The sequence below is a fragment of the Medicago sativa genome, chromosome 6 (assembly GCF_051527215.1).
Source record: "Medicago sativa cultivar Bolivia chromosome 6, Bolivia_mono, whole genome shotgun sequence".
NCBI lineage: Eukaryota > Viridiplantae > Streptophyta > Magnoliopsida > Fabales > Fabaceae > Medicago > Medicago sativa.
This window is the reverse complement of record NC_140754.1, coordinates 53028040-53100128: the sequence shown is the minus strand read 5'-3', so window position 1 is coordinate 53100128 and position 72089 is coordinate 53028040. Positions and strand designations below refer to the sequence as shown.

The window sequence follows — 72089 nt, the reverse complement described above, 5'->3', positions numbered from 1 at the left end:
TGAATATCCACCCGGTGCTTCCAATAGAGATAAGAAAACTTTGAGGAGATGGGCTAGCAGGCTCCTTTTGGACGGAGAAATCCTATACAAGAGGAACTATGATATGGTCTTATTGAGATGTGTTGATGAACAGGAAGCTGAGAAATTGATGCACGATGTACATGACGGCACATTTGGGACCCATGCTACAGGTCACACCATGTCAAGAAAACTATTACGAGCCGGTTATTACTAGATAACTATGGAGCGTGACTTCCACAGACATGCCAAGAGATGCCACAAATGTCAAATCTATGCTGATAAGATTCATGTGCCTCCACATGCCCTCAATGTTATATCTTCCCCATGGCCTTTCTCTATGTGGGGCATCGACATGATCGGAAGAATCGAGCCAAAAGCTTCCAATGGACATCGTTTCATTTTGGTGGCAATTGACTATTTCACCAAGTGGGTTGAGGCTGCTTCCTATGCAAATGTGACCAAGCAAGTGGTAGTGAAGTTTATCAAGAATAACATCATCTGTCAATATGGTGTCCCTAACAAGATCATCACTGACAATGGTTCCAATCTAAACAATAGCATGATGCAAGCTTTATGTGAAGAATTCAAGATCGAACATCACAACTCTTCTCCTTATAGACCTCAGATGAATGGTGCTGTTGAAGCCGCTAACAAGAACATCAAGAAGATTGTTCAGAAGATGGTCACTACTTACAAAGACTGGCATGAGGTGCTACCTTTTGCCCTGCATGGTTACCGTACTACAGTGCGCAGTTCAACCGGGGCAACGCCTTTTTCTCTGGTATATGGCATGGAAGCAGTTCTCCCTCTGGAAGTAGAGATTCCGTCTCTGCGAGTGATCATGGAAGCAAAATTAACTGAGGCTGAATGGTGTCAAAGTCGGTATGACCAGTTGAATTTGATCGAAGAGAAATGTATGGATGTTATGGCTCATGGACAGTTGTATCAAGTACGAATGAAGAATGCTTTTGACAAGAAAGTCTGACCTCGAGAATTCAAGGAAGGCGAACTTGTATTGAAAAGAAGGATAAGCCAACAACCCGACCCAAGGGGCAAGTGGACACCTAATTATGAAGGTCTTTATGTTGTCGAGAAGGCTTTCTCTGGTGGTGCTTTGATTCTCACACACATGGATGGTGTTGAACTTCCGAATCCTGTAAATGCCGATATAGTCAAGAAATACTTTGTCTTGGAATATGAAAAGAACAGCGTGGTAGGTCGAAAACCCGAAAGGGCGGCCTAGGCAAAAATGCGCTTCCCGGTGGATCGAAAACCCGAAAGGGCGATCCAGGCAAAAGATAGGGACAAAAAAATGAACATGAAAAAGCTCGCTGAGATTGTACGCAACTCAGGCAAGAATGAGCGTCTCGATGAGCCGAAAACCCGAAAGGGCGGTTCATGCAAAAATGAGATTGACAACAAAAGACAAGTAACTATATCTGGCAAATCACCATCACCCCTTGGGGCACCTGCAACTGTCAATGATTGTCTTCATCAGAAGCTCTTATACTTGTGAATTCAAAATTTCTATGAAATGTAGCGGTCATCGTGCTCAATGTACCATCAACCAATAAAATTACCATTTTCCAAGCTTTGTAAATCCGTGGAGTTATGCCTTTGGCTGACTTTCACTCTTCTACATCAATTTGAGCCTGTGCTATTGTTTGAAACTCTATTTTCTTTCTACTTTCAATGCTATATACAAAATATTTTCTTTCTATTTGATAGTGTCAACGTCTGAAACAAGCATTTTTGAAAATTGAAAAATCTTTCCCGTCTATTTTGAAAGCAAACATGAGCAATAGGGTACACTCCAGTGAAACATACATGAATAAATGAGTGTCAATGTCTATTTCAATACATGTTACAAGCAAGTTGTTCCCCAGGATGATCTGTGGTCAATGGTAAGAATGAAAAAGTAGAATGAAAATGAAAGAAAAATTTGAAAAAAATGCAAATAAAAAGCTAGCTAAGTCGAAAACCCGTAAGGGCGGCTTAGGCAAAAATGAGCACCCCGCTGATTGACATCCTATGAAGGCAATTCAGGCAAAAATGGGGCAATGAAAAGAATTTACTCCCGGAGAATCGAAAACCCGAAAGGGCGGTTCAGGCAAAAATGGGATTGAAGAATGAAAAATGAAAGAACGAAAGAATGAAAAGCATTGACCGCAGATGCGAACATCCAATGTTGGCACGCCTAACAATGGCGACCTGTATCAAAAATCCTCCAAAGTCCCTCTTCTACAGGTTTTGTAAAGATATTGCCCTCAGCCATGGCTTCGATACGTCTCTCAACGACGGTCTCTCCAAAGAGGATTCCTGTGTGTATACGTTATAGCACGAGCCACTACGTGCCCAATCTTCCAATGTTTCGTCTGTCTTTGTGAAACTTCTCTGTCAAACTACAAACCAATCATGCATTTCAAGCATTCATACATGCATAATCATGCATTTTATGTGCTCATACATTTCAAGCATTCATACAGTTCAATCTCAATTTCAATTCAAGCCAATCCCAACTTTCAATTCAACTCAATCTCCACTTCCAATTCAACATAATCTCAACTTCTAATTCAATTCATTTTCAACTCTCAATTCAATTCAATGTCTATGTCTATGTTTGTGTCTCTGATTATTTTCAACTTTCAATGTCTCTTTCAAGTGTCAACTCCCAATTCAATTCAAATGCCTCTGTCAAATTCACTCTCAATTTGCTTTTGGGCCAACAATAATGGTCATGTCTATTTTCAAATCAAGTCAATGTCAATCTACCCTCAATTTATATCTTGATTCAAACTTTCAATGTATCTTGTTATTGGTCAAGTGGCTAGTTCGATCCAAAGAACAACTTGTACCTGCTTATATGCCTATGTCTCCGGTCAAACGGCAAGTTCGATCCAAAGAACAGTTTGTACCTGCCTATCTATTTGTATCTTCAATCAAGCGACAAGTTCGATCCAAAGAACAGCTTCTATCAAATTTTTTGTCTATGTCTCCAGGTCAAACGGCAAGTTCGATCCAAAGAACAGTTTGTACCTACCTATTTGTTTGTGTTTTCAATCAAGCGGAAAGTTCGATCCAAAGAACAGCTTGTATCTTCCTATATGTCTATGTTTCCGATCAAGTGACAAGTTCGATCCAAAGAATAGCTTGTACCTGTCTCACATTTCTATCCCCGGTCAAGTAGCAAGTTCGATCCAAAGAACAGCTTATACCCATCTCTTGTTTGTATTTCTTGGTCAAGTGGCAAGTTCGATCCAAAGAGCAGCTTGTACCTATCTTTTGTCCCCTGGACTGTCTACCCTGTCAATGTCTACCTAGATCCCCAGTGATGTGACATGCCCTGTAGACCCCAGTTGTTTGTCTCGCATCCATAATCAAAATGTTGCATGGCATTCATGTTTTTGAAAATCTGGAAGCGTATTTTTATGTCCAAAAACAGTGCAAATGTTAATATTTAAGTATCTTCGTCCCGTCAAATCAAAGACTTCGTCTCTTGACTCTCCGGACAAAGGAACTTAAATAGGGGCAGCTGTTATACCCTAATTTTGGACCTAAAAATACTTGCTCAAAATATTTTTTCATCTTTGATATATGTCTATTACTCTTAAAAGATTGCCAATTTGCTATTGTTTTGCACTAATATTTTACTCTGCTTTATCTCCCAATTTAGTTTTAAAAATCTTTTCAACTGTGTTTGTCTATGTTTACTTGCATTTTAAGTCATTTGAATTTGTCTTTAATCAATTGCATATTTCTCTGCATTTTATTTCAATATTATTTGCAAAATTCATGAAAAAGGGTATTTTAGTCATTTCCTGCATTCAAACTCATTTTAGTCCTTGAAAATTGTTTGAGTCTTTTCAATTGGTTTGTATAAGTCCTTGTTTCAATTCCATGTTAAAATCCATTTCAAAAATTACATTTAAAGTCATTTTGAGTCAGTTCAGCCCCTGGGGGCATTTTAGTCATTTCCAGTGATAAAACTCTTTTAATCCCTAAAAATTTTCTCTGAGTCTTTTCAATTTGTTTGAATAACCTCTTGCCTTAATTCCCTGTTAAAAAACCATTTTAAAATTGCATTTGTGGCATTTCGAGTCAGTTTAGTCCCTAGGGGCAGTTTGGTCTTTTCACATGAAATTTTGACAGAGAGAGGTTACTTTAAAGTACCTCATTTATGTAGTTGGTTCATTTTAGTCCGTTTTGTGTTTTTTATTGGTTTCACTTTACGTTTTTTCCAATTTACCAAATTTTATTCCAATTTTATTTTAAATTTCATTTCAGTCCTTCAAAGTCTTAAAATTGCATTTTAGTCTAGTATTGTTAATTGCAGTCTAGTCCTTGTATTTTTCCTTTTTTGCAGAAAAGGCCCAAAGGTCAAAGCAGTTAGAGATCAGTCAAAGTTTGTTACATTTACAGTCCATGTGGCAGCAAGCCATTGGTTCAGAGTGCACAAGTGTCAGCCTATAAAAGGCCAAGTCATCACAAGGTCCATTCATTCATTGCCACATCACAAAAACACATTTACTTTTCTCTCTCCCAAATCAATGAATCAAAGCCAAGAAAAAATTTCAAAAACAACGATGAAGGTTTGAAGAATCTTCAAACCCTAACCGTTCCAGAACATAAAATTCACATCAAATCATCACCAATTCAACACTGAACCATCAATTCTCATCAATTCCACCACAAACGAATTCGATTCAATAATCGTTTCATCAAATCAGTTTCGAATTCATCATTTTCTACAAAGCTTAACATCACAGAACACTCAACAACTCCGAAATCACCAGAAGAGCTCAAGAAAGTTCGCGAAAGTGAGAAGAGGAGGAAGAGGGAAGAGTACCGATTTATTTTCGGTTTTCAAGCTAGAAATCTCTTACCAGAAGCACGAAGAAGAAGATCGAGGTGTTCCATCGTCTTCTCCCTTTTTTCCTCCATTTTCAACGTGGTAAGTTCTTAGTTCCTATTCTTCCGTCGTTCTTTCTTCGCAAATTTAAACATCTAGGGTTCGTTCTTGTTCACCGTTCACAGATCAGCGTAGATCGAAGGTTTGTGAGTGTTTATTTCCAAAATTTGTTTTAAAAAAAAACTCAAATCATCAAAACCGTAAAGATCTCCGTCGATCTACGTCGATCTACTCATTTTTGGTGTTTGTGAGGTTCAGATTGATGTTTAACTTAAAAATCCGAGCGTTTTGGTGTCTGTTTGGCTTAGATTCGTAAGGTTAGGGTTTGAAGAACGTTTGTGTTCATCGGAGACGATGAAGTTTCCGGCGGAACTCTCCAGTTTCCGGCCAGGCTTCATCATCTCCGACGTGTTGTGTCTGGAGAGAGCTAGAGTGAGAGGGAGAGAGAGCTTTAGAGACAGAAACGGGGGTTGGAAATGGCATATGGAACCGGTTCAAGGACTTATATAGGCCTGTGAACCGGTTCGACCCGTTTTTCAACCCTAACCAGCCCTTTTGACATTTGAGCCCAATTTCCAGGCCCCCTGCTACATGAACCCCCCCTTTTAGTGCGTTTGTGATGAATCTTGCTGTTTATACCCCCTGTTTGAACATTTTTTATACTAAAATGTTCTAAAAAATTTGCAAGGCTTTTCTTGTTAATTCTAATTGTTTTTAGCATTAATACATGATTAATCTGGATTTTAAAAAAATATATGTGAAAAATGTATTGATTTCTTTGTTAATCCATTGATTTTCGTTTTTTTTAAAGTGTTGAAAAAAACTCCAAATTAATCATGTATCTCTTGCATAGTATTTTCTTGTGTGTGTTTCTTGAATTTATGCATGTTAAATCTTACCTCCAAAACATGGACAGTGCATGAGATTCTCATTCTTGTTTGCTTGTTAAGTTTTGTACTTGAATCTTGATAAAAAATGTAGAAATAAATGTGGTAACTATGTTCATAGGAATCATTGTGAATTTTGTGAGATATTAGTCCCTTTGGTTCTTGTATCATGACTAAAAATTTGGCTATGATATTAGATCATTGGATTCACACTTTACAAAGTCCATAATGATTATTTAAAGCATGTTGTTATGTCGATTTCTTGCATTTTAATCTTTCTTTTGCTCTTGATGAATTCTTGTTTTCAAAATATGTCAAAATACATGCTCATAATCCCTTGATTACTTCTATGTCATTGCCTTATTTCTTTCCTATGATTCTACCCTTTCAAAATGTCTAAAAGAGTCAACTTTCAATGTGTTTATGCTTGCTATACCTTACTTGCTTCATCTTTTGCTATTATATCATTTGTGCTACTAACCCTTTCATTTCATGTTTCATTCATCCATGAACATTTCATCCTCCATCTTATATTCTTAGTTCCTTGTTTCTTGCACTTTAAGTTTTGCCAAGGCCATAGAATGTAAACTAGGGCATGTGTAAAGGACAATGGACTCTAATGATGTACACCGACACAAGCACCGACACATGCACACATATCACATGGTTACTTTAGATGTATGCTTAGGGAATGTATGCTTTAGATGTATGCTTAGGGATCGCGACACTTAGAAAAATTCTCTTTTCCAAAAAATATGAATAACTTCACTCAAATATTTTTCTAAATAAACTTTGGGATCAAAATCCCATTGATTTTCCCTTTATTTTCTTGAACAAAAATCTTAATGAATTCTAATCATACTTAGATCTTTTCTTTGCAAAATAACCAATTCCACCGCACATTTTTCCAAATCTTATGCCCTTGAGGCCTCTCTCTCTTATTCTTCAAAATCCCATTTTCAAACTTAAAATCAATCAACAAAAACAAAAAACATTTTTGGAAGAGAACTACGGTGGATTTGATCCCTTAAAAAGGGTACGTAGGCAAGGAAACAATATTCCTATAAGTGCCTAACACCTTCCCGTAGCGAAAACAACTCCTGGACCTCGATTCTCAAGGGTTTTGCTTGTTTTTCCCTTCCCAAGAAAAAATGAGATATCAAAGGTTAAAAAGGTTCGAACGTAATCAATGTTTGACACACAAAAAACCAAGATAAAACAACATCGACACCAGCTTCAAAGCTTTTGTACATGTTGGCAGATGTTCTCTTGAAGACTCAAAATGCCGATGTTCGCCTAAATTGTATTGGTACATTATTGATTTTTTATTTCAAAATTGTTGTTGGTTGAAGAAAATGCTTGTAATTTTATTTTTATTTATCGGTGTTCTTTTGTTTTTCCCTTTTGTTATGCCTATTTGGGCCAGACAGGGACACTATCAAAATAGAAACAAAGATGATATTAATATTAAGAGTCCCATGTTACATGTCACACATCACCTTTGGTGGCCAAGTTATATCATGAATGTCAGTGGAAAGATCGATTTTCTACTACTATCTCTCTCAAAAAGTATGCATCTCTAAGCACTAAAGTTGCTTGCTTAATGTAGAAAGGATTAACATCAATCATTCAAAGGTGGTTTAGAATTCAATGTAGCAGCAATTTACGTAATAGATTTATAGTAAGATAAGATAGTTTGATACAGCTTCTATTCTTGTCTTATTATTACCAACAGGTCTTTATTGCTCAGCAGCAATTTTGAGAATGCTGACTCGAAGACAGTTGCCCAGGGAAGAAATCTACCTATGATATTGGTAGCATATCTTTAATTGAAGTTAATTCTAAAGAAATAGAATATGAAGCCAAGGGATCAACTCTAGTTAATCTGTTTGCTGAAGCAATCAAAGGCCCATTACTTTCGAGAACATGTAATAGTATAAAATAAATGAGAAGAACACGTAAGCAACTAAGTCAAAGTCGCATCACATCACAAACGTAATATTCAAAACCTTGAAGAATATACTATATTAACTCAATCCACATTAGTAAAAAGAATATCATTTCACCATAAGAACCAAAATCTTCACGAACACAATGTCACAATTCAATTCCAAAATAGTCACAACACATATAGTCACCAATAACCATCTTCATAGTCTCACACAGATACACTTATTCACCAAATACAAATCATCATCAATTTTTTTTTATGCATATGGACACAGTCCTAAGACCTATATGAATGTGGTACCACACCTATTATCACCAAATTGCCAGAGATATGTTACTGGACTTTTCATCACCAAATTGCCAGAGATATGTTACTGGACTTTTTCATCACCAATTCATCACCATTTTTCCTAGACTCAATTCTAGTATGCATGCATGGGAACTGACTCATCAAGTAAATACACATCACCAAAGCATCACCTATTAATGCAAGACTCTCCATAATTATGCACAATATCACGACAGAAACTAGAACATTACCGTAGTTAAACATCACCATTTTCATCACCAAATATAAATATACATCACCATTATCATCACCATAATTTAAATAAACATCACCATCCTCATCATCCTTATAGAACGGACATAGTCATCTCACATCGTATTTATTTATATAAATTTATATAAAATCAATCATCATCACTCTTCGTCACTACCATAGGGTTCCTCATCACTACTCTCTGTCAAGCTGATTATATCACCACATTATCCCCTTATTAACCCAACCCTTAAGCACGACTCGTTCCTACGTCAACATCCCTCTATTTTATTTTATTATTCATTTTACGGGCATGCTCCATTCTCTCGTCTATTCTAGGCTCTCTACATATTTTATTTTTATCGCATACCCTATTCCTCATTCTTAGTTTTTAAGATGCTTACTTTCCCATCAACATTCTAGCATGTTACTCTCAATAATAACTTATGACGGATTATTCCTAAAACAACTTATTTGAAGAAAAAAGAAGGAACAGTTCGACTAGCTAAGAAAATAAAGAGAAAATATGGTTTGTTGAAAATACCCATTGTCTTTAGCACTTTTAAGAATCCAAACAACCTATCTAGCACCAAGTTCATGTAACAACTTAAGTTTCCTCCAATATTCAATTCTAAGTTCAAATAATGGCTTATTCCTCCACTTCTGGTTTTGTTTCTAAACGCCAATACAAAGCATGACCATCATTAATAGATTACATACAAGACCATTGTTTAACTTAAAAGAAAAACTTCCCAATTTAGCTTATGGAGAGGGAGGCTCGGCTGAGAGAGACAAAGGGAGGATAAGAGGATTTCAAGCTTGCGTTAGGGCTTAATTGTGACAAGGATCATGATAGATTAATTGCATGTTGGATTGATTTTGATTAGGGAGATGAATTGGTCATTTGACGGAAAAAGGAGAGAGCCGTGAGAGACAGAGAGGAAAAAGGAGGGAGTTCTTTTCTGATGGACAAGAAAAGAGAAGGAATGAATAAGGGAAGGTGGGATAACTCTACACCTTTCTTCATTTCTCGTTCGTTCTCAGTTGGCTAACACTACACAATTAAATATTCCCTGTAGTTCGTTGAATAATGTGCGGTATAATACCAAAAATATTTGTATTCATCGTTATATAATTAACCCTTCATAATTATTTCTTTTCTGACATGTTCAACTGATACTGCAGTATATTGAGAATTTGCGGAATATTACAACTTATCCAATAATCAAAACCCAAAAATTTGAAGTCTCAAACATAAAAACAAAATTAAACTCAATTATAAATTAGAGATGAATATGTTGAACATGATTTGATATGCGAAAGTGTTGATCAGAGTTGTTGGTGACAGATAGGAAGAGACGACGACACAATAGAGAATGAGGAAGGTTGTTAACAGTGACTTTGTCTCAAAACCAAGAATAAATTCCAAGGGTGTTTGTGTAAATTGTCACACTAAGGTCGTTAAGGTCTTTTATTTAAACAAGCTTCTTGATAGATCAAACTTGAGAATTTCCCCAAAAAAATCAAGAGAAATAGTTACTAGAAAAACCAAGAACTCCAACAATCCTCCTCCTCCTCCTCCTCCTCCTCCTCCTCCTCCTTTCCTCAATCAAACAATGGCTTCCTTTGCGACTGCCAAAAACCTCTTATATGTCCATCTTTGGATTGCTTCTCTACTACTAGTATTAACCCCTACATATTGTCCACTTGAATCAATATCAGGTGCGGGATGTCCCCAAACAATGGCTTCTAACTCTGCAGAGACCTGTTGGAGTTCAACGCCACACTCCATTATACTCACAACAGAGAAAACTCAACACTCTCTGTTGTGTATGTTGCTACCATAGCAACCCCAAAAGGATGGGTTGCGTGGGGAATCAATCCCACAGGCTCAGGGATGATTAGTTCACAAGTCAAAGAGACATTCGGAAATGACGATGTAATGGAAATAATAACATTGAATATCCAAGATTACAATATAATTGTTCCTAGTAAGTTAGCCATTGAAACATGGGATTTGAAAGCTGAAGGGAAAGAGAGTTAACAATGTCTATAAAATCAATTTTTCTGAACTGCTGATCAGAAGGTAATTTGTCTACTATCAGTGAATGATAAGAAATGGATGTGGCACAGAAGGTTGGGACATGCTAACTGGAGGTTAATCTCTAAGCTTAGTAAGTTACAACTTGTGAAAGGGCTACCAGACATTGACTATCATTCAGATGCACTCTGTGGTGCATGCCAGAGAGGGAAAATAGTGAAATCATCTTTTAAAACCAAAGACATTGTTTCAACCTCAAGACCTTTAGAATTACTCCATATTGATTTATTTGGACCAGTGAGTACTGCATCCTTATATGGAAGTAAATATGGATTAGTCATTGTTGATGATTTCAGCAGATGGACTTGGGTGAAATTCCTGAAAAGTAAGGATCATGCATATGAGGTATTCAGTAACTTCTGCACACAAATTCAAACTGAAAAAGAGTCAAAGATTTTGAAAACCAGAAGTGATCATGGTGGAGAATTTGAAAATGAGCCATTTGAAGCTTTTTGTGAAAAACATGGAATGATCCATGAATTCTCTTCTCCTAGAACTCCACAACAAAATGGGGTTGTAGAGAGAAAGAATAGAACTTTACAAGAAATGGCCAGAACCATGATCCATGAAAACAATTTGGCTAAACATTTTTGGGCAGAAGCAGTGAATACAACATGTTATGTTCAAAACAGGATCTATATTAGACCTATTTTGGAGAAAACTGCATATGAACTCTTTAAAGGAAGAAAACCCAATATCTCTTACTTTCATCAATTTGGATGTACATGTTACATTCTGAAAAGCACATTGAAATCAAACACCATTTTATCAGAGATTATGTTCAAAAAGGAATTTTAGATATACAATTCATTGATACTGAAAATCAATGGGCTGACATATTTACTAAGCCTTTAACTGTTGAAAGATTTGATTTTATAAAGAAAAATTTGAACATGCACTTTGTATCTGATTAAATGCTTGCTTGCTCCTGAATAGGATTTTAGGTTCTGAAGTCAGTTCAGAAGCAGTAGTCCATCAGAAGCTCTTTATTGAGGTTCTGAGGAAAACACGCTTCTGATAATAATGACGTCAGCATCTGAAGTCCAGAAGCTGGATTTGTTGCTTCTGAATAGTTGAATTAGTGGAAATGTTGGGAGTTACTTTTTAAAAGTAACTTCTGGCCTACTAACTTGGTAGTTACTCTGTGAACTTCTGACGTGGCCTGTATGTATTGGTGTATAACTAAAAGGGCAATGATGATTTAATAGCTTTGAAAGTACTTTTCACGCGCCCCCAATTTTGTCATTAATGTTATGTTTGTTTGTCTCTTTTGAATTGCAATCGTTTTACTTTTAACACTTTGTCAATTCACACACTACTCACTCACAACAAACATATTTGCTTTCAAACCTCTTGCGAAGTAAGCACATTCTCTCAACCCTAGAACCCTAAAATCTTCATCTTCTTCAAATCTTCTTCAATCTTCAAATGGCATCATCAAGCTCAAAAGTTTCAGAATCTACCTCAAACATGCATAGCGTACCAGAATCTGGGTCCGTCTACAAAGAGAAGACTATGGATATTTCATGGAAATCCTTAATAGTTCAAGTAGAGTCACCGGTGGATTTTGCTTCACTCAAGAAGTACGAAGTGAATATGGAATGATTGATAGAAACTCAGAAGCTGTATGAGTATTTCAAGATGCTAAATGGGCCAACATATGTGAACTTGGTCAAGGACTTTTGGTTAAAAGCTGAAGTGTACAATGAAAAGCCTGCAAAAGTCGTAAGCAAACAAGCTGGGTCAAAGAAAGGGAAAATGACCATGGATATGAATCCTACATCATTTGATAGCTTAGAAATAAGGTCTGAAGTGATGGGCATTCCTATAACCATCACTGAGGGCGTTATAGCTAAAGCTTGTAGAATGAATGCAGAAGGAAGATTCCAAGAGATAGTCAAGAAGGAAGATGTCCTGCTAAAAGGCTACTACAACACTCTTATGGGTGGAAAGAAAGATGCCAAGCCTTCAGAAATGGAGATTCACAACCGGATGTTGGTGAAATTCAGTAATGATTGCTTCTTTCAAAGAGCAGGAGGGTCTGATCAACCCAACAACCAACATAAGCTAGCAATTTACTTCATGGCTATTCTGGAAAAGATAAACCTCCCCAGATATGTAATGGATCATCTCTGCTGGGCTATAAACGAAAGCACTATTAGAGGAAGGAAACAAGTGCCCTATGGAAGATTGCTCTCTGAGATCTTTCATCAAGGAAGGGTGGTGGAGTTCTTAAAGAGGACAAGGAGTGCTTTTGATAGATGGTTCGAAGTATCTACTGCTGAAAGGACTATCAGTAGCAGGAGTTTAATATCTATGAAGTTTATCAAGGAAGCCCCTCAAGATGAAAAGTGGTTGGAGATGACCACAGAAGAAACTGATACTATCAGGGACTTTCCTTCCATCTTTAAGGAAAGCAATCCTGAAATCTTAGCCAAATCAGTAGCTGAGTACGCCTGGAGGGAGATGCTAGCCCTCAGAAGGAAGCTGCTCCTGGAAAAGGAAAGAAGGTTAAGGGTGCTACTGCATCAGAAACTGCTACAGATAAGGGCAAGCAAAAGAAGGATGTTAAAAGAAAGAGGGGGAAAGCTGAAACAGTTTTTCACAAGGAAAAACTGGATGAAGCTTTGGATGAAATAGAAAAGGTAGAAGCTGAGCCCAAACTGAAGAAGAAAAGGGCACCTGTTGAAATGAAAACATCTACTATTGAAGTGACTCCAGCCATGAAGAGGATGGCTAAGGAACGTTCTGATGATTATCTAGCGAATTGGCGAGAAGCAAAAGCTTTGAAAGAATTTGTTGGTGCTGATAACGTAGAGCAAGAACAGATGGATCAGAATGTGAATCTTAGAACTCCAGAACAACAAGCTCTACCTAAAGAAATTTGATGCCAAGGCCCAAAGAGGAATCTTTTTAGGTTACTCTGAAAGGTCAAAGGCATACAAAGTGTATAATTCAGAAACACTCTGTGTTGAAGAATCTATGCACGTTAAATTTGATGACAAGGAGCTTGAAGATAAAACTTCAAAGCAAGATGAAAGTTTTGCAGAGATACAGGTTCCTGAAGTTACTCCAGAACCTGATCAAATAGCTGAATCTGAAGATAGTCTTGAAGCTGAACCCACATCAGAAGCGCAAGATGAAACTGCTTCTGATGAAGCACAAGATGGCTCACATCAAGCAGATCCTCCCAGAAACACATTCAAACACAAGTCTTCACATCCTGAGGAGCTAATCATTGGAAACAAAGATAGTCCAAGAAGAACAAGATCACATTTCAGACAAGTAGAGTCAATGATTGGACTAATCTCAATGATTGAACCTACAACAGTTGATGAAGCACTTTCAGATGATGGATGGATCCTAGCTATGCAAGAAAAGTTGAATCAATTTCAAAGAAATGATGTGTGGGATCTGGTACCCAAACCTCAGCACAAGAACATTATTGGAACAAAATGGGTATTTAGAAACAAGTTGAATGAGCAAGGTGAAGTAACAAGAAACAAAGGCAGACTTGTTGCACAAGGGTATAGTCAACAAGAAGGCATTGATTACACTGAAACGTTTGCTCCAGTTGCAAGATTGGAAGCAATCAGGTTACTTCTTTCCTATGCAGTTAATCATGGCATAATATTATACAAATGGATGTCAAGAGTGCATTTCTAAATGGTGTCATAGAAGAAGAAGTGTATGTCAAGCAACCTCCTGGATTTGAGGATATTAAATATTCTGACCATGTTTTTAAACTGAAGAAATCACTATATGGCTTTAAACAAGCTCCCAGAGCTTGGTATGATAGACTAAGTAATTTCTTAATCAAGAATGATTTTAAAAGAGGACAGGTTGATACAACACTCTTCAGAAGGACCCTTGGGAAAGATATTCTTGTTGTGCAAATATATGTTGATGATATAATATTTGGTTCTACTAATGCATCTCTTTGCAAGGAACTTTCTGAGTTAATGCAGGATGAATTTGAAATGAGCATGATGGGAGAGCTGAAGTTCTTCCTGGGCATTCAAATTAATCAATGCAAAGATGGAGTCTATGTTCATCAATCTAAGTATACAAAGGAGCTTCTGAAGAAGTTCAAGTTTGAAGATTGTAAAGTGATGAACACTCCAATGCACCCTACGTGCACCTTAAGCAAAGAAGTTGAAGGAGCAAAAGTTGACCAGAAGCTGTATAGAGGTATGATTGGTTCTTTGTTATACCTCACTGCATCTAGGCCAGATATTTTATTCAGTGTATGCTTGTGTGCAAGATTCCAATCAGATCCTAGAGAATCTCATATGACTGCTGTCAAGAGAATCTTCAGGTATTTGAAAGGAACAACTAATCTTGGACTCCTTTATAAGAAATCCTTAGATTATAAGCTAATTGGATTCTGTGATGCTGATTATGCTGGTGATAGGATTGAAAGAAAGTCAACCAGTGGCAATTGTCAATTTCTGGGTGATAATCTTATATCCTGGGCTAGCAAAAGACAAACAACTATTGCTATGTCTACAGCAGAAGCAGAATACATTTCAGCTGCAAGTTGTTGTACACAACTACTTTGGATGAAACATCAGTTGGAAGATTATCAGATAATTGCTAACAGTATTCCCATTTATTGTGATAATACTGCTGCTATTTGATTGTCTAAAAATCCAATTTTGCATTCAAGAGCTAAGCACATTGAAATCAAACACCATTTTATCAGAGATTATGTTCAAAAAGGAATTTTAGATATACAATTCATTGATACTGAAAATCAATGGGCTGACATATTTACTAAGCCTTTAACTGTTGAAAGATTTGATTTTATAAAGAAAAATTTGAACATGCACTTTGTATCTGATTAAATGCTTGCTTGCTCCTGAATAGGATTTTAGGTTCTGAAGTCAGTTCAGAAGCAGTAGTCCATCAGAACCTCTTTATTGAGGTTCTGAGGAAAACTCGCTTCTGATAATAATGACGTCAGCATCTGAAGTCCAGAAGCTGGATTTGTTGCTTCTGAATAGTTGAATTAGTGGAAACGTTGGGAGTTACTTTTTAAAAGTAACTTCTGGCCCACTAACTTGGTAGTTACTCTGTTAACTTCTGACGTGGCCTGTATGTATTGGTGTATAACTAAAAGGGCAATGATGATTTAATAGCTTTGAAAGTACTTTTCATGCGCCCCCAATTTTGTCATTAATGTTATGTTTGTTTGTCTCTTTTGAATTGCAATCGTTTTACTTTTAACACTTTGTCAATTCACACACTTCTCACTCACAACAAACATATTTGCTTTCAAACCTCTTGCGAAGTAAGCGCATTCTCTCAACCCTAGAACCCTAAAATCTTCATCTTCTTCAAATCTTCTTCAATCATCAAATGGCATCATCAAGCTCAAAAGTTTCAGAATCTACCTCAAACATGCATAGCGTACCAGAATCTGGGTCCGTCTACAAAGAGAAGACTATGGATATTTCATGGAAATCCTTAATATTTCAAGTAGAGTCATCGGTGGATTTTGCTTCACTCAAGAAGTACGAAGTGAATATGGAATGATTGATAGAAACTCAGAAGCTGTCTGAGTATTTCAAGATGCTAAATGGGCCAACATATGTGAACTTGGTCAAGGACTTTTGGTTAAAAGCTGAAGTGTACAATGAAAAGCCTGCAAAAGTCGTAAGCAAACAAGCTGGGTCAAAGAAAGGGAAAATGACCATGGATATGAATCCTACATCATTTGATAGCTTAGAAATAAGGTCTGAAGTGATGGGCATTCCTATAACCATCACTGAGGGCGTTATAGCTAAAGCTTGTAGAATGAATGCAGAAGGAAGATTCCAAGAGATAGTCAAGAAGGAAGATGTCCTGCTAAAAGGCTACTACAACACTCTTATGGGTGGAAAGAAAGATGCCAAGCCTTCAGAAATGGAGATTCACAACAGGATGTTGGTGAAATTCAGTAATGATTGCTTCTTTCAAAGAGCAGGAGGGTCTGATCAACCCAACAACCAACATAAGGTAGCAATTTACTTCATGGCTATTCTGGAAAAGATAAACTTCCCCAGATATGTAATGGATCATCTCTGCTGGGCTATAAACGAAAGCACTATTAGAGGAAGGAAACAAGTGCCCTATGGAAGATTGCTCTCTGAGATCTTTCATCAAGGAAGGGTGGTGGAGTTCTTAAAGAGGACAAGGAGTGCTTCTGATAGATGCTTCAAAGTATCTATTGCTGAAAGGACTATCAGTAGTAGGAGTTTATTATCTATGAAGTTTATCAAGGAAGCCCCTCAAGATGAAAAGTGGTTGGAGATGACCACAGAAGAAACTGAGACTATCAGGGACTTTCCTTCCATCTTTAAGGAAAGCAATCCTGAAATCTTAGCCAAATCAGTAGCTGAGTACGTCCTGGAGGGAGATGCTAGCCCTCAGAAGGAAGCTGCTCCTGGAAAAGGAAAGAAGGTTAAGGGTGCTACTGCATCAGAAACTGCTACAGATAAGGGCAAGCAAAAGAAGGATGTTAAAAGAAAGAGGGGGAAAGCTGAAACAGTTTTTCACAAGGAAAAACTGGATGAAGCTTTGGATGAAATAGAAAAGGTAGAAGCTGAGCCCAAGCTGAAGAAGAAAAGGGCACCTGTTGAAATGAAAACATCTACTATTGAAGTGACTCCAGCCATGAAGAGGATGGCTAAGGAACGTTCTGATGATTATCTAGCGAATTGGCGAGAAGCAAAAGCTTTGAAAGAATTTGTTGGTGCTGATAACGTAGAGCAAGAACAGATGGATCAGAATGTGAATCTTAGAACTCCAGAAGCTGATGCTTCAGAGTCTGATGCTGCAAAGGATAAAGGAAAGAGGCAGAAAGTTGGTGCTGCTTCTATTCCTATAAAAAGAAGTAAAGGCAGATCAGAACCTATCATAACCAAGGAGCATCTGAGTAAAGCTCTTGATGGGATAAGAGCAAAAGATCACGAAAAGAAAGCATCTGGGCCAATCTTCACTCCAATGATGGAAGTTACTTCTGACATGAAGAAGAAGACTGATGAAGAAGCTGCTCAGATGATAGCTGAACTGCAGGAAAGGGAAGCTCAGAAGAGAAGGGATAGGGATGAAAGTCTTAAAGCCTCAGGCCTTGAACATTGTGATGAGTTCTTCAAGGATAAATCTGCGGAAGTCAAGGAAGTGGCCGTTCAAGCTTTGAAGAAAGTTGGAACTTCAGAAGCTGTTCTAAAAGCACCAGATGCTACCACTTCAGTAGCTGGCTCTTCAGTCAAAGTAATTCAGATTCCAGTTACCTCACCCCTCATTTCACCCTCTTCATCACAACCACCTGCACCTGAACCTTCAGAAGACACTTCTGTCTTAGACAGCCTTGCTCTCCACTACTCAGGTGAGTTACCTATAGACAAACCCACCTCACAAAAAGCCTCTGAGACAACTTCAGAAGCAGCTGCTTCTGATAAAGTTGTTTCAGAAAGCCCCCATCAACAACCACCTGAACCACACAAACCCACATCACCCCCACAATCACCAGTAGCTACCATTGACCCCCAACTCAACACTCAAACATCAACTTCACCACAACAACCACCAACGGAAACTGAAACTGACTCCCAACTTAACCAACAACCAACTCCCATGGATATTGACAATCCTCAAGTCAATGTCCAAGCCTCAACCTCAACCACACACATTGCTTCTAACCAGACATCATCCTCAACTCCATCTCAACACATCACCATTCCAGTATCTAGCCCTGTTCAAGACCTTGTACTTAGTGATTCTGACCTTGAAACTCTTGAACAACCACCCCCAAACAGCCAGGAATCTGGAAATTTTGACGTTGAGCTACTCAAGATCCTCTCTGAAATGCATGATCTGGTGGATCAAAGAAGGACAATTGATCTCACCAATGCATATGAAGAAAAATGGGCATCACTTCAAGAGAGAGCTAATGAGGTGATAAGGGCTGTAAAGGATAAATGCATCAGAATCAAGGGAGCTTCTGTCAGAAGGTTAATGGAGAATCTGAAGCACAGACTAAGAGTTAGAAGTCCAAGACTGCTTCTGGCAAACAAGCCATTCTTCTCAGAAATGGACTACTTGACCAGAGACGCAAGGATGTTCAAGCTTCTGAGGCAACAGATGGCACAGCAGCAGCAAGAAGCTAGAGCAAGGGAACATGCTCTTCTCCAGAGGCAACAATATCTTGAAGAACTGTTGTAGAAGCAAACAGAAGAAATGGAGAAGATGAAGAAACAACAACAAACCAACCCATAGTTGCACACCTTAGTGTTATTTTTTTTGTTTGTTGTTTGTTTTAGATCTGTAGTTCTTGCTTCTGAAACTTTCTTGTTTTATTGCTTAATGCTTCTGAATGCTTAATGGTTCTGACTGCTTAGCTGGTTCTGATTCACATATGCCAGGATATTCTTGTTCATATACATATACATTGCTCTGATTTATTTAGTCATTTATGCTCTATATTATTGATAAGTCTATAGGTTCTGAGTTTACTTATTATACTCTCTTCATGTTTGAGTTTTTCTCAAATCTTTTTGTCTTTTATGTTTATTTGTTTTTTTTAATAATGACAAAAGGGGGAGTATATGTGATAGTATTTAAAGGCTCTGAGCCCCATTAATGATATTTGAAAATTCTTTTGAAAAACTTCTATCATTTTTTTTACCTTAAGGGTATAAGCTATGAACGAAAGAAGGAGTATCAAATTTCAAACAAAATTAATTGAACCATTCTTCTTATCTACAAGTTAATTCTTTCAATTTTGCTCTGATATTTTTTTTACGCGCTAAAATGAATTTAATTAACCTGGATAGAACTTAGGGGGAGCTTACAAACCTCACCTTAAAGACTATCAGACTCAGGGGGAGTTTGAGCTTACAAACCTCAAATTCTGAGCTTACAAACCTCAGAACCCCAAAGTTAACTTGTTAATTAGATTAACAACAATTGATCAATTTTAAATACTATTGTTTGTCATCATCAAAAAGGGGGAGATTGTTGGAACAAAATGTGTTTAACAATTAACCTTAAAGAGTTTTGATGATAACAAGGTATTAAAAATTGTAAATTGGACTAGCTAATATTTGTTCAAGTGTACAGGACCATAATTAAAAAGTTACATGATTTATTGGTTCTGAATGAGCAAATAAAGAGCAAAGGAAACAACAAAATTTGATGCTTGGACGCTCCTGAAGGCAACTTGCTACTGAAGAGAAAAAGCGCTCCTGAAGTTTAGTCGCTTCTGAAGTAAGAATAGTGCTCCTGAAGAATAGTGCTCCTGAAGACAAGAGGTCCAGAAGTCGTATCATCAGAAGCTGTATCATCAGAAGCTGTATCATCAGAAGCTGCATCATCAGAAGCTGCAGAAGCTGCCTCATCAGAAGCTATTTCACCAGAAGCTGAATATCAACTGGATTTGCAAAGATTCAAGAATTGAAGAATTATCACTGCAAAAGCTGTCTATTGGATTCGAAAACGCAACAAAGGATTAGTGAAATTTTGCAACGGTCATTTCAAAGGTGTTTGAAGGCATGTGCTTGCAATTTGGACGAAAGCGTTGACATTTGTACGAATTGTACAACCACGTTCTCCACTACTCTGTTTTGTGTCCACGCTACAAGACAAGAAAACAGCTCTAGAATACGGCTTCGCCAGCATAGATGTTCCTTTGGATAAGGAATGGATTTCAAATTAATTCTTCATAGGACAACAACCAAATCAGGCAAAAGATCAAAGGTGAAAGATCAAGCTTCAACAACGACTCTTTGGTGTGCTGGCAATTTCACAACGTCTCTTTCACACCTCTATCTAAATGAGTGAAAACCTAGAGATTTGGTAATGCTGAACAACAGACTCTCAATATTTTTACAAGTGTCAAATCTTTGCTGAAATTGTTCTGCATTCACTTAGAATTTCTGTGTCTCAAAGTCATTTCTTAGAAATTCTTAAGTCCATTGAGTCTGTATCTGATTTGTATTGTGAGCACCTCTGATTGTATATCAAATGTTCAACCTAAACAATTTTCTGTGTAATTTTGTTTAGTTAGGAAGTCTCTTGCAGTTGTGCTTGAGCAGGAAGTCTCTTGATTGTGTTCTTGAGCAAAGGAAGTCTCTAGCTTGTGTGCTTGAGCAAAGGAAGTCTCTTGCTTGTGTGCTTGAGCAATTGTAATCAGATATTACTCTTAGTGAAATCTCCTTGGAAGTGCAAGGGGGACTGGACTACTTCCGGATTGTGGAAGGAACCAGTATAATTGCTTTGTGTCGTTCTTCTTCTCTCTCTCTCTATTTTATTCCGCTGCATTTAGATTCTGATTATCACTTCAGAAGCTGTCTCACTTAGCTTCTGATCAGCGTGTTCAGGTTTTAGGAGAAACGAAGAATTTTTCAAAACACAATTCAACCCCCCTTCTTGTGTTTTTCTCACCTTCACATTAAACTTCAGACTCTAAGACGTGAGTTTGAGTTATTAAAACTGAAAGAGTCTGAGACTGTAAAAGAATATTATACCAAGATAAAAGAACTTGTGAGTCAAATGAAAACTTACGGGGATAGTATTCTTGACAAAAGAATTGTTGAGAAAATTCTAATTTCTATTCCTCATAAGTATGATGCAATTGTTACTACGATTGAGCAAACCAAAGATCTGTCCACTTTGTCAGTGACAGAATTAATAGGCTCATTAGAAGCTTATGAGCAAAGATTGAATAGGCATGATGATGATACAATTGAAAATGCCTTTCAATCAAAGCTTAAATTACGGTCTCAAAATAAAGGATTTGGAGGAAACAAGAAAAGTGGAGAAAATTCTAGAAAGAAAGAATTTTCTAGAAATTTCTCAAAGAAAAATCAAGATGATTATCCTCCATGTGGCATATGCAAGAGGACCAATCATGCCGAGAAATATTGTCGATGGCGCGGAAAACCACAACGTGGATACTGTAAGAAATTTGGACATTTGGTACAGCAAAAATAAGCATCAAGCAAACTTCGTTGAAGAGCATGAGTGTGAGAAGGGCCAACGTGACTATGACCAACATCTTTTTTATGCCACACAAGATTCCAATGACGAATTGAGTAGAAATTGGTACTTGGATAGTGGTTGCAGCAATCACATGGCCAAAGATGAGAGCAGCTTCAAGGATATTGATGACTCTGTCAAAGTAAAGGTTCGACTGGGAAATGACTCAGTCGTGGAATCTAAACGCAAAGGCACTGTGATGGGTGGAAACTAAGAAAGGTACGAGGTTCATCAACGATGTCTTACTAGTCCCCAATCTTAAAGAAAATCATTTGAGTATTGGTCAAATGATGGAGAAAGGATATATTATACACTTTGAAGGAGACACATGCTCAATATATGACAACAATCATAAAAGGAAAGAGATATCCAAAATAAAAATGGAGAAAAGAAATAGAAGCTTTCGAATAAGCTTCAAATATACTACTAACACTGCCTTCAAAGTTGAAGTTGATGAAAATGCAAGCTGGAATAGGAATGCAGGACAAGTTGAGAGAAGCAACATTACCATTCCAATAAAACAATCAAACAGTGAAGCTATAGAAGAAGCAACTGAGGAACCAGGTACGCCACCTTCACATTCTCAACAAGAAACTTCTTCTCTAAAATCTACTCCAACAAGAGTGGGATCACTGGTGGATATATATGAAACTTGCAACTTGGCTAAACATGAGCCTGACAACTATGAAGTGGCGTCAAAACCAGAATTATGTGCCAAAGGCAATGGAGGAAAAGATCTAAGACTAAGAAGATCTTTGAATGGGCATAATAAACATCCTCGAGCATGGTACCCGAGAATTGATCAACATTTTATCATTCGAGATTTTGGCTAGATCAATATTTGAGCTACTACGAACTATGCTTGGAGTTACCGAAATATGCATCAAGGAGGAGTGTTAAAATGTGATGCATATTTCTAGAATTCTCTAGAATGCATTAGTAACCTATATAATGTTATAGAATAATGTACATGCCTAGATTTCTCTAGAATAGTTTAGTATGTTTTAGAATTAATTAATACTACACATGTAGTAGGAAATGTCATGAAGAATCTAGAAAGAACTATCTAGAACATGATATCCACGCTATAAATAGGCAAGCATGTACTCATTTGTAATCAATCCAAACAATCCAATCAATCCAATTTGGAGAGCAATACAATATATTCTTGCTCCAAGTCCTCACACTAACTACTATATTTCAGCTATCAACTAAAGCCTTCTTCACTATCCAACTACCCTCTAAACTATAACTACTACCTAAACTACTAACAGATCATTTCAAATATAGGCTAAAAAATTATCAAAGAAAATTTTAGGGGAAATATTCTCATTATAAGAACTAGCGAAAAGAAGAGAAACTAAAATCATTCAAAGTTTAAAGCAGTTAAAGCTAATTCAGGTTTTTGTCTTGGTCCTCTTTGGTTTAACCCATTCGATTTGCCATGTGACTGCAAGAAGAGTACGAATATAATTAAATAACTGAATCATGAGTAGAGAAGAGCGCAAGAAATAATATTTTTCTTTAATAAAGCAGGGTTAGTTTTGGCTGTATTCTTCTTTTCACCCCACTGTCACACTTACTTGTGTGAATAAGAACTTGAATCTTTCTAGCTCTCATGCATCCTTAATGGTCACCAAAAAATATAATAAAACCTTAAATTTTGGGTTCATGTTGAAGAAACTTTGAAACATTACCATCAGTCACACCCTGTCGCACGCACTTGTATTCACATCAATACTATGTAAGTATTAATTAATTCAACTAAAAATGGAAGATATGCTTACTCACCGTCAAAGAGAGACTGCAGAACAGAGAACCTCAGTCCGTCCATAATCTGTGATTTCAGACTGATCGAGAAAGAGAGTGTTTCTGATCAATAACTACTTTCAGCCTGTATAAAACTTTAAATTTAAATTTGTACCAAAAAAAAAAACTTTAAATTTAAATGGAACCTTCAGATAATACAACTAATAGTATTGTTGACTATACTACTTTGATCAATTCAAAATTATCAAAAGCAAATTTATTTGAATTTCTCATTATAAGAATAATATCACAAGATATCCATCCGTCAGCCATATTTATTTCATTAGTAATGTGAAGATAAAAAAAAGATAGAATAAAAGGTAACGCAAATCTATTAAATGAAATAACCTCAGCAACGAATAGAGTTGATGCTATTGTAACAAAAGAATCAAGCCTTAATAATTCACATTAGAAGTAATCAAACAATTATTTTGATTTGTCCATGCAGCTTAGAAATCTGCAATTCGTCAATACATGAGTATTAATTCAATTAAAAATGGTAACAAATGTCACATCTGCAATTTGTCAATAGAAGATATGGACCTGTGTTTTTCTGATCAATTACTACTAAATATAGTCAATAATTTGCTTAAAAATGCATTCAGTTGTTCTCTCTTTTTGTACATTACATGTGTGCGATTTTCCAATTATCAAATCCTTAATGCCAAACAAGAATATGCATGTTCCAATTACATTATCTCTAATTACCAAACAATTTTCCAATTATCTTTGCAGATCCAGTTCAACACAAGAGTAAAGAGAAACCTAACCTGTTTCCATCGAAACACAACACAAGAGTAAATTGAAATATGATCTTATTGAGGAGACCAAGACGTATTCCCGTTGCATAATTTCATACATCAAAACCCCTTCCCTTTGCAAGCTCTGACTCTTCCTTAGATTGTTGGTGCGGATAAAAGAGGAAAATAAACCTGCAAAATCAAAACACCAAACCATAAAACAATAATAACGTGTGAGTGTGTGACATTTTTGCAACTCTCGTCAAAATACAACAGTTTTTTCGATCATAATCATGCCGAGGAGGCTATCCATACTTATAATTTTGTAATACTACGTTCATAGTAGGCTACTGATTTCTGTATGTTCCATAGAACATGTATGTACTTCCTAATAATTAAGCAGACTGTTTCGTATGTGTTATATTATCCCATGGTCAAGCCAAGCCAAGCCAATAGGCAGTTGAGAAAAATAATGCATATATCAAGCCAATATACTGTACACGTACGGTTCACCATATTCAGTAAAAGCCAAGGAAATAAAATAGCTATCAAGCAAATTCCTTGACTGAGCAAAAAAAAAAACTAACTACAATATGGAATTAAATATTAACTGTGATTAATTTGATTTGGTCTAGTTGTGTTACTGGCTGTTTGGTTTACATTTTCATTTTCTATTTTCATTTTTTGCTAATATTATTTTCATTTTCATTTCTTATTTCCATATTAAAAATAATTCATACAACTTTTATCTCTTATCTCTTATATTCTTTAAAGTTAACCCGAACGCAAAATGTTGCCCTAGATTTAACCTAACTTCATTGCACAATTTTACTATATTAACCTGTCATACCCCAATTTTTGACCTAAGGTCCCACTGACACGCGTCGCCTGACACTGATCGATCTCTGATTTTTCAGTCAAAAATTCGGCAGAGAGGTATTTTAAAATACCTCATTTTTTGTTCCGAGTCGGACCATCTTCTCTCTTCATTTTTTTTTATTTAATTTTATCTTTATTTCCATCTTTCATTTTTAATTAACTTTAATTTATTTAAGTTTTTATTTAACTTTAATTTACTTTAAGTCTTTAATTAATTTTAATTCTATTTTCTAATCCTTATCCTTTTAGCTTAATATTATTTTCTTCTTAGTCATTATCTTCATTTTTAGTTTTATTTTTTCGTTCATATCAAAAGTCAGTCTAAATCCAAAGCACAATCTGTCAGTCAAACATCCAATTCCAGTCCAGGTTCAAATCCAGCAACAAACAAACCTATCCTCCTCCTCAAGCCACAATTTTCTGCTCGATTCTCAACAGACCCTAACCTAAGCCTGTTACTATAAAGCCAGACGCCCAATTCATCTGCAAGGAAGCAAAAAAAAATTCACAAAGAAACCAACAACTTTCACGGCCAGAAATCCACCAACAACCCGCAATCGAATCACGACCTGCAATCCAAATTCATCACACATAATTCATTACCCTTTTTCACACTGCAACACAACAGTACACGATCTCAGTCTCACTAACAGAACCACAGCTTACACATAAACGCACCAAAACCGTACAACAATCAATCAACACATACCCACAACAACGAAGCCTTCAAATCCAACACTAAACAGCCATCGTACCAATTCAACGTAACCCAGTAACTCAAAACCATATGAATCAATCACATAACACCTAAACCTTTCCCAATCGCACGTAAAACCATCATCACATCCCAAAATCAAATCCAAAAATCGGCGGTAAACCAACAACACGAACCTGACACACACGCGCGGACGGTGACCCAAGCACAACACAGAGGCAGCGGCGACAACACACAGACCGAACACGTAGCTGCTGCACAAGTCCGCATCAAACCGCAACCGTCGAAGCACAACAATCAACCGTTCCAGCACTGTCGGCCGTACAACTCAATCGAACTTGTCACCCAACACAAAATCAATAACCCAAAGGTATACTCTTGTTCCATGGCTTTGTTCTTCGTTTTTCTTAAGTTTTTTTAGGAAACGAGAAGAAATTTAAGAAAGGAAATAAATTGAATAGAGAAAAGAAATAGAAAGTAAAAGAAGGAGTAAAAGAGAAGGAGGGATTGAATCAAAATAAAAGAAGAAAAAGAATGGATTTAGGGAAAAAAAAGTAAAAGAGAAATTGAATTAGGATGACGGAGAAAACAAAGAAGATGAAGTTGGTGAATGAGAGAGAGAACCGAGGGATAGATTGAGATGAAGAGAGAGAAATGCACAATGAAAATGAATGAAAAAACCCACACACCCTTTATATACTTCCCTGAACCGGTTCGTTTCTCCTGGTATCAAACCAGGGTTGAACCGAACCGGTCTACACCCTATGTCCTCTTAAGCCCAGCGCCACTTACCCATATAGCCCAATTCCTACTCATTTTATTTTCTGCACAGCCCCTTTTAATCCCTACACCCCCTGTCTTGCATCATATCATTTTATTCCAATTTCCTCATGCATTTTAATTTCGTCTTGCGTTTTTTATTATTATTATTATTATTATTATTATTATTATTTCTTGTGCATTTTTATTATTCTTATATTTATTAGACTAGGCTGATATCTATCATTCATTTATCCATTGCATACATATTTATTTCGTGTCATTTCATATGGAACTTAGAATGTACATATAGGTTTGATGTAAATAATTCATGCATGTTTATTTTTTTTCGCATATTTTAGAATGTAAATATAGGCTTAATGTAAATCATGCATATTTATTTTTCTGTCATTTACTTTCCGCAGACCGTAGAATGTATTTAAATAGGTTTTTTTGTAATAGTTTAGGAACATGTGTGCGTGCGTGTGTGTATGTCTTTCTTTTTATGCTTCTAGATTAGGTTAAAGGTCCTCGTGGTGGTCCAACGCCACCATAAGGTACCTACGCTTTACTTTCCGCTCCGTTAGTTTAATTTCTTAGTCCAATGATTTAAAAACTACAAAAACATGCAAATATTCAAAAAATCACAAAAATATTTTTCTTAAATAAACCTTGATCTTAAATCAAGTGACCGTCTTTTTTTGTTTTATTTTCTTAATCAAACTTCAATCAATTTAATCTTACTTCAAGTCTCTTTTTCAATATGAAAAAACACCAACAAATACTCATTTGCCACTTGGCTTTTTATCTTTTTCAAAACTAATAAAAAACACTCAACCAATCAAACATCGATTTCTACCCCGAACTATGAGGTTTTGATCCCTCACGGGTACGTAGGCAGAGGACACTCATTCTTCCAAATCAATAAAATGTAGATAAACTAGGTCTCCTTTCTTTTATCATTTCAAACTCTATTTTTTTTCAAAACAAGCAAGTTATAGCACATTAATTAAATAAAACCAAGAGGTTCCCGTAGAGTACTACAGACATAAAGGGTGCTAATACCTTCCCTTTATGTAACTAACCCCCGAACCCTAAATCTTTTCAAAATATGGGGTGTTTGAACTTTTTTCCCCTTTTCCTTAAAAATTAAATGTTCGGTCGTGAAATAAATTTAGTGAGTCAAAAAGCTAATCAAATAGCCTTGATCTCCGAAAAATGACGCGACATAACCCTATTTAATTTAATCAAAATATAATTTTCGTATGTTCATGCATACATGACTGATGGTGATGGATTTTATATATCCGAAACGACGACAATTATGATGTTTTTGTTGCATCAAAGGCGACGACCTTGTTGGTGATGGTACCACATGCATCTAGAAGAGTCTAGATCATTGCATGCATTTGAATAGTTGATGAGTCGTGTCATAATTGAATATGTGATTTGGTGAAATTTGGTGAGTTTTGTGATTATGTGGATTGGTGTATATGTACATTGGTGAATTTTGTTGATGATTGTGAATATTTGAACTAGGCTCTAATTGCATGTCTTACTTGCTTGTGCTTATACACTTGGTGAATCTATTTGATGATAATTATTTTGGTAATAATAATGAGGTGAGTTGTGTGTGTGTGTGTGTGTGTGTGTGTGTGTGATGTGATGATTCCTTTTATAATGATGATTGTTTATAACTTTGAAATGATGAATTGTACTTGTTGAGTTAAGTATGCTAAATGAAGAATGAGGTGAGTAATCCTTTCATTGATTGATGTTGATAAATGATGAGCTCATTGAAGGGATTTTAAGAAGGTTTTTCAAAATTTTATAATCCTCTTAGTAGAAAAAATCTCATTGAAACGGATCTTGGTTAAATCATTAATCACAAATCAAACAAAAACTTAAACACTTTAAGATTCATTTGTTTACCTCTTGAAGAGCAGAACCTTTTAGAAGAAATATTTCTGATCACGAGCAAAGCAAAGCAGCGATGCCTCTACTCAGTCAACACGAACATAACTTCTCCGATGACCGGTGCTAGCCAATTCCAACGGAGATTCAGAGAGACTAGGTTTAGAGACTGGCGGCTAGGGTTTCTAACTTTTAAAATTAGGTTAAGTGTTTCAACAAAAAAGTCAGTAATGCTTCAGCACAACGGTTCTATTTATAGAACCACTTGTGTGGTCATCAAGCCAATCACTTAAATACACCGTACCTTACGGTGCACCGTATCTCACTTAAACACACCGTACCTTACGGTGGACCGCGTTTCTCTATTTTTTGTAAATTAAACAATAAAGTCATATTTAATTATTTAATTACTAATAAGTCTTACTTATTATTTTATAAATAAGTCTCACTTATTTATTTTATAAATAAGTCTTACTTATTTATTTCTCTCATTTATCTGTCATCTGTGTGTGAACTTATAGGTTTTCATAACGTTGGCAATAATATTAAATCACATATTTAATATTATAAACAGTGAGCGGTATCTAGCAACACATCACTACAACCCAAGTGACGAGAATGTCATGTGATCTGACGAAACCTTTCTGTGATAATGATCATGTGTATAATTACCTTTTTGCCCTCATGTCAATATTGAACACAAGGCATAGACCGTGTCATCCTTGTCTAGTTCAATATTGGGCCTGTAGACATTTCTCCTATTATGTAGGAGGGGCAAATTCCATCTAGGTCACTCATGTCCCTCATCATGATTCATGGAGTAACCATCAACCAACTTTATAGTCATCCTGTTACGGAAAACGTTTGAATGGTGACAAAGCACTCGACTCCAACATCTTGGGTACATAGTGGTTTCAGGTCGAAGGGAAGGGTGGAATACTCCACTATCACTATGAGAATATCTTATGACACTTTTCATAACTTTTACTATGTAGCATTCTCATGGCGGGTCAATCCAATATAAATATTACTCCTAATATTTATATCTATGTGAAGCCTTGATAACTCTTTATCCATGATCTGTGAGATGTGATCATCAGTCTGCCCACATAATAGTCTCTATGCTTTAATGATATCCCACTTCTCAATAAAGCTTGACTACAGATACTTTAAGAATAGTTTCCTTATGTTTAACGGGGTCTCACAATTAAGTTATACTTAATGTTCCATTAAACGGACTAACTATTCTAGGGAATTTATTATTTTGAAAAAAAAACAAAATCAATAAAGAAATGCCTTATTATTATATATTCACAATATATACTTATATCAATATCATGATACAAAGTCAAACTCAATCAACATAGATTGACTATTAGGGCTTACTCAAACAATCTCCCACTAGCACTAAAAGCCAATCAAATATTAACTCAATATCTATTGGTCAAGTGTTAGCATCAAGCACACTATGGGCAAGATACTCTACGAAAAGATAGGGAACTCTTTCCTATGTTTGTTTACAGTTCAGATTTTCTATCGAAAAGAAATTGAAGTGTCAAAGTATATATTTGGATTATTGGTGAGATCTAGTTTTCATTGCTCGCAAGATTTAAACCAATTTCATCTCAGACGAGATCAATGGAATCTGCAACGCAAGAAACACATGTTTTCCCTCAATTATGAACTAAGAAATTCAAATCATATATATTTGACATCTGTAATAGAAATAACAACTATCAGAATCTTGTACTTTTACAAATTTCATAGTTGATCTCCTAGCATAACATTTATTCCAAATTATGATCTGGATATACTGTACACCGATATGAAAGTCAACATCATTGTAACTCATTTACAATGTTTCTTTCATCTATGTTCATGAAACAATCCACATTCCTTTAAAACATCCAAGGATATTCTTGAAGGTATTCTAGTGTTGAACACTATAATCAATTTTGGTACATATTTAAAATAATTTTCTAACCATGTGTTACATGTGTCGATAATTGTTTTGGTAACTAGTATGTCATCCACATACTCCACGAAACTAATATCATTGCTCCCACTAATCTCCTTGTGTGCACAAGATTTCTTTATTAATCAAGGTTTTCATAAAACTTCGTTAATAAAACAAATAATTCAACTTCATGAAGCTTGTTCCAATTCATACATGAATTTTTGTAATATATATACCTCTCTAGCATCCTTTGGATTAACGGAACCCTACATATATGTCAAATACATATATAAGGTCGTTCTAATTAAAGAATGCAACGTCGTTATCCATCTTCTAGAATTCGTATTATACAACAATGACAATTGTAATCGTTAGATTTAAGCATTACGATGATGTAATAGTTTCGTCATGATTTTCATCACGAGTTGCATGAAACCTTCTACAATCAATCACATCTTAAAGGTATTCATAATATCATCCATGTCAGTTTTCTATAAGAAAACTCACATTCATCTCATGAGTCATACTCATTTGGATGATATAACCAATATCCATATATGGTTTGTGTACATGGATTCTTTATAAGATCCCATGGCATTTAGACATTTCTCAAAGTTCAGGCCATTTACCAACTTCTAGTAAGTCAGGTGCTCATCTTCCATGAGCATCATGTTACCTTGTTGAATCATGACAAAATCATGTTTCTCATCTTAGTGATATGAGATATCAGACTGATCTAGATCCTATGCTACTCGAACTAGCGATTTACCAACAACCCTTTGTTGAATTAGTTCATGTTCCATTCTTAGAGAAACATGTATTTTATCGTACTTGACTTAATTCAAGTTCTACATCACTCCCACTGGCTCTTGCAGAGCTATACTCCTTGAAAATGAATACTTTAGTTCTAGCGACAAACAACTTTTGTCAAGGAAGAAGATGTAGAAATAGTATCCCCTAGTTTCCTAAGGGAACCTCCACAAGTATACATTCATTTAATTTGAAGTTTAGTTTAACTAGTAAACCATATAACCTCAAATTATCATAAAGTCAAAAATAGGTACTCTTACCTCCATATCTAATATTGTGCCTTTATGATTACTCAATTAGAACTTGTTGTGGGTGAAGAATAACTGTAATTTAATTTAATTAATTTCAAGAGTCTTTGAGTTATAATCAAACTATTTTAGATCGAGTCATGTCAAACATGAAGCGGTATAAATAATCATTATACTCATTAATCAAGCATTTACCATCACGACTTACTCGTATAGTCTTTATACTTTTCAAATTTATTCCTTTTACTTCATTGTTAAAATATTTGAACAATTTTCAAAGTTTTCTTGAATCGTGTCAAATACATTTTGCTTATCTACTAAATGATTTAGTAATGTTAGATGAAGTAATAGAAACAATATCTAGCAAAAATGTTTAGTTCTCCATATACATCTCATATGTATATAAACTCAAATAAATTACGTGCCCTTTCACCTTTGTTGGTGACTGGTATACTAATATATTTTGAAAGGTGGGAATCACATCCTTCAAATGATATAAAATCAAATGAGTCCAACAGTCCATATCCACGGATTTTGGAAATGTGAATCACACCTGTTTGTACTAAACAGTAATGCCAATGACATACAAAAGGTTCAAATCTCATTTGATCCTTTTTCACTTATGTTATAGATCAACTTATCAAGATCATGGAACTCAATTCCATTACTTGATTAACACACTTGTATAGAAATTATTATTTGGATAATAGGACAACATTTGTCTTTTATTCAACTTCACAGTCCTTCTTTTGTTAATACAAGATTTAGGATTTAATATTTCTATATTATATGGAATTTAATAACAATTATTTGAGTCATATCAAGTTAAGTTTAAGTCCAAGCATAAACTCCTATAGTCAATGAAACTATTTGTTCCATTCAAGACGTAGGTGAACTTCACTTATAGTTAATGTTCCGCTTCTTTAAAACTCTCTATATTTCAACAAATATGAGATTAATCATCAAGTATCATATACTTATAATGCAGAAGTAGAAATTTAACTTTCTATAACTATATGAGCAAATAAGAAGTCTTACTTCTATTTTAACTCTTTAACAGTTTTTCTCATTCTTAAGAACAATTCTTAATTTTGTACCAATTCAGAAACTCCTTTCTGAAGATTTTGTTCTTCATAAGAACATTTAACAGTATAATAAAAATGTATATGTTGAAGAAATTGTAAATACAGAAAATAAACAAAATAAATGTATCATGATTTAAAAATATAATTAATTAGGTCTTTAATTAAATATGCTCCCACTATTTTACTCAAATCAAATGACCTTCAAACATTTGATTCAGAAAATCCCGTTGAAAGATTTTCTAGTGGTTGAAATCCTTATTTCACCTTGCTTTAAGTTAACGGGGGATGTACTCAAAACTCAGTTATTTAGGTAGGAACATTTCCAATTGTATCCTGTACAACTTTCAAATCAATTGGGTGAATAGCTTTTACTCAAGTCTATCATATAGACATTTCTCAATTATAGCTTCGAAATTTATTCTAATCTTATTAAAATTAATTTAGTTAAGTTAAACCCAAAAGAATAACACTTGGGTAAATTGGATTACCGCACCGCAACTTACTAGTATAAAATATGTGCTTCACGAAGGCAAAACCCACATATTCGATATTAGTCTTGAAGGGTGTTAAACTTTTGGAAAGTATTAACTACATCCTTGTTTCATGGCTCAATAGCGCACGGTGTGGAGACGTTATTTTTTATTTTAAATCAAGATGTCTTTGAATACAAAATCTTTTCAAATAAAATCATATATCATATATTACTTTAGACATCAAATTAATTTAAAACCAATATATTATAATTGATACCATAGCAATTATATAAATGTAAATAAAATTTGATACTCCCATGATTGACCCATAAAATAGAATAACCGTTGAATTTCTTGATTCTCACTTTTGAAACAATTTGCAAAACAACGTTAATTCTTAATGAACAATTCATTTTGAATAGACGTCGTATTTTACATCAACACTTGATGCATTTTGCAGATCCTAATCATATAAGATATTCATGACAACACAACCTTTGCGCTGTTATGAACACTAATGTGACGACGAACATCAAAAGCTTAAGAGATTGTTCATTCAAATTTACACCAATCACTTTAACAATTTAAATGATGATTCAACCAACATATCATATATACTGACGTCGCTATAGGTTTACTTATATATATATATATATATATATATATATATATATATGTGACCCTTATATCATGGCTATGAGGAACCACACAACAATTAATTTAAACAAAATCATATTGTTTGATTCATAATCAAAAGGCCAATTAATTCGTTTAAAATAATATCAATTGTATACCCCACTTGATATAAAACAAAAACGTGAGTTTTTAAGGCAACTTGGATTAGGATCACTTTTGGCTAAACAAATTAACCAACCGCATATGATATCCAATATCTAAAATCAAAATACATCCATGGTATTAATATACATAACACTATTTATTCGAGTCAAACAATGGTCAACAGCCAATATAGTTATTGAATCAAAAGTTTTTTTTTTTTGAGAAAAGTTATTGAATCTAAAGTTAAAATGTTTTTCGAACCAACACTGATCGACGATCGTTGATCAATTTTCGAAAATTCAAACGCTTTGAAATCTCCCATTCTTGAATTGATTAATCATAATAATATCGATAACACATATATACGAATTTAAATCTGAATCAATTCAATCAAACTGACTTCAATGTAATGATTTAATCAGAACCAAAGCTCTGAACCCAAGTCCATCTGTTGTAATCATCAATAATGACTAATTCATATTTACTTCCATATAAGGATGCAGTGTTAACTGCTCCAAACAAATCAATATGAAGTAATTCTAAGGGTCTGAAAGTTGAGACGACATCTTTTGTTTTAAAAGATGATTTAACAATCTTCCTTTTCTAGCATGCACCATAGAGTGCATCTGAATAATAGTCAATGTTAGGTAAGCCTCTAACAAGTTGTAACTTACTAAGCTTAGAGATTAATCTCCAGTTAGCATGTCTCAATCTTTTGTGCCACACCCATTTCCTATCATTCACTGATAGAAGGCAAACTACCTTCTGATCAACCAGTTTAGAAAAATTAATTTTATAGACATTATCCATCCTTTTTCCCTTAAATACTATGGATTTATCATTTTTGTTAACTATTGTGCAGCTGGTCTTATCAAACATTACATCATAACCATCATCACAAAACTGACTGATACTAAGAATGTTATGTTTAAGACCATTTACCAACCACAGATTACTAATAGAGATAGATAAGTTACCAATAGATCCTGTACCAATTATTTTGCCAGGTTGGTCGCCTCCAAACTTCACATTCCCTCCTTCTTTCATTGTGACGGTAAGGAACATAGAATTCTCTCTTATCATGTTCCTTTAATAACCGCTGTCTAGGTACCATGACATGTGCTTTTCGTTTTTTCTTTGGCATATCTCCAGTATTGACAGTTTCAGATTTAGGTACCCATATCTTTATGGGTCCTTTGAGGTTAGTACTGGAAGTTTTACTCTTCTTTCCCTGTACCTTGTGCTGAAAGTTTGATAGCTTCTGGTCACTCAATACCTTAGGTTTAGCACCTTTTGGTTTTGATTCCCATGAAGCAACAATTGTTTTCTTCCTCTGATTCTTAGGCTTTAAGATACCAGACTCTGAGTTCAACATACTCTGAGGTACGGGTTCTGATCTCTTCAGAATCTTGATCTTTGGAGTCTTAGAATCAGAGTTGGTCATTGCCGTAGGCTTGGTGTTCTCTGACTTTGAAATTTTCTTAGTCTTAGAACTAGAAGCTTCAGGTTCTGGCTTAGCAACAATTTCAGACTTAGCACCTTCAGGTACAAAGAAGGTTTTCATCCCTTCCTTAATGCACTCACAACTTGCTTTAAGACTGATTTTATTAGGTTTCCCCTCTGAGAATCCAATCCTTTTACCATTGGTCTTGTAAATGCCATAAATCATAGAAGCCACTTTGCTTCTGTCAATACCAGATATAATAAAATCTTCAAGAGCAATTTTATGTTTACTTAAAGGTTTTTGTTGGGTATTTGTGTTGGCTACATTATTGCTAAAACAAATATCCTTATTCTGTAAGTTGGAACCAATGTTCCAACATGTGGTTAGGCAACTCTGTAAGATGTTGGATACAATGTTTCAACATCCTGGCATGGTTCAGTGTGCCTGGGTTCATGCCTAAGTGTTCGTGCGCTCTTTATTGTTTAACGAAACAATATTTCCTTTACTTATTGACCAAGCATCGCGCATATCATCTAGGAATCAGCTTTGGAATATTTCTAAAGTAGATATTTTATTTTAGGAAATATTTGTTATTACTTGGAACGCTCCTATAAATGTTCCGACATTTTAGGACTTTCCAGAATTGTTTCTGATTCTTGTTTTGCAGATTAGCTGAACCGATCTGCAAGTTACTGAAGCCTAATGATTTATTTAGCCCAAGCTGCTTCGGTATAAAAGGAAGACTTCAACACCTAATTGCTCATTCAAGCCGTCATACTAAAAAGTTTAGATTTTTAGAGTTAGAGTCTTCATGTATTCTGCTCTTGTATCGTTTGTGATGCAAGTTTAGAATCTCTTACTGTGTGCCATTCTTGTGTCGTCTGTGATACTTGTTTAGGACTGAGTGTGTGAGTTTGATACTCTTGTGCACTAGACCGAAGTTGTGAAACAAGGTTCTAGTTGATTGTTTTGGAAGGTAACTTCTACTTTTGTTTTGGTTAAGGTCTGATAGGTCACTGGGGCAATGACTGACCATTAGGATAGTTGTAACACCTCGTTTTCCCAACATAAAAATTTCTTAAATAAAAATCAGAGTTTAACAACTTTAAATGGAATGCTACACTTCTCAAAATTCATAAATGGGATAAATAACAATTTATCCTTCAAAATCATTCATCATAAGTATTTCATATCTTCGCAGCGGAATTAGTTCAATCAACATAAAAAGTCTTGGCACACAGGCCTCATCATAAAGTCTCATAAAATCTTGTTTCATCATTTATTCATAAAAGTTCGTAAACAACACGTAAGGAATAGAAGTAAAGTCAAAGTCCCATCCCGTTACGTATAAGAGTACCTAGACACACGTGTGAGGAGTCCACTCACGACCGCCTCTAATATTTATTACCTGCAAGTTACCCATACGAAGAGCAACATTTTCAAGCAGAAGGGGTGAGATTTCACAAACATATTAAGCATATAATTCATCAAAATACATTTAACAACATAAAACATCATAAACATCAACAACAATAATCATTTAACATCATATCATCATCATAAACAGCTCTTAATCAAACTCATAATCAAATTCATAAACAACTTCATAATCGACTCAACACTTGACTATGCAACTCTTAACATCTTAAATCATCTTAGACATCTCAACAATGCAAATGCATGTGGTACCAATACAGGGCATCAAGCCCCCAAAATATATGAGCATAAATAGGCTCTTCAGGGCATCAAGCCCCCAACAAAAGTGAGCGAAAGCTCCAGGGCATCAAGCACCCAACGTAATTTTGAGCAAAAGCTCCAGGGCATCAAGCCCCCATCTTTAATGAGTATGCAACGGACTCAACTTCCTACAACTTAGACAACATCATGAACATCTCTTATAATTCTATTAATATGGACAACTTCTTACATTTTTACAACTTAGACCGACATATGACATTAAATGGTCAACAGCAGCAAAACAGGAACAAATGCAGCAAATAACAGTGCTTAATATCACAACATCATTGAGGAATGAATCGTATCAACATGAACATCATAATAATACTTATAAATCATTACTTCATTACTAATAATCTCAGTCATCTAAATCAGGCTTCTGGACAACTTTAATTATTCTAATCAACCTTCATTATTACTTCTAAGATCAACTCATAACTACACGTGCGAAAAGATCGCAAGGAAATGCAATTGGGCAGAATGGACTAGTTGCTCGCTGCGGCGAGTGGGATTGCTCGCTGCGGCGAGCGAAACATGCTCACTGGACCTCTGAAATGGCTTGCTCGCGGTGGCGAGCGATCTGGGTTTACTCCCTATGGCGAGTAACATCGCTCGTGGTGGCGAGCGATGAACTTCATCACTCGCGAGGCGAGTGTTGCTGCTCGCGGTGGCAAGCGATGAATGTCAGGCTCGGGAAGATTGCAGTTTTTCTCAATTTTTCACCTAATCTCATCGTTCTAACCTCAAAACAACATCTAATTATCACCCTATGGAATATCTAAGGTCTGTACACAAGTTTTGCATCAATTCAAGAAAATTTCATGGTTCAGTCATCAAAATCGTCCTCAAACCCTAATTCTCAATTCTCACAAAACTCTACCTAAATCATGCTAAATCTATTTTTCAGAATCATAGACTTAATAATATTGAAAGTTAGTCTCACCCTTACCTTAATAGATGAAAATCGCAGCTCTCTCTCTTTTCTCCTCTTCTCTTGACTTTTTCTCCCTTTTTCTCCAAAAACGTACGTTATGTAAAACTTTTCTAAACCTAACTTCTCTTATTTATAACCCCTCATCTAATTTATCTTATTTCCTCTTTCTACCACAAAACTCTCTAAATTTATAAAATAACCCACAAATTAATATTTTATTTTATTTTCCAATCTTATTTTATTAAATAACAAAATAAGTCACAACATCTCATAACATCTCTAAAAATCATATAACTCACATAAATCTTAAAAATCACATAAATCACATATAAATCATATATCTCTCATAAATCATATAAATATATGCTAAAACTCATTAAAATAATAAATAATTAAGACGGGCGTTGCAACTCTCCCCAATGGGACACCCCGTTTTCCCAATTTAAGTAAATACAAAGAATATCAGAGTTTCTCATCAGAAACGAAGTATCACATTCATCTTTAATATATTTTCCACTCATTAATAGAACAAAATACTATTTATTCAAAATAATCAGCCTTTATAAAAATCCAATAATCATATGCAGCGGAAATAGTTTTACATCATCTTATAACATCCTTGGCTGTAAAAGGCCACAACTTAACATCATAAAATAGTCTCCATGAAATTAGTCCAACAATTATAAAAAGAAATACGTAACAAGGAAAACAATGCATCAAACAATCCCCATCCCGTTACGTATCAATGCATCCTAGACGACATGACAGAGATCACTCACAACTGCATTATTCTTCGTTACCTGCTAGTTACTCATACGAAGAGCAACATTTTCAAGCAGAAGGGGTGAGATTTCACATTCATTAATAGTAAGTAACAATTCATAAAGATTAATCAACAACATATATTTAACATTAATATCATCACATAACATCATTTAATAAGGATAAAGCAACCCACAACATCTTAAACATCAACAATATATATATTCATCATTATATAACATCAACTAATATCATCCATTAAGGTCAGAACAACAACAACACCATCAAGGGCAGCAACAACATCTTAAGCAATCATCATTTATTTCATGTTATGACGACTCTACAATGCAACAACAACTCCTCATCTTAAACAACAACATCTTAGACAACTTGAATATGCATGTGGTACCACCAGGGCATTAAGCCCCCATCTCTAAGGTCATAAATGGACCTGTCGGGCATTAAGCCCCCATCTATAAGGTCATGAAGGACCTGTCAGGCGTTAAGCCCCCATCTCTGACTATGCAACGACACAACTCTAAAGCAACAACATAACTTTCGTACAACAACTAGAATGGCATAACATCATAATATTATGCATCATACAATACTCACCTAATATATTCCAACATATCAACAACAATAACAACATATACATTAATCAACTACATTCATATCAAAGTCCAAAACATTCTTCAAAAGCAAATCAAGTTTGATCAATAAGACATAAGCCAAATACTCATAAAACACCTCAACTAAATCCCTAATACTTAAGTTGAAGTTGGGAAACCAACCATAAGTTTTTGGACTAACTTGGGATTAGTTATGCTAAGCTTTCTTAAAGTTTTTTGAGGACCCACTTGGACTATTTTTATCATAACTCAAAATTTACAAATAATTTTCTAGTCACTCCAAATCCATTAGAAAGCTAACTCAATTATCTACAACTTTTATGTTTACACCTAAAGCTAATTCAAAACAGAAACGGGTGAAAAAGACGCAAGAAAGCGAAACAGGGGATGCTGTCAAATTGGAGTACGATTTGGAAAATCGGAGCACGATTTTCTGGGTCAAAATTAACATTTTCATTCGTAAATAATTGGAGCACGATTTGACAAAATCGGAGCACGATTTGGCACATGCTGTTACAATTTTTACACCATTTTTCACCCCAAAAACCCAACTTTCAATCACCCAAACCCCAAATTTGATAGGGAACATTGCCTATGATCATTCTAAGACCTGAACATCAATTCAACATAGCAATTCATGGGAAATTCATGAACTTTCGACAATTAAATTCATAATTCAAAGACTTAATTTCTCAAACAACAAAACTATGAACAACAACATAAGATTAACCCTAATCCCCAAAACTCACAACCTACAACTTCTGTCAAACCCAATTTTAGAAGAACATACTTAAGATTAGAGAATATGAATCCCACCCTTACCTTAGATTATTTTTCTAAATTCCAACGGCTGCGTTCATCGTTCTTAGGGTTCTCTCTCCGAGTTCTCCTCTTTTCTCCAAAACGTATGTGTTCTGATTTTCTAACTCTTACTGACTCTTAACCTATTTTATAATTACTCTTCTCCCCACAATTTACTTCCTCCCCTCTTACTTATTTATTTCTAATAATTATAAATTTCCCCCACATGCAATAATATTAACACATAATATCAATTATTAATATATCTACATTCCATCAAAATATATAAGTCACATAATATTATACTAAAATGCAATAAATCAATTAATTAATAAATATTAAAAGTAGGCGTTACACCCAACTTATAGAATTTTCATCCTCGAAAATTTACCTCAAGCAAACAACTCTGGATAAGATTCCAGCATCTTACTCTCTAGTTCCCACGTCAAGCTTTCACCAGTCGCTTTATCCCAAATGACTTTCACAAGAGGTATCTCTTTGCCTCTCAACTTCTTCACTTCACGACTTTCGATCCTCACTGGTAAGGTCTCAACCGTAAGGTTGTCTCTAACTTGCACATCATCTCTTTGGATAACATGAGATGGATCAGGAACATGCTTCCGAAGTTGCGACACATGAAACACATCATGCAAATTTGAAAGATACGGTGGTAAACCCACTCGGTAAGCCACCGTCCCAACTTTCTCTGATATCTGATACGGACCAATAAACTTCGGAGTTAACTTCTTTGACTTCAATGCACGACCAACTCCAGTCATGGGAGTAACTCTTAAGAACACATGATCTCCCTCTTGAAACTCAAGGTCTTTCCTACGCTTATCATGATAACTCTTTTGTCGACTCTGCGACACTTTCATCTTTTCCTGAATCATCTTTGCCTTCTCAGTAGTCTGTTGAACAATTTCTTGTCCTAAAACCACATTCTCACCTGATTCAAACCAACACAACGGAGTTCTGCATCTCCGACCATACAAAGCCTTGAAAGGTGCCATTCCAATACTAGAATGGTAACTGTTATTATACGTGAACTCTATCAACAGAAGATGACTATCACAAGTTCCTCCTTGCTCAAGTACACAAACTCTCAACAAGTCTTCCAACGACTGAATCGTTCTTTCCGACTGACCATCTGTCTGTGGATGATACGCCGCACTCAACCTCAACTTAGAACCTAAAGCCTCTTGCAAACTCTTCCAAAATCTAGAAGTAAATCTTGGATCTCTATCTGACACAATGCTCGAAGGAACACCATGCAGCTTCACAATGTCTCGAATATAAATCTCTGCCAACTGGGAAAACTAATATTAATCGGTATGAAGTGTGCCGACTTCGTCAATCTATCGACAATCACCAAAATCGCATCATTCCCCTTAGGAGTATTCGGCAAACTCGTCACAAAATCCATGGATATACTATCCCATTTCCATTCTGGCACATCTAACGGTGTCATCAACCCAGCAGGTTTCTGATGTTCTACCTTCGACTTCTGACAAATCAAACAAGAATACACAAATTGTGCCACGTCACGTTTCAATCCAGACCACGAAAATAACTTCTTCAAATCATGATACATGTTCGTAGCTCCCGGATGAATACACAAGCTACTTCTATGACTCTCTTCAAGAATCATCTTCTTCATCTCATCATTTTCTGGAATACAAATTCTACCTCGAAATCTCAAAACACCTTGATCATCGACCTTAAAGTCACTATCTTCGGTCTGATTACTAGCAACCAACAGATCTACAAACTTAACATCAACTTTCTGCGCTTCCTTGATACTTTTCAAGAAATCACTATCGATCTTCAGCATTCCTAACTTTACACTCTGTGGTGACAATTCACAAACTAAGCTCAAATCTCTAAACTGTTCCGGCAACTCATACTCTTTAGCCATCATAGCAGACATATGCAAAGTCTTCCTACTCAAGGCGTCTGCAACAACATTAGCTTTACCCGAATGATAATTCAAACCAAAGTCATAATCTTTCAATAATTCAAGCCACCTTCATTGTCTCATATTCAATTCCTTCTGATCAGACAAATACTTTAAGCTCTTATGATCACTAAACACTTCAAATCTCAAACCATACAAGTAATGTCTCCAAATCTTAAGCACAAACACAACTGCCGCTAATTCAAGATCATGAGTAGGATAATTTCTTTCGTGAATTCTCAACTGTCTTGATGCATAAGCAACCACTTTTCCATCTTGCATAAGCACACCACCTAAGCTCAACTTGGACGCATCACAATATACCACAAAAGGTTCTTTGGGCTTCGGCAAAATCAAAACTGGGGCCGTCGTCAACCGCTTCTTCAACTCATTAAAGTTGTTCTCACAATGAACATCTCATACAAAGGTTTTACCTTTACAAGTTAACTGCGTTAACGGAAGTGCCAACTTAGAAAATCCTTCTATAAACCTGCGGTAATAACCTGCCAATCCCAAAAAGCTTCTAATCTCTGTAACCGACTTAGGAGTCTCCCATCGTGATACCGCATTGACTTTAGACGGATCAACTGCAATACCACTACCAGAAATAACATGGTCAAGAAAGCTTACCTCTTTCAACCAGAATTCACACTTTGACAATTTAGCATACAACTTCTTCTCCTTCAGCACTTGCAAGACAATCTTCAAATGCTCAGCATGTTCTTCTTCAATCTTAGAATAAATCAAAATATCATTGATGAACAAAACCATGAAGCGATCCAAGTACGCATGAAAAATGCTATTCATATACTCCATAAACACACTAGGTGCATTTGTAACACTGAAAGGCATCGCCTTATATTCATAATGTCCATATCGCGTTCTAAAAGTCGTCTTCTGCATATCTTCATCTTTCACTTTAATCTGGTGATAACCCGATCTCAAGACAATCTTGCTAAACACACGTGCACCCACTAACTGATCCATCAAGTCATCAATTCTTGGAAGTGGATACCTATTCGTTATAGTTACTTTGTTCAACTTTCGATAGTCAATACACAACCTCATACAACCGTCTTTCTTCTTAACTAACAATACCGGCGCTCCCCAAGGTGAAACACTCGGTCTAACAAACTTCTTCTCAAGTAAATCTTCCAACTGTTTCTTCAACTCAGCTAACTCGGATGCCGACATACGGTAAGGTGTCATAGACACAGGCTTCGTTCCCGGAACAAGATCAATAGAAAATTTAACTTCTTTCTCCGGCGGCACATCAAGAATCTCATCAGGAAAAACTTCTGGAAAATCGCATACCACTCGTAGCTTATCAATCACTACCTGATTCTCAATAGAAAAGGTTGCCATTAAAGAAAACATGAAAATCCCATCGCATTCCAACTGCTTCAGCTGCTTAGTAGACAAAAACTTCGTTCCACTTTCTTCTTTGACAGACGAAAAGTATACCGACTTACTAAAACAATTAATGTGAACATGGTTGTACTCGAACCAGTTCATACCAAGGATTACATTCATTCCCCTCAAAGTTAAACAAACCAAATCAATTTCAAAATCTCGACCAAACATAGACAAAGGACATCTTAAACAAACAAGAGAAGTAGTCACCGAACCCTTAGCTGGAGTTTCGACAACCATCTCTCCATTCATATCAGACATAATAAGATTCAACTTAAAAGCACAATCAAAAGCAACAAAACAATGCGTAGCACCAGTATCAATAATAGCAACTAAAGGAGTATTATCAATGTAACAAGTACCTCTGATCAAACGATCCTCATTCTCCGTCTGAGTACCAGCCAAAGCAAAAACTCTCCCAGTGGTCTAAGCCTTCTTCGGTTTCTTGCATTGAGACCCAATATGACCTTCCTCATTGCAATTGAAGCACACAATATCCTCATGCTTACACTCTGTAAGTGTATGTCCCTTTTTGCCATAACGAAAGCACCGTTTTATATCTTTAGTAGAAGCATTACTCTTATGGCCTTTCTCACCACAAGAGAAACAAACAACCTCAGCAGCAACATCCTTCTTAGTCGGCCTCCTCTCATCATTAACTCTTTGCTTCCCTTTATCAGCAGGAGCACTGTAAGGCTTTGGGCGACTCTGCTGACTTTTACCTCTCTTCTCATTCATAATCTTGTAATGAGCCTTCGTGTCTTCCTCATAGATTCTACAACTACTCACTAACTCAGAAAAGTTACGGATCTTTTGGTAACCAATGGCCCGCTTAATATCAGCACGCAAACCATTCTCAAACTTGATACACTTAGAAAACTCAGCAGTCTCAGCAGTATAATGCAGATAAAACTTACCCAGCTCCACAAATTTTGCAGTATACTCTGTCACAGACATGTTATCTTGCTTCAGCTCTAAAAATTCAATCTTTTTCTTCCCGTGGACATCCTCCGGAAAGTATCTGTTTAGGAACTCCCTTCTAAACACAACCCAAGTAACAACAACACCATCTTGCTCTAAATTAGGTAGGAGACTCACCCACCAGTCATCAGCTTCCTCAGCTAGCATATGCGTACCAAAATGCACCTTCTGATCCTCCGTACATTGCATAACTCTAAACACTCTTTCAATCTCTTTGAGCCACGTCTGAGCTCCATCAGGGTCATACCTTCCTTTGAAAGTAGGGGGATGATTCTTCAGAAAAGTCTCCAACATCCTCACTTCTGCATTAGCACCAGCATTCGGATTAGGCTGTTGCCCCACAACTTGAGCCATAGCTTCCAACGGAGCAGCAATAGCAGCATCATTTCTTCCAGCCATTTCTTAGTTCTCTGCACAAAACACAACAATCAGAATAACATAATAACGGTATTCCAACTGTTAAACGACACAACTTGACTCAACTAATTGACCGAACGGACCGACCTGCTCTGATACCAATTGTAACACCCCGTTTTCCCAACATAAAAATTTCTTAAATAAAAATCAGAGTTTAACAACTTTAAACCGAATGCTACACTTCTTAAAATTCATAAATTGGATAAATAACAATTTATCCTTCAAAATCATTCATCATAAGTATTTCAAAACTTCGCAGCGGAATTAGTTCAGTCAACATAAAAAGTCTTGGCACGCAGGCCTCATCATAAAAGTCTCATAAAATCTTGTTTCATCATTTACTCATAAAAGTTCGTAAACAACACGTAAGAAATAGAAGTAAAGTCAAAGTCCAATCCCGTTACGCATCAGAGCACCTAGACACACGTGTGAGGAGTCCACTCACGACCGCCTCTAATCTTTATTACGTGCAAATTACCCACACGTGTGAGATTTCACAAACAACATATTAAGCATATAATTCATCAAAATACATTTAACAACATAAAACATTATAAACATCAACAACAATAATCATTTAACATAATATCATCATTCTCTCAAAAAAAACATCATATCATCATCATAAACAGCTCTTAATCAAACTCATAATCAAATTCATAGACAACTTCATAATCGACTCAACACTTGACTTGACAATGCAACTCTTAACATCTTAAATCATCTTAAATCATCTTAGACATGTCGATAATGCAAATGCATGCGGTACCAATACATGGCATCAAGCCCCCAACATATATGAGTGTAAATAGGCTCTTCAGGGCATCAAGCCCCCAACAAAAGTGAGTAAAAGCTCCAGGGCATCAAGCCCCCAACGTAATTTTCAGCAAAAGCTCCAGAGCATCAAGCCCCCATCTTTAATGAGTATGCAATGGACTTAACTTCCTACAACTTAGACAACATCATGAACATCTCTTATAATTCCATTAATATGGACAACTTCTTACATTTTTACAACTTAGACCGACATATGACATTAAATGGTCAACAGCAGTAAAACAACAACAAATGCAGCATATAACAATGCTTAATATCACAACATCATTGAGGAATGAATCGTATCAACATGAACATCATAATAATACTTATAAATCATTACTTCATTACTAATAATCTCAGTCATCTAAATCAGGCTTCTGGACATCTTTAATTATTCTAATCAACCTTCATTATTACTTCTAAGATAAACTCATAACTACACGTGCGAAAAGATCGTAAGGAAATGCAATTGGGGAGAATGGACTAGTTGCTCGCTGCGGCGAGTGGGATTGCTCTCTGCGGCGAGCGAAACATGCTCATTGGACCTCTGTAATGGCTTGCTCGCGATGGTGAGCTACTTTGCTCGCGGTGGTGAGCGATCTGGGTTTGCTCGCTATGGCGAGTAACATTGCTTGCGGTGGCGAGCGATGAACTTCATCGCTCGCGAGGCGAGTGTCGCTGCTCGCGGTGGCGAGCGATGAATGTCAGGCTCGGGTAGATTGCAGTTTTTCTCAATTTTTCACCTAATCTCATGGTTCTAACCTCAAAACAACATCTAATTATCACTCTATGGAATATCTAAGGTCTGTACACAAGTTTTGCATCAATTCAACGAAATTTCATGGTTCAATCATCAAAATCGTCCTCAAACCCTAATTCTCAATTCTCACAAAACTCTACCTAAATCATGCTAAATCTATTTTTCAGAATCATAGACTTAATAATATTGAAAGTTAGTCTCACCCTTACCTTAATAGATGAAAATCGCAGCTCTCTCTCTTTTCTCCTCTTCTCTTGACTTTTTCTCCCTTTTTCTCCAAAAACGTACGTTCTGTAAAACTTTTCTAAACCTAACTTCTCTTATTTATAACCCCTCATCTAATTTATCTTATTTCCTTTTTCTACCACAAAACTCTCTAAATTTATAAAATAACCCACAACTTAATATTTTATTTTATTTTCCAATCTTATTTTATTAAATAACAAAATAAGTCACAACATCTCATAACATCTCTAAAAATCATATAACTCACATAAATATTAAAAATCACATAAATCACATATAAATCAAATATCTCTCATAAATCACATAAATCATATAAATATATGTTAAAACTCATTAAAATAATTAAATAATTAAGATGGGAGTTACAATAGGAGTTCCTAGGTTGAAGTCTAGACGGGTAGGTCCTAGGTCATATAATGTAAACGAGGAGTTTGTTGAGAGCTATTGAATAAGGACTACACTAGTGGATTTCCTTCCTGGCTTGGTAGCCCCCAGACGTAGGTGTGTTGTGCCGAACTGGGTCAACAAACTCACTGTGTTCTTTACTTTCTTGTCATTTATTTTCTTGTTTTTATTTTTGTATTTCACGTGATGTTGGAACATTAAACGGAACACTGCAAACGTTAAAACATCTGACAGAACATTTAAAACAAGTACGCTAGAATTTCAATTGGCATTAGAGCAGGCACCCTGCCTGTTTTAGGGTGAGCTATAGGGAGTTCTATTCTAGCATCATGGACATGGAAGGTGGATTTGTAAACAGGCCCCCTCTGTTGGATGGCTCAAACTATGACTACTGGAAATCACGCATGAGTGCCTTTCTCAAATCTATTGACAGCAAAACCTGGAAGGCAGTTCTGAAAGGTTGGGAATATCCTGTGCAACTTGATGCTGATGGTAACAGGACTGATGTGTTAAAACCAGAAGAAGAATGGAGTGCTGCTGAAGATGAATTGGCTCTTGGAAACTCAAAGGAATTGAATGCTCTGTTTAATGGTGTAGACAAGAATATGTTCAGATTGATCAAACAATGCATTGTGGCTAAGGATGCATGGGAGATTCTCAAAACTGCACATGAAGGCACTACTAAGGTAAAAAGTGCTAAAATCCAACTCCTTACTACTAAATTTGAGAATCTAAAAATGTTAGAAGATTAGAGCATTCAGGACTACCACTTAAATATTCAAGACATTGCAAATTCTTTTGAGTCTCTTGGAGAGAAAATCTCTGATGAAAAACTTGTGAGGAATATTCTCAGATCTCTACCTAAGAGATTTGACATGAAGGTCACTGCTATTGAGGAAGCTCAGGATATATCTAGCTTGAAGGTTGATGAATTAGTAGGATCATTGCAAAACTTTGAAATAACTGTTAACAGCAAGACTGATAAAAAGGGGAAGGGTACTACCTTTACTTCTAGTGTGAATTCTGATGATGCACAAGGAAATTTTAAAGATGATGAAGACATGGCAGAGTCTCTGGCACTTCTTGCGAGACAGTTCAAGAAGATTTTCACAAGATTTGACAGAAGGTCCAGACTAAATGGGCAGAACATCCGACCCAACATTGACAGTCAACCTAGTAAAGAGAAGATGACAAGACCTGATGAAGTGGACTCTCTCTACAAAGGAGTACAATGTCATGAATGTGAAGGGTATGGTCACATCAGAACAGAATGTGCCACTTTTCTAAAGAAACAGAAGAAAAGTTTGGCTGTGTCTTGGTCAGATGGGGATGACTCAGATGATGAGGTGAAAGTTGAATCTGCAAATCATGTCTTTGCCCTAGCTGGTAGAATTATGTCTGACACTGAGTCTTGTGAGGGAGAAATGTCTTATATGATGAGCTTGATATATCCTACTATGACCTGATGGCCAAAAACAGTGAATTAACCCAAAAACTTGAAGAGCAAGCAAGAGAGATTGCATAACTACAGGATGAAAAGTTTGATAATCTGGCTCATATCTCAGAACTCAACGATGAACTGTCAAGGTTGAATCTTCAGATGAAAGAACATACTTGAATGAAGACAGCAGAGTCAATGTTCAAACATTCTGAAGAACATCAGACTAAGAAGAAATCATAGTTGTGGGTATGTGATCACTGTAGAGAGAAGGGACACGTCAGACCTTACTGCTTCAAGCTGAAATGTGAGTTCAAGCATTTTCAACAGAAACTATCCAAGAATGGATGGAACCACAGAAACACCAGGACTGGTCTGATTGCTCATACATCCCTCAGAGCATCATCGAAAGAAGACTGGTATTTTGATAGTGGCTGTTCAAGACATATGACTGGTGTTGAAACTTATCTGGAAGATGATAGACCTTATGTTACCAGTTATGTTACGTTTGGTGATGGAGCTAAAGGAAAGATAGTAGGAATTGGAAACCTGATAAAACATGGGTAACCAAGACTTGATGATGTGTTGCTAGTTAGAGGATTAACTGCAAATTTAATTAGCATTAGCCAACTGTGTGATCTAGGACTGAGAGTAAACTTCACCAAACCAGAATGTCAGATCTCAGATGAGAAAGGAGAAGTTCTTATGAGAGGCACAAGATCCAAAGACAACTGCTACCTATGAGTATCTCAAGAAGAATCATTCATCTCAACATGCCTTTTAAGCAAAGAGAAAGAGATCAATATGTGGCATCAATGGTTGGGACATTTGCATCTGAAAGGAATGAAGAAGGCCTTGTCATCAAAAGCTATCAGAGGTCTACCAGATCGTAAGATTGTTGATGGAAGCATATGTGGTGAATGTCAGATTGGCAAACAAACAAGGATGTCTCATCCAAGGTTGGAACATCAAGCAACCTCTAAAGTTCTTGAACTTCTGCACATGGATCTGATAGGGCCTATGCAAGTTGAAAGCATTGGTGGAAAAATGTATGTTCTTGTAGTAGTTGATGATTTCTCTAGATTCACTTGGGTAAACTTTATTAGAGAAAAATCAGACACCTTTGATGTGTTTAAAGAGTTGTGTACACAATTGCAAAGAGAAAAGGGTTGTGGCATTGTTAGAATTAGGAGTGATCATGGAACTGAATTTGAAAACTCTAGATTTGATGAATATTGTACAGAAGAGGGAATCAAACATGAATTCTCATCTCCTATAACTCCTCAGCAAAATGGTGTTGTTAAGAGAAAAAATAGGACTCTTCAAGAATCAGCAAGAGTCTTGCTTCATGCTAAACACTTACCTTATCGTTTCTGGGCTGAAGCTATGAACACAGCTTGTCATATCCACAACAGGGTGACACTAAGAACTGGTACCACAACAACTCTTTATGAGCTTTGGAAGGGAAGAAAACCTACTGTTAAATATTTCCATGTGTTTGGTAGCAAATGCTATATTTTGTCTACCCATCTAAAATCTTTTAATATAAATTGGATGAACCCACTTAAAAAGTCTCAAAAGGGATAAAAAAAATCAGTATCATGCATTACTAAATTGAGCAAGCTCATCCAAAATCATTATCCATCTTGTATTTGTAACACCCATACTAGACGTATCTAGAAAGTCTAGCATGTGCATTAGTTTAGTACTGGATACATTAAAAATTTACAACATAAAAACTTCGAATGAATATAATATACAACAAAAGCGTTCGTACAATAATATTACAACTCAGCTTTTCTAAAGAATAATAAATGCATCCCTTAAAATCCACATCATCCAGCAGCGGGTACGAACGAACTCTTGTCGCAACATCCTTTCAGCTACTAGCTTGCTAAACCATCCTGATATCTGAAACAAATAAGGATTGGGATGAGACATAATGTCTCAGTGAGTTCCACCTAACCCTAGGCTATAGGCAACCTCGGGGGAAACCTACGGTCACCAAGTGTCTACAATACAACCTGACGGTTGATTATACGTGTGTGGGGACTTGCTTTCTTAGACTGTTGTGCATACTAGGGCCGTCATAAAATCTTAACTTGTTATAGGCTTCTCATCTTACCCGTGTCATGGCGGTTAAGGGAAAACTAAAACCGCAATGCCAAGATACTATCTATACATCAAGGCCTTCACTTGCTAAAGTCATGACACAACTCTAAACCGGACGATTAGGGAAACCTATGATCGTCTTCGGTATATCTTTCTTTACTCGCTTACTTGCTTACTTGATTAATTGTATCTATCTTAATCTTGCCACAAAAGTGACTCTTTCTAGTTTGCTAGTTCTTGACTATCTTCTTACTTTATCTTATCTAATTCTTGACAGTCTATGTCAAGGCTCTATGACATAACACATAAACATATGATGAAAATGCATAGTCAGCTTCATTGATTATGTTAGCGTGTAACAAACAACTTATCTGAGTTCATTTTACGGATTAGTTCCGAGTGGAGTAACCCCGGAAGTTAATCCCTTACTACCGGTGAAAATGCTTTGCAATAGCGCACCGGACTCCCTTAGTGAACGTGCGGGTCCCTTACGGCTTACCCCGTTCCCCTTGGAGAACCTTTTATATCCAACCTTGGAAGGAATATAAAAGACACGACACCTTAACTTAGTGAAATGCGGCTCCCTTTCGGCTTAACCATTCCCCTTGGGGAACCCCTTGAACCCAACCTTGGAAGGAATTCAAGAGACATAACACTCTTATTATAATCTTAGTCTTATGCATATATGTAGGTTAAACCTAATCATACTATCTCTTTTACCTCGGATCCTTAAACGATCCTGCTAGAGGTAAACTTAAGCTTTGCTTATCTTACTTTGTGAATGGATACGAAATCGATTCACATCATGCCATACTCGTATGGTTCTTTCTTCTTAATAAGATAATACTCTTAATATGTCTATGCGAAGAACTTAACTTCGCGTCTTATCATTCTAGGAATCTTGCTAGTTCTCGACAACTATGTCGAGGCTCTAGTTCTTTCCCTTGCTTAGAGATTAACTTGCTACCCGATTCATATCTTGTTTCTATCGTATGCCATGCCTTACTAACATGCTTAATACTTGCCTCATATCATAAGAATCATGCTTTCTTTGATCATCATTTAGGACCTTGGGTTGAGGGGTTTACGTTCGTAAAAAGACACCACGGAGAAAACCGCATCGCCAAGCCCCATGCCTGCCTAAAGCGAGCAAAACAATGAGATTCTCACTGTCTTACTCGCCTAGGCGAGTGATTTCACTGGGGAGGCGAGTGGTTACTCGCCGTGGCGAGTTGGGGGCGAGCAGGACCCCCCATTCGCAGGTCTAGCTCGCCGTGGCGAGTAATAGCTCGCCGTGGCGAGTTAGGACAGTCCAGAACACTTAAAAATGGTATTTTTGACCCAAAAACCTCAAACCAAGTGTCTCTAAGTGTTATATGACCCTTAGGATCATTAGAAACCTGTAAAACATAAACTCAGCAAGTATTCACAAGACAAGCAAGCATGGCATACAATTGGGGTAACTAAACTTATACTTAAACCCTAGAATTATCATGTTATTCGTATTCATTTAACATGGCATAACATAATCCCAAAGGGTAGGATAGCTATCTATGGAACTCACCTAAACAAAATCTTGAAGCATCAACAAGTTCCCAAGCAAAACCCTAGCTTTGTCCCACTTGCTTCCTTTAATCAAACCATCCAATTTTTTGTTGTTTTTCTTGGACACTAAGACACCATAATCTTTGCTTGATCATGAAGAAGCCATAACTTGATTCATCTTGAACTTACCAAGTACAAACCCTAACTTTGATCCTCTAGTTTTCTTGTGCTCATGATTTCATAAAAGAAACCTTGCTCTACTTGAATCAACCAAGGAACCATTGAATAAACAAACCCTAGCCTCATGGATTTTCCCTTGGTGAAGAGAAGAAGAATTGTGAGATCACCCAAGTTTCTAGTTGTTCTTAAGAGAGAGGAAGAAGAAGAAAACCATGATAAAAGATCCATCTCTAAACCTAGAATCCAAGAAGAAAGAAGTTTAGAAGCTTGAAGGAGGTTGGGAGAAGAAGGAATGGCGTGGGTGAAGAGAAGAGAGAAGGAAGAGAAAAGCTTATGCCAACTTAGAGAGAGAAAGAGAATTGGAAATGAGATATTTTTGGGATAAAATCAATTAAATATCCTTCCCTCGCGAAATTACCAAAATGCCCTTGCCTTTAAGCGTGTTAAAAGCGACACTGATACTTACTCCGTAATAAGCTGATATTACATAATAAATATTCTCCATTAACTTTCTTTCAAAATACGTTCTCTGGGACGATCGACTGATACAGTTCAGACACTGACAGGCGGGATGTTACATTTCTACCCCCCTTAAAAAAAATTTCGTCCTCGAAATTTAGAAACCATCTATCAATCGTCGCAACTGCGGCCTGCCTTCTCTAACTTTAGTTATATGAGGCCTGCTAATACTCACTTCACAGAGTTCGAAGCATATTTTCCTCATCAAAATACGTAACACATCCTCTTTCTTATTCTCATAAACGAATATGATTTCCTCAATCCTAATATCTTTCTCAAAATCATAGAACCATCTTAGAACCTTGTGTCCAAAACACACTTTTGCTGCATGTGGACTAGTTGTCTCTATTCCATATCTCATCTTCTTAGCATAACCATTCACGTAAGTAACCTTTTACTAACTAAAACACTCAGGATTTGCCTTTATACTGGGGTCCTACCGGAATCCAGGTTTGCCCTGCAGTGCTTTCTGGCATCTGAAATATCTTATCATGCATACATCTTACTATGCATACATGATCTTTCTTACCGCATCTTGCGATTTATATTTCTTGCTTATGTTACTTATCTTGATGATTACACAAAACTCTTAACTCTTCTAAGCTCTTCAAAAACCTTTCTAACTTGACATAAAGAAGCGAAAACCATTATGTCGATTCTCTTGATAATCTAATCACCAAATCTATGGTTTACTCACTTTAAACTTTCTGCTAAGTCCATTTGCAATTGCATTGAACACTTTTAGTACAAAACCGTGCATCCCGTATGATATTGATATCACACGAGCATTGCCATCTCCTCTTTAAACTTTATCCTCCTATTACTTGCACATTTCCGAATACCGCTTCTTGTTAATTAATAACGATACTCAATCTAGTACTTTACTTCAAGAAATTTCTAAACTTTGGTACATAGATTCTTGGAACGAACATTTACTTGAATAAAGAAAATCTCATTTTGAAACCAAGTTTATACTGATACCTCAGAACCACAGGACGAGTCTCTAAGTTTTTATTAAAAAGGTTTACAACTCGTCCCAAACTTGTCTATATTAAGTTGGTCCTGAAGTCGGTACGTCTTAGGTGAGTTTGCTCATTTATGGCGCACTCCCTTGGTTTCATCAATGTTTAATATAATACTTTTAAAACAATTTCGTTCACAAATTCCTTAATACCAATCTTAATTTTGAGAAAACTACAACCATAGCTTATCGCTATTCTAGAAAGTATCGTTATCATTTAACAAGTTTGGTATAGGAGGGTATGTTCTTCATCTTGTAAAACTCATAAACCTTATTCCATTATAATAGCACATGCTCTTCTACATATTCAACAACATCATTTAGACAACCCGACTACTTCATCTGTGGTATCTCGAGTCTTCTTTGTCTTACTTAAGCGAAGATACTTCCTTTATACTTCTACTTTAATCAACACTGACTGTGTGAGTATCAACACTTACTTTACACATCGAGAACTTCCTGTTCATCTCATAGTACTTCTTATTAAAACTTATATTACTTTCCCAAACTTTCTTCACGAAGATTCTTATAACCAAAGTTCCATGTTCCATGGTCACCGTTCACAACTTTACCAATTAATTTCCGCGGCGCTACTCTGATTTCCACCGGTTGGCTTTGACTAGTTCTCTAATCCGTTGAGACGAGTAATCTTCACACTCCTTCTATCATTGAATAATATCTTCGTGAACTCTTCTCAAAACTTTCCATGGTAAACTCATCTTGCACTTGAACATATATGCCTTATACATCTATCACGGTGTGTTCGTATTTTCCTCTTACTACGTTTTGCTTAATCGTATCTATGCTTGCTCGTTGACTTTTCTTTCAAAGAAAACTTTGTAAATTAGCACATGGGTTATTGACGCTGATGCTCTTCCGCTATATACTTTTATAAAATATAATGAATCTAAGCCCAGTTGTTACTCTAAATTCACAGGACGAGTTGACAACACATACGTACCATCAAATCTTAGTCCTAGTGAGTTTAGTATACTCTACGCAAGTCGTAACAACCGATACCTGAAAAATTTCTTTTTGATTTCAAAATGTCAACTTCAATCACCCATACGCATATATCTTTCTAAAATCTCTTAAACTTTATGATTCAACATCCTAACGAGCTTTAGCAAATTAATTAAGCAAAACATAAGTTCGAGGGATACTCACAACTCCACAAAATCCGAGAACCTTGTGACTTCGTACAACTCTTCACCTCTTTAACTTCTTTACTTCCGTGCCCTCCATTCTAATTATCAGAACCTCTAAACTCTTGATCTGAACTCTTTCTCGACTCTTGACATATTAACTTCCAAAGTTACCTTAACCGCATCGATTTCCGTTAATAGTTGCTCATGCCTTTTCCTATGAAAATCTTAGGATACGATGTGCATTTGTCACTCGATGTCATAAATGATTTTCGTCACATAAAAGATTACTGCGAAGATATCTCCCCAATAGTCATTGCAAACCATAGGAACGAATTGGTAGAAAACGAAAAGTTTCGTTCTCGGCTTGCTATTGGTGAGCTTCTTCGACTCTATTTTCAGAAACATTCTTTATGTAAAGTTTTTATTCTCAAGTAACCAATGCACATCATTCATTCCTATCATTGTAAAATATCAAACCTCATAACTTATCTAAATTAAAATAAATACACGGCAACCATTAACCTATTTCAATACAGTTCTCATCTCGTCAGAATCAACGGCTTAGTCCTGACGACATAAACTTTCGCTTAAATCCTTAACTTCTTCTACTACTAGTAACTTGCCTTGCTACGTTGCGAATTAATGCACTTTCAGAACACTAGAACCTTGTCCACTCTGAGTGTTCAAATCCATAACTTCATTCACATAATGATATCCCTGGGAGCTTATTAATTCCATCAACATCAACTTCTTTCTAACTTATAACCTTGCGCTTACGTTCCGGAATACAATTCCTTACTATACAATAAATCTGTTCCAACAACAAATCTTACTGAAGCTTCAGATCATACTTAGACATTTCCAAACTCTTTACTCACGGGTATACGATGCATCTACAACATCTTACCCAACGCTGTCGGAACGTCCCTTATTAACATTACCTTACATTCCCGAAAAATTCACCTTTCTACTACTTAGTTCACCGGCCACTTTTTGGCACAATCGAACTTCTTACTAATACTCCTTCCGAGTTCTTACTTCTGTTCTCACACTTTCCAGTGCATCTCCATCTTATGCTTCGTTCCTCCAGGGTCCTATTCAGCTCTCAGGCATCCATTCTAATCGTCGAATGCTAAATTGAGTTGATCAGGCTCAATTAACAACGACAACTAGAACATTTACCCGGAACCCAATGGTCCCACTACCTTTGTTGTAACTTAATGACCCAAGGCACGGTCTGAATCGACCTGCTCTGATACCAAATGTAACACCCATACTAGACGTATCTAGAAAGTCTAGCATGTGCATTAGTTTAGTACTGGATACATTAAAAATTTACAACATAAAAACTTCGAATGAATATAATATACAACAAAAGCGTTCGTACAATAATATTACAACTCAGCTTTTCTAAAGAATAATAAATGCATCCCTTAAAATCCACATCATCCAGCAGCGGGTACGAACGAACTCTTGTCGCAACATCCTTTTAGCTACTAGCTTGCTAAACCATCCTGATATCTGAAACAAATAAGGATTGGGATGAGACATAATGTCTCAGTGAGTTCCACCTAACCCTAGGCTATAGGCAACCTCGGGGGAAACCTACGGTCACCAAGTGTCTACAATACAACCTGACGGTTGATTATACGTGTGTGGGGACTTGCTTTCTTAGACGGTTGTGCATACTAGGGCCGTCATAAAATCTTAACTTGTTATAGGCTTCTCATCTTACCCGTGTCATGGCGGTTAAGGGAAAACTAAAACCGCAATGCCAAGATACTATCTATACATCAAGGCCTTCACTTGCTAAAGTCATGACACAACTCTAAACCGGACGATTAGGGAAACCTATGATCGTCTTCAGTATATCTTTCTTTACTCGCTTACTTGCTTACTTGATTAATTGTATCTATCTTAATCTTGCCACAAAAGTGACTCTTTCTAGTTTGCTAGTTCTTGACTATCTTCTTACTTTATCTTATCTAATTCTTGACAGTCTATGTCAAGGCTCTATGACATAACACATAAACATATGATGAAAATGCATAGTCAGCTTCATTGATTATGTTAGCGTGTAACAAACAACTTATCTGAGTTCATTTTACGGATTAGTTCCGAGTGGAGTAACCCCGGAAGTTAATCCCTTACTACCGGTGAAAATGCTTTGCAATAGCGCACCGGACTCCCTTAGTGAACGTGCGGGTCCCTTACGGCTTACCCCGTTCCCCTTGGAGAACCTTTTATATCCAACCTTGGAAGGAATATAAAAGACACGACACCTTAACTTAGTGAAATGCGGCTCCCTTTCGGCTTAACCATTCCCCTTGGGGAACCCCTTGAACCCAACCTTGGAAGGAATTCAAGAGACATAACACTCTTATTATAATCTTAGTCTTATGCATATATGTAGGTTAAACCTAATCATACTATCTCTTTTACCTCGGATCCTTAAACGATCCTGCTAGAGGTAAACTTAAGCTTTGCTTATCTTACTTTGTGAATGGATACGAAATCGATTCACATCATGCCATACTCGTATGGTTCTTTCTTCTTAATAAGATAATACTCTTAATATGTCTATGCGAAGAACTTAACTTCGCGTCTTATCATTCTAGGAATCTTGCTAGTTCTCGACAACTATGTCGAGGCTCTAGTTCTTTCCCTTGCTTAGAGATTAACTTGCTACCCGATTCATATCTTGTTTCTATCGTATGCCATGCCTTACTAACATGCTTAATACTTGCCTCATATCATAAGAATCATGCTTTCTTTGATCATCATTTAGGACCTTGGGTTGAGGGGTTTACGTTCGTAAAAAGACACCACGGAGAAAACCGCATCACCAAGCCCCATGCCTGCCTAAAGCGAGCAAAACAATGAGATTCTCACTGTCTTACTCGCCTAGGCGAGTGATTTCACTGGGGAGGCGAGTGGTTACTCGCCGTGGCGAGTTGGGGGCGAGCAGGACCCCCCATTCGCAGGTCTAGCTCGCCGTGGCGAGTAATAGCTCGCCGTGGCGAGTTAGGACAGTCCAGAACACTTAAAAATGGTATTTTTGACCCAAAAACCTCAAACCAAGTGTCTCTAAGTGTTATATGACCCTTAGGATCATTAGAAACCTGTAAAACATAAACTCAGCAAGTATTCACAAGACAAGCAAGCATGGCATACAATTGGGGTAACTAAACTTATACTTAAACCCTAGAATTATCATGTTATTCGTATTCATTTAACATGGCATAACATAATCCCAAAGGGTAGGATAGCTATCTATGGAACTCACCTAAACAAAATCTTGAAGCATCAACAAGTTCCCAAGCAAAACCCTAGCTTTGTCCCACTTGCTTCCTTTAATCAAACCATCCAATTTTTTGTTGTTTTTCTTGGACACTAAGACACCATAATCTTTGCTTGATCATGAAGAAGCCATAACTTGATTCATCTTGAACTTACCAAGTACAAACCCTAACTTTGATCCTCTAGTTTTCTTGTGCTCATGATTTCATAAAAGAAACCTTGCTCTACTTGAATCAACCAAGGAACCATTGAATAGACAAACCCTAGCCTCATGGATTTTCCCTTGGTGAAGAGAAGAAGAATTGTGAGATCACCCAAGTTTCTAGTTGTTCTTAAGAGAGAGGAAGAAGAAGAAAACCATGATAAAAGATCCATCTCTAAACCTAGAATCCAAGAAGAAAGAAGTTTAGAAGCTTGAAGGAGGTTGGGAGAAGAAGGAATGGCGTGGGTGAAGAGAAGAGAGAAGGAAGAGAAAAGCTTATGCCAACTTAGAGAGAGAAAGAGAATTGGAAATGAGATATTTTTAGGATAAAATCAATTAAATATCCTTCCCTCGCGAAATTACCAAAATGCCCTTGCCTTTAAACGTGTTAAAAGCGACACTGATACTTACTCCGTAATAAGCTGATATTACATAATAAATATTCTCCATTAACTTTCTTTCAAAATACGTTCTCTGGGACGATCGACTGATACAGTTCAGACACTGACAGGCGGGATGTTACAGTATTGCATCTACAACGTTTGTACATACACATAATTAAGACAAAAAATTCTCAAATCTCAAATTCATTAGTTTTGCACAAAATATTGAAAACCGTCCAACTGTCAAAATTCTAATTTCAATCTAATCATTTCATTCATTACATATCAATTCACAACTAGAAGAAATGAATTCACTACCTTTAGAACCTAGAATTTGTTATCAACGACCTTCAATTTTTCCTCCTTGCCAATAACCTCACTATTGCCCAAAGCATCAACAGAACCAATTGTAATAATCATTACCTAAACCTGTACAAAAAGAAAACATGTTTTAGATTCTACTTATATTTTGTGAGTAGAACAATTGATGCGTCTAATCTATAAATTCGGTTCATCTGTCGCCATTCACACACACTTGTCAGCCACTACTGCTAAAAAAGAGTCATTTCACATTCAAGTAAAATTAACACTTAACATAACCTAACTAACATAGATTCTTTCTTTGGTTACCATGCACAAATTGATATCATTTTAATAGCCTTGAATAATAGGCGGTGGACTTTCAAGGTATGAAGAAATGCAACACATTATTAAAAATTGAATAGATTCATAGTCTCCATTATTAGCAATACCGTAACAATAATTATTATAAATATGCAATAAGTTATGATATATGGATTATCTCATTGAAGAAGAAGATAAAAAACTTACCTTAAACTACTTGTTAAAAGTGCATGTACAATTGCCTTGTCAAAATGAACCTTAGCCTCCTCCTGGTATGAGATTAAAAATGCCTATTTAATGTTGGTATTAGAACACTTTTCCTAGCGCAAGAGAGACTTAGATCTGCCCCTCCAAGTAATTGCAGCTTTTTATTTAATTATAGATCATTCAAAGGCTGAAACTTATTCATGTATGAACATGAAAAGTAAAGAGTATCTGAAACATCAAAATTTGTGATCAAATTGAGCTAAGGGTTGTGTTCAAATTGCCATTTACAATCCATTCAAGCAACCATTTACCACTTTGCTTCAGAAAACTTGGGAATCCTATAAGCTTAACATGAGGTACAATTATAACATATATGTCTAACATGCATGGCACACATACATATATGAAAACGGCCTTAAAAATGGGCATAAACCTACAAAAAGAGGATCAAGATGATATGAAAACAACAGATTCCATAGAAAGAACTCAATCTTCAAATAGATATTACCTTCAATTCTTTTTTATCTCATCGCGAGAACGAAGACAATGCCTTGTATATCTCCTTGTGAGAACGAAACCAATGCCAATTGGCAAAAATTCCATCGAAACATAACAAGAAATGCCTACAAGATATGAAAGAATTACAAATAAAAATGGAACCATTGCTAAAAATCTCCATAGCATATCAGAAAGGATAACTCATATATTGAGCATTATAACAGCAACTTACCTCAAAAAATATTGAAAGAAACATGCAGGGCAAGTTTCTCAAATTTACCGAAAATTGTAACATTGGGGCTAATGCACGAGGTAAGGATTTCTTCTTGAAGTCATTCCCTTAACCACTACATATAAAAGGCAAGTAGTCAATATTTGCAATTTTCAAAAACCATTAGATAAAATGATCCTTCAACAGACTAATGTATTATCAATTATTAAAGCAAGACTTTCTAATAATGCAACACTGTAAACCTTTAGAATGTAACATTGTGTTAAAACATACGCAAGTAAGGATCAACTACTTTATAAGATAATCTTTCAACAGACCAATGCATTATCATTTATCAAAGCAAGCTTTGCAACATACTAATGTTGCTAATTCTTTTAGCATGATCTACTATGTTCATCATTCAGCAGGACATTTTCAAAGCTGATAGAATAAGAATTAATATCTGATAGAATAAGAATTAATATGGTTCAACCATTCATTCACTCTAATCTTGCTCACCAATTTTAAGTCTCAGGATGCATCTACTCTTTCAAAACAAGCAACTACAAAAAAAATCAATAACAATCATCATTCAAATCACACAATAAAATATGAATCATCGTAAATGTAAGTTTGTTTAAATTATGAATCATCGTTTGAATTATCAAATAAAAAAAATAAATATGATTCATGGTTCTAACCTTGCACTAACAGAGACTCATCCTAAAAGGAAAATAGCACTAAAGTAGATTTACTACACAATTCGTCACCAGAAACAAATCAAATTATCACTTACAAAACATTTATCAAACAGTTTATCTTCAACCAGCAACAAATAAAATAAATGAATGTAAACTAGGCTCTATGAATGTAAACTAGAGTTTCTTCTTGACGTCATGAATTACATGTTTCCAAAAATCTCTAAATCTACAATACAAATTACAGAACATTAGGATCGATAGAAGAAAATCCTAATAAAAAATCATCAAATAAGATGAAAGGGAACTTTACCCGTTAATTGTGAGGAATTTGAGTAGATCTTCGAGATAAATACCATTCCTCTACTATGAATCAAAAACCATAGATCTGAAGATCTACTAACTGAGTATAAATTGGAATACTCGACAACCAAATAATAACACAGGGAACACAAAGTTGTTGCACAGGAGCGACGGAGCCGCTAAAGCAGGGAGGTTGAAGGTGGTGGTGGCAGCAAGGTTCGGCGTGGCGAGGCGGCGATGGTGAAACGTGAGGGTTTTGGAAAAGTGGAGAGACAAGACTCTCGTGCTATGAGACAGAAGATAGACTTTAGTGCTTTTTGTTTTTTTTTATTAGTTTTATTTTAATTTCTTTAAAACCTCTTTTGAGTCAGGTGGACCAATTTAAATGATTTTTTAGTAAAAGACTCACCACCGGCTTGAGCTTTTAAGTCAAGTGGATGGAAACCTATTTAATATCCTTGTGTTAAAAAGTAATTTTTGTACTAGTGTCTGATAGAGATTAAAGAAAGAAGATGGACCCTAAGAGTGATGAGGGAATATTTCTGGGGTACTCTACTAACAGCAGAGCCAACAGGGTTTACAATTCCAAAACTGAAACTGTGATGAAATCTATTAATGTAGTGATTGATGATGTGCCTAAAGAGAGAGTCCCTGATGTTGATGCTGATGTTGGAACACCTAATCTGGAAACAAATGTACCCACCCAGTTGAATGAATCTAAGCCAGAGAAGGATGAAAGTGATGATACTGAGCCAGATCAGATGTCCACCAAGAAGGGTCCTTCTACAAGAGTACAGAAGAATCATCCTCTAGATCTTGTTATTGGGAATCTTGATGAAGGAGTCACAACCAGAAGATCAGTAGGAGTCATTGCCAACTCTTGCTTTGTGTCCAAGATTGAGCCTAAAAATGTCGAAGAAGCTCTGACAGATGAGTTCTGGATTGAAGCAATGCAAGAATAACTTAATCAATTAAAAAGAAGTGAAGTACGGGATTTAGTTCCAAGACCTAAAGGTGTGAATGTGATAGGGACCAAGTGGATATTCAAGAACAAGTCAGATGAACATGGAACTGTGACTAGAAACAAAGCAAGACTAGTAGCTCAGGGTTACACTTAATAGAGGGTCTGGATTTTGATGAGACTTTTGCACCTGTTGCTAGACTGGAGCCCATAAGATTATTGCTAGGAGTATCATGCATCCTCAAGTTTAAGCTATTTCAATTGGATGTGAAGAGTGCCTTTCTGAATGGGTACTTGAATGAGGAAGTCTATGTTGAGCAACCTAAAGGATTTATTGTGTTGGAACAAAATGTGTTTAACAATGAACCTTGAGAGTTTTGATGATAACAAGGTATTAAAAATTGTCAATTGGACTAGCTAATATTTGTTCAAGTGTACAAGACCATAGTCAAAAATTAACATCTTACAAAGGTTCTGAAGAACAAAAGAGAGCTAAGAAATCAACAAAAAGGAAGCTTTATAGCGTCTGAAGAAAAGTGCTCCTGAATTCAAAAAGTGCTCCTGAAGACAAAGTGCTCCTGAAGATGATGACGTCATCAAAAGCTGCAGTTCATCAGAGGCAAGTTATTCAGAAGTGACTTCATCAGAAGCTGAAGATTCAAGATTTAATACTTCAAAAGCTGTTCAATGGATTCGAAAGCAATGCAGAAGACTGGGAATACAAAGCAACGATCATTTGGTGAAGATTTGAAGGCTTTGGACGCTTATCTTCAAAAAGCGTTGACAAAGGACAATTGTACGAAGTGTACAACCACTATCTTCACTACTCTGCAATGTCCACACTACAAGACAAGAAAACAGCTCTGAAATACAGCTCTACTTACAACAATGTTCCTTTACAATAGGAATGGATTTGAAACTATGAAGCCCGGATACTCCAAAATGGTGCCGTACCCGTGTCGGATACGTATCGGATACCGATACTCCGCGGATACTCCGGATACCGTATCCCAGAAGTATCGGAATTAATTATTTTAATTTAAAATATATATTTTATAGGATACTTAAAAGATACTCGACGGATACACACAGATACTTATAAGATACTTCACACAGACGTATCCAAAAAAAATGAAGTGTATAAAAATGAGACTGTGTTGTGAAAATTTAAGATACGAATCACTATAATTATTTTTCAATTAACAAATTAAATATTATGATTTTGGTGGATGAAAGTAACGAGAGAGGGGAGATTTAATCAATCAACATTAAACAAACTTTGTTTTGAGTTCTTTTATTGATACATTTGTTGATATCCTAACATATGAATGAAAATAGAATATGATTTATACAAAAATTTTACATTTTTTATTTTGATCATATGTATTTTTTTTTTTTTGTAAATTGTAACTTTTATGATTATATAGTATGAGTAATCAATGTTTTTTTTAAGTATTTTACACGCATATAAATTTTAATATAAATATTTTGTTAACGTATCTTAGCCGTATCGTATCCTAAATTTTAAAAATTTCGCGTATTCGCGTACCCGTATCGTATCGTACCCGTATCGCACTACTTATCCGGGCTTCATAGATTTGAAATTGGTTCTTCATAGGACAACAACCAAATCAGGCAAAAGATCATTCTTGATTGATCAAAGCTTCAAACGACTCTTTTTGATGTGCTGGCAATTTCACAACATCTCTTTCACACCTCTATATAAAGGAGTGAAGATTTAGAGTTTGATATAAGACTCAACAACAATTTACAAGTTCCAAAACTCTGCTGAAATTGTTCTGCAATCAAAGTTCACTTAGAATTTCTGTTTTCAAGTTCATATCTTAGAAATTCTAGAGTCTTAAGAGTCTGTATCTTTGTATTTTGAACACCACTGATTGTATATCAAGTGTTCAACCTCAAACATTTTTCTTTGTAATTCTGTTTGATTAGAAATCTCTTGCAGTTGTGCTTGAGCAATAAAAGTCTCTTGATTGTGTTCAGGAGCATAGGAAGTCTCTTGCAGTTGTGCTTGAGCAATTTGAAGTCTCTTGCTAGGTGTAGCAGTGAGCAGTTGTAATTTGACATAACATTTTAGTGAACTCTCCTTAGAAGTGCAAGGGGGACAGGACTACTTCCGGTTTATGGAAGGAACCTGTATAATTGCTTTGTGTCTTTCTTCTCTCTCTCTGTTTTTATCCGTTGCATCTCAGTTCTGAATTCCACTTCAGAAGCAGTTCTCACTTTGCTTCTGGACAGTGTGTTTTCAGCTTAGGAGAAACGAAGAAAAATCTAACACAATTCAACCCCCTTGTGTTTTTCTCACCTTCAATTGGTATCAGAGCCTTGGTCTGTTGTCTTAACACTTAACAGTGTAACAGAAAAAGATCTGAGAAAAACATGTATGGTGAATCTTCCAACTCTGGTTCTGGCCAAACAAACAACAATATTGTCTCATATGATTATGGTGACAGTAAGAAATCCAACTTTGGAAAGATTCCTAAGTTCAATGGAGATGTTGAAGAATTTTCTTGGTGGAAAACCAACTTCTACAGCTATGTCATGAGTTTAGATGAAGAACTATGGGACATACTTGATGATGGTGTTAGTGACTTGGTCCTTGATGAAGAAGGAGATGTTGTTGATAGAAAGAAACATACTCCTGCTTTAAAGAAGCTTTACAAGAAGCATCATATTATCAGGGGAGCACTTGTCACTGCTATACCTAAAGCAGAGTACATGAAAATGAGTGACAAATCCACTGCTAAAGCTATGTTTGCTTCTCTCTGTTCTAACTATGAAGGCAGCAAGAAAGTCAAGGAAGCAAAAGCTCTTATGCTTGTACATCAGTATGAGTTTTTCAAGATGAAGGATGATGAAACTATTGAGGAGATGTACTCAAGGTTTCAAACCTTAGTCTCTGGACTACAAATACTGAAGAAGAGTTATGTTGCTTCTGATCATGATAGCAAGATACTAAGAAGCTTGCCTGCTAGATGGAGGCCAAAGGTTACTGCTATTGAGGAAGCTAAAGATTTAAACACTCTAAGTGTTGAAGATCCTGTCAGCTCCCTCAAAGTTCAAGAGATTAGTCTTAATGGACAAGAGCCTGCTAAGAAGAGTAAATCTATTGCTCTACCATCTAAAGGAAAGTCATCAAAAGCTCTGAAGGTTGTTGAATCTGAAGAAGAGTCATTTGATGGAGACTCTAGTGAAGACCCTGCAGAGAAGATGGCTATGCTTTCCAACAAACTTGAGTATCTGGCAAGAAAGAACATGAAGTTTCTAAGCAAGAGAGGTGGTTACAAGAGCTCCAAGAAAGAAGATCAGAAGGGATGCTTCAATTGTAAGAAGCATGGACATTTCATTGCTGATTGCCCTGATCTTCAGAAGGAGAAGTCAAAGGACAAATGAAAGAAATTAAGTTTCAATACAAGGAAATTCAAAAAGCAGATTAAGAAGAGTTTAACGGCAACCTAGGAAAATCTGTATAGTGAATCTGGGTCTGAAAAGGAAGAAGCTGATGAAGATGCTAAAGTAGCTATTGGGTTAGTGGCTACTGAGACTTTAGAAGCAGATCCTGACTCAGACTCTGAAGATGAAAATGAGGTATATTCTAAAATTCCCAGAGAAGAACTTGTTGAGTCACTTAAAGAACTCCTTACACATTTTGAACTGAGAACCAATGAGTTGAAAGATTTAAAAGAAAAATATGTTGTGGTAATGAAACAATAAGAATCAACTTTATTGGATCTAAAAGCTTCTGAAGAAGGACTTAGAGGCTTTGAATTCATTTGTAAAACTTATGAAGACAATCTTAAGTATCTTTGTCAGAAGCTACAGAAAAAGTGTAATGGAAAGTCTTTCAGCAAGCATGAGATAGCTCTTGAAGATTTCATTATATCTGGTATTGACAGAAGCAAAGTTGCTTCAATGATTTACAACATTTACAAAAACAATGGCAAAGGGATTGGTTTTTCAGGAGGGAAACCTAATGAAATCAGTCTCGAAGCATGTTGTGAATGCATCAAGGAAGGATTGAAAACCTTCTTTGTACCACAACCTGATGAAAGTGCTAAGTTGGAAATTGTTGTTCAATCACAACCTGAAGCTTCTAGCTCTAAGGCTAAGATTACTTCAAAGCCAAAGAAATCTAAGCCAAAGGCAATGATTAACTCTGATTCTAAGACTTCAAAGATCAGGATTTCAGAGTTTGGTGAAACCATAATCTGAGGTCCTGAAGTCTAAGTTTCAGAAGAAGAGAGTCTCTGCTCCTGAAGTACAAAAACCAAAGGTTGTTTAACCTAAGATAATGGTTAATCAGAAGCAACCAGACTTACAGCACAAGGTACAAGAAGTGAAGAGTAAATCTTCTAGTACTAACCTGAAAGGACCCATAAAACAATGGGTACCTAAATCTAAAAATGTCAATACTGCAGATATGTCTAAGAGAAAAGGAAAAACAAAAATCATGGTACCTAGACAGCGGTTGCTCAAGGCATATGACAGGAGAGAAGTCTATGTTCCTCACCCTCACTATGAAAGAAGGAGGAAGTGTGAAGTTTGGAGGCAACCAGTCTGGCAAGATCATTGGTACGGGAACTATTGGTACCTCCTCTATCTTAATCAATAATGAATGGTTAGTAGATGGTCTTGTACATAACCTTTTGAGCATTCGTTAATTTTGTGACAATGGTTATGATGTGATGTTTGAAAAGACCAACTGCATTGTAATCAACAAAGAAAACAAATTCATAGTATTCAAGGGAAAGAGAGTGGAGAATGTCTATAAAATTAACTTATCTGAACTGGTTGATCATAAGGTAATTTGCCTTCTGTTAGTGAATGATAAGAAATGGATGTGGCATAGAAGGTTGGGGCATGCTAACTGGAGATTAATCTCTAAGCTTAATAAGTTACAACTTGTCAAAGGCCTACCAGACATTGACTATCATTCAGATGCACTCTGTTGTGCATGCCAGAACGGAAGATTGTTAAATCATCCTTTAAAACAAAAGACATTGTCTCTACCTCCAGACCCTTAGAATTACTCCATATTGATTTATTTGGACCAGTTAGGACTGCATCCTTATATGGGAGTAAATATATATTGGTTATTGTTGATGATTACAGTAGATGGACTTGGGTAAAATTCCTGAAAAGCAAGGATGTTGCTTGTGCTGTATTCAGTAACTTCTGCACTCAGATACAGTCTGAAAAAGAAATGAAAATTTTGAAAGTCAGAAGTGAGCATTGTGGAGAATTTGAAAATGAGCCATTTGAAATCTTTTGTGAAAAACTTGGAATTGTTCATGAATTCTCTTCTCCTAGAACTCCACAAGAAAATGGGGTTGTAGAAAGAAAGAATAGAACTTTACAAGAAATGGCTAGAACCATGATCCATGAAAACAATTTAGCTAAACATTTCTGGGCAGAAGCAGTGAATACAACATGTTATGTCCAAAATAGAATCTATATCAGACCTATCTTGGAGAAAACAGTATATGAACTCTTTAAAGGAAGAAGACCCAATATCTCTTACTTTCATCAATTTGGATGTACATGTTACATTCTAAATAACAAGCTCTACCTAAAGAAATTTGATGCCAAGGCCCAAAAAGGAATCTTCTTAGGTTACTCTGAAAGGTCAAAGGCATATAGAGTGTATAATTCAGAAACGCTTTGTGTTGAAGAATTAATGCACGTTAAATTTGATGATAAAGAGCCTGGAAGTAAAACTCCAGAGCAAGATGAAAGTTTTGCAGAGATATAGGTTCCTGAAGATACTCTAGAACCTGATCAGATAGCTGAATCTGAAGACAGTTGTTTTATCTTGGTTTTTCGGGTGTCAAACATTGATTACGTTTGAACCTTTTTAACCGGTGATATCTTATTTTTTCTTGGGAAGGGAAAAAGTAAGCAAAACCCTTGAGAATCGAGGTCCGGGAGTTGTTTTCGCTACGGGAAGGTGTTAGGCACCCATAACGACTATAGTAACCTATAGGAACCGTCTTTAATTTCTACGCGCGCGCTTTATTTTTAAATGCTATTTTGAAAAGTGATATTAAGCCTTAAGAGTTTTCTAAGTGAAGAATTGGAGGGAGAAGGATGTGTTTGAATTTTTATTTTATTTGAATTGAAGGAATTTTGTTCCTTGCCTACGTACCCGTTTAAGGGATCAAATCCACCGTAGTTCTCTCTCAAAAATGTTTTTTGTTTTTGTTGGTTGATTTTAAGTTTGAAAATTGGAGTTGGAAGAATAGAAAGAGGCCTCAAGGGCATGAGATTAGGAAATTGTGAGGTTGAATTAGTCATTTGCAAAAACAAGTCAAAGTATGATTAAAGTTTATTGAAATTTGATTAAGAAAATGGAAAGGAAAATCAATGGGGTTTTGACCCCAAGGTTTATTATGAAAAATGTTTGAGTGAAGTTTGTTCAAGTTTTTGGAAAATGATTTTTCTAAGTGTAGAGCCTAAACATACATCTAAACATACAATCCTAAACATACATCTAAACATGCATATTCTAACTATATAGTGATGTGTGTGCATGTGTCGGTGCTTGTGTCGGTGTACATTATTAAAGTCCATTGTCCTTTACATCATTGGCCTAGATACATTCTATGGTCTTGCAAGAAATAAAGAAAAAAATTGCATGAAATAAAAGTACAAGAAGCACCTAGACTTTACATTCTAAGTATTGGCATGAGAATTAAAGTGTAAGAAAATAAAGTGCAAGAAATACGAGATGAAAATATACTTATGGAATGTATGAAACATGAAATGAAAGGGGTTAATAGCACCAAATATAATGAAGTAACAATAAGGCAAGAAGATACTAAACCAAGGCAAAAACAAAAAAATAAAGTGTTAAAGCATATTAGAAATTAATCACAATACTTCAAGATGCACATGACCCATAACTTCCACATTATGACAATTTTAAAGTGAGTTTTAATGCAGCAAAAGTGTGGGAATTAGAGGTTCATGCTCAAATTGCAAGATTGTGATTCATCTCTAGATGTATTTAACACTTTATTTTTCTCAAACAAACATTAATTTGCCTTGTAGAACAAGTAACTAATCACACATATTCACACTTAGCAAGAAACTCATCCAAACAGTGACAAATCCATCACCAATTCATACATCACAAATCTCAAGCATGCATCAAAGATTGGAACCAAAATTAATGCACATTTTCACAAGTTTTTTTGTCATAAAACTCAAGAAATAAAACAAAACACAACACATTATTTTTTATCCATTTTCCAGTACAAAAATATCATACAAAGGTTGCAAAAATAATAAGAAACACTCACAAATTTTTGTAGAATTTTCTAAAAGATTTTAGGCATGGTGAGGGTGTAAAAACACAAGACTGTGTGACAAATAGCAAGAAAACAAGCAAAATACAGGAAAACACAAAGAAACGACCCAGGCCCAAGCTCATTGATAGGTCTGGATCATCCAAACGCCTCAGAAGCGTTGGATTGATCCAAATCCTTCAAGACCCTAGATCCAACGGTCTAAACATCAGAGAACACAGTAAGGAGCAAAGACGCGCGCGCGTGCAATACGAAGGCATGGTATAAAAGGAAAATATGAAGAAGAAAGGCTCATAACATACCTACGCTTCTCTCTCTAAGTCACTTTTAGAGAGAGAAGCTCTGCAAGTGACCAAACGAGGAAGACGACCGGAGTCTGCTCCGGTGCGGTGGTCCGCCGGCGGCGCCACCGTACCGGAGCTATTTTTTATGCTTTTTGAAAATCTTTTTACGTTAAAACGTTCTCCTCGTCTTCCTCGTTCCAAATCTGGCCTCCAATTTTGTGTATCAAATTTCTATAACCCTAGATCTACCAAATTCTAATCGGACCAAAACTTGTATATGGACGAAGAAAGAAGGTGAACGAGCCTACCTGTGTGTTTGGCTTGGATATTTGAGACGAATCTGGGAAGAAGCTTCAGAGATTCTTCGAATCTTCGTGAAGTATGAATCAATTCCTCCTTTGTTCGTGCTTTCTAACCTTCGTATTCTTTCCTTTCGTCTTTCTGGCTTTTGTATCCTTTCCTCTTCGTATTGCTGGCTTTTTCGTTCTTTGGAAGCTGATTTGAGTTCGTAACAGACTCGAATTTGCGTTTGCTTCTTTGGAATTGATGGAAGTTTGTGTTGAATTCGGATGAATTTGCTTGATTACTGAGAAATCAGTGATGAATTCGAACGAATTTGGCCTGGATTTGTGATGATCCTGGAAAATTGATGAGTTAGGGTTTGGTGATGATGATTCGGTTATGAATGTTCTTGAGATTTTTGCAGATTTTCGGTTTTGATCTGTGAAAGGTGGAAAGAGAAAGAGTAATAGTGTTTTTGATGAGTTGTACCATTCTGAATGGATCTCTGATGAGTTGGCCTTTTATAGGCTGACACATGTATGGATTGGACCAATGGACTGTTGACACATGGCACTGGACTTAACAAACTTTTGGACTAATGAAAGAAAGACACGTGGACTGGACAATGACTTGGACAATAATGGACTAAAATGCAATTTTTTAGAATTTTAGGACTTAAAAATAAAAATAAAAATAAAAATAAAATGAATTAAAATTGGTAACCGGAAAATAACGTAAAGTGAAACGACTAAAATTGCCAAAAACGGACTAAAACGAACCAATGGCCTAAATGAGGTACTTTAAAGTAACCTCTCTCTGCCGAAATTTCGTGTGAAATGTCCAAAATGCCCCTAGGGCTAAAACGACAAAAAAAAATGACTCAGATGCAATTTTAAAATGGATTTTTAACAGAGAATTGAAACAAAAGTTTATTTAAACCAATTTGAAAGACTCAGAGACAATTTTTAAGATTTGAACAGAACTTTGACACTTGAAAAGACTAAAATGCCCCTAGGGGCAAAACTGACTCAATCTGACTTCACATGCAAATTTTTGAAATGGATTTTGACATAGACTTGGAATGAAGACTTATTCACACTACTTGAAAGGACTCAAACAAAATTTTGAAAGACTGAGAGAAATTTGACATAGGAAATGACTAAAATACCCTTGCATGTAAATTTTGCAAATAACATTGAAATAAAATGCAGAGAAAGATGCAATTGATCAGAGACATATCAGATGACTTATAATGCAAGAAAAAGGGATTTGGCTAGTATTTTTAGGTCCAAAATTAGGGTATAACAGCTGCCCCTATTTAAGTTTCTTTGTCCGGAGAGTCAAGAGACGAAGTCTTCAATTTGACGGGACGAAGATACTTAAATATTAACATTTGCACTGCTTTTGGACATAAAAATACATTTTCAGATTTTCAAAAAACATGAATGCCATGCAATATTTTGATTATGAATGCAAGACAAACGACTGGAGTCTATGGAACCTGTCATGTCACTGGGGATTCGAGTGAACATTGACAGGGTAGACAAACCAGAGAGTAGAAAATATGGTACAAGTTGTTCTTTGGGTCGAACTAGCCACTTGACCAAGGAACACAAAACAAGAGATAGGTGCAAGCTGTTCTTGGGATTGAACTTGGCACTTGACCGGAAACATAGACATGTAGGCAGATACGAGTTGTTCTTTGGATCGAACTTGACACTTAGCTGACGATACTAACAGATAGGCAGACACAAACTGTTCTTTTGGATTGAACCGGCTGTTTGGCTGGAGACATAGACAAAAGGGTTGATACAAGCTGTTTCTTTGGATCGAACTTGCTTGTGGGATTATCACCACGTCATGTGGGAGGGTGCAAACTGTTCTTTTTAAATCGAACTTGCCGTTTGACTGATAACAAAGCATAAGCTGGGTACAAA

At 36.1% G+C, this 72089-nt stretch overlaps 2 protein-coding genes and 3 long non-coding RNA genes across 5 annotated transcripts in view; 1 reads left to right on the top strand and 4 right to left on the bottom strand.

The window, feature by feature from the left end:
- Positions 1 to 235, top strand: part of LOC146915630 (uncharacterized) — a 2447-nt gene extending 2212 nt beyond the window's left edge. The window contains exon 2 of the mRNA XM_085721401.1: positions 1 to 235. This exon is cut by the window's left edge and continues 1133 nt beyond it. Within this exon, the coding sequence (XP_085577527.1) occupies positions 1 to 235 (235 nt within the window).
- Positions 236 to 20859: 20624 nt separating this feature from the next.
- Positions 20860 to 32074, bottom strand: LOC146915629 (uncharacterized). The gene is made up of 3 exons (XR_015014686.1): positions 24011 to 32074; positions 23223 to 23325; positions 20860 to 22881 (listed from the first exon to the last, which is right to left on the bottom strand). It is a non-coding gene; the product is annotated as an uncharacterized LOC146915629 (long non-coding RNA).
- A 7589-nt stretch (positions 32075 to 39663) lies between these two features.
- Positions 39664 to 44660, bottom strand: LOC146915628 (uncharacterized). The gene is made up of 7 exons (XM_085721400.1): positions 44634 to 44660; positions 43713 to 44591; positions 43317 to 43658; positions 43064 to 43265; positions 42786 to 42955; positions 40368 to 40623; positions 39664 to 39719 (listed from the first exon to the last, which is right to left on the bottom strand). The coding sequence occupies exons 1-7, from the start codon at positions 44658 to 44660 to the stop codon at positions 39664 to 39666; spliced, it is 1932 nt and encodes a 643-aa protein (XP_085577526.1).
- A 5267-nt stretch (positions 44661 to 49927) lies between these two features.
- LOC146915627 (uncharacterized) lies at positions 49928 to 53645 on the bottom strand. The gene is made up of 2 exons (XR_015014685.1): positions 52023 to 53645; positions 49928 to 50257 (listed from the first exon to the last, which is right to left on the bottom strand). It is a non-coding gene; the product is annotated as an uncharacterized LOC146915627 (long non-coding RNA).
- A 5299-nt stretch (positions 53646 to 58944) lies between these two features.
- Positions 58945 to 60103, bottom strand: LOC146915626 (uncharacterized). The gene is made up of 2 exons (XR_015014684.1): positions 59588 to 60103; positions 58945 to 59185 (listed from the first exon to the last, which is right to left on the bottom strand). It is a non-coding gene; the product is annotated as an uncharacterized LOC146915626 (long non-coding RNA).
- Positions 60104 to 72089: the final 11986 nt, after the last annotated feature.

Coding starts and splice junctions, on each gene's coding strand:
- LOC146915628 (XM_085721400.1), bottom strand. CDS start 44,660: ATGGCTGGAAGAAATGATGCTGCTATT. Junction 44,592..44,633: donor GAAGAAATGATGCTGCTATT/GCTGCTCCGTTG, acceptor GTGGGGCAACAG/CCTAATCCGAATGCTGGTGC. Junction 43,266..43,316: donor AGTCGGTATACTTTTCGTCT/GTCAAAGAAGAA, acceptor CAGCTGAAGCAG/TTGGAATGCGATGGGATTTT.